Source organism: Drosophila subpulchrella, unplaced genomic scaffold, assembly GCF_014743375.2.
Source record: "Drosophila subpulchrella strain 33 F10 #4 breed RU33 unplaced genomic scaffold, RU_Dsub_v1.1 Primary Assembly Seq238, whole genome shotgun sequence".
Classification (NCBI taxonomy): Eukaryota; Metazoa; Arthropoda; class Insecta; order Diptera; family Drosophilidae; genus Drosophila; species Drosophila subpulchrella.
In genome coordinates, this window is record NW_023665549.1 from 1 (window position 1) to 50671 (window position 50671).

Genomic DNA, 50671 nt, shown 5'->3' on the forward strand with positions numbered 1-50671 from the left:
ATTTTTTTTTACTTTTGTATGGATTTCTATGCATATCCATAGTTTATATGGATATGCTTGGCGTTCTATATAGTATTGACAAATTCATATGCATAACATAAGTTTTGACCAATACGAGGAGGGGCCCGCCAACGACCACCTCCCTATAGTAGTTTTTTACCCCACGCACTATTGCGTGCCTGTTTACAGTACTAGTGCCAGCTATCACTAGGTTTATATATCGTGTTTCAGTGATATATGGGTAAATTCTACCATTTATTCTTATGTATATGGCATTTCTATGCCATATTTATACAATCCATTCATATCTTAATGTATATTTATTATATTATACATTATTATGCCTTATAGGTATTATACCTATAAGCCATATCCATACGATTCATTCACTAGTGCCGCCCCTCACTAGGTTTATAATTGTTATATCATTGATATACAATTTATTTCTATATATATGGCATTTATATGCCATATCCATACAATGCATTCACATTTCAATGTATATTTACTTGTTATACATTATTATGCCTTATAGGTATTATACCTATAAGCCATATCCATACGATTCACTTATATAAATATATGTATATTTTTCTATACATAATTTTTTTTTACTTTTGTATGGATTTTCTATGCATATCCATAGTTTATATGGATATGCTTGGCGTTCTATATAGTATTGACAAATTCATATGCATAACATAAGTTTTGACCAATACGAGGAGGGGCCCGCCAACGACCACCTCCCTATAGTAGTTTTTTACCCCACGCACTATTGCGTGCCTGTTTACAGTACTAGTGCCAGCTATCACTAGGTTTATATATCGTGTTTCAGTGATATATGGGTAAATTCTACCATTTATTCTTATGTATATGGCATTTCTATGCCATATTTATACAATCCATTCATATCTTAATGTATATTTATTATATTATACATTATTATGCCTTATAGGTATTATACCTATAAGCCATATCCATACGATTCATTCACTAGTGCCGCCCCTCACTAGGTTTATAATTGTTATATCATTGATATACAATTTATTTCTATATATATGGCATTTATATGCCATATCCATACAATGCATTCACATTTCAATGTATATTTACTTGTTATACATTATTATGCCTTATAGGTATTATACCTATAAGCCATATCCATACGATTCACTTATATAAATATATGTATATTTTTCTATACATAATTTTTTTTTACTTTTGTATGGTTTTCTATGCATATCCATAGTTTATATGGATATGCTTGGCGTTCTATATAGTATTGACAAATTCATATGCATAACATAAGTTTTGACCAATACGAGGAGGGGCCCGCCAACGACCACCTCCCTATAGTAGTTTTTTACCCCACGCACTATTGCGTGCCTGTTTACAGTACTAGTGCCAGCTATCACTAGGTTTATATATCGTGTTTCAGTGATATATGGGTAAATTCTACCATTTATTCTTATGTATATGGCATTTCTATGCCATATTTATACAATCCATTCATATCTTAATGTATATTTATTATATTATACATTATTATGCCTTATAGGTATTATACCTATAAGCCATATCCATACGATTCATTCACTAGTGCCGCCCCTCACTAGGTTTATAATTGTTATATCATTGATATACAATTTATTTCTATATATATGGCATTTATATGCCATATCCATACAATGCATTCACATTTCAATGTATATTTACTTGTTATACATTATTAATGCCTTATAGGTATTATACCTATAAGCCATATCCATACGATTCACTTATATAAATATATGTATATTTTTTCTATACATAATTTTTTTTTACTTTTGTATGGTTTTCTATGCATATCCATAGTTTATATGGATATGCTTGGCGTTCTATATAGTATTGACAAATTCATATGCATAACATAAGTTTTGACCAATACGAGGAGGGGCCCGCCAACGACCACCTCCCTATAGTAGTTTTTTACCCCACGCACTATTGCGTGCCTGTTTACAGTACTAGTGCCAGCTATCACTAGGTTTATATATCGTGTTTCAGTGATATATGGGTAAATTCTACCATTTATTCTTATGTATATGGCATTTCTATGCCATATTTATACAATCCATTCATATCTTAATGTATATTTATTATATTATACATTATTATGCCTTATAGGTATTATACCTATAAGCCATATCCATACGATTCATTCACTAGTGCCGCCCCTCACTAGGTTTATAATTGTTATATCATTGATATACAATTTATTTCTATATATATGGCATTTATATGCCATATCCATACAATGCATTCACATTTCAATGTATATTTACTTGTTATACATTATTATGCCTTATAGGTATTATACCTATAAGCCATATCCATACGATTCACTTATATAATATATGTATATTTTTCTATACATAATTTTTTTTACTTTTGTATGGTTTTCTATGCATATCCATAGTTTATATGGATATGCTTGGCGTTCTATATAGTATTGACAAATTCATATGCATAACATAAGTTTTGACCAATACGAGGAGGGGCCCGCCAACGACCACCTCCCTATAGTAGTTTTTTACCCCACGCACTATTGCGTGCCTGTTTACAGTACTAGTGCCAGCTATCACTAGGTTTATATATCGTGTTTCAGTGATATATGGGTAAATTCTACCATTTATTCTTATGTATATGGCATTTCTATGCCATATTTATACAATCCATTCATATCTTAATGTATATTTATTATATTATACATTATTATGCCTTATAGGTATTATACCTATAAGCCATATCCATACGATTCATTCACTAGTGCCGCCCCTCACTAGGTTTATAATTGTTATATCATTGATATACAATTTATTTCTATATATATGGCATTTATATGCCATATCCATACAATGCATTCACATTTCAATGTATATTTACTTGTTATACATTATTATGCCTTATAGGTATTATACCTATAAGCCATATCCATACGATTCACTTATATAAATATATGTATATTTTTCTATACATAATTTTTTTTTACTTTTGTATGGTTTTCTATGCATATCCATAGTTTATATGGATATGCTTGGCGTTCTATATAGTATTGACAAATTCATATGCATAACATAAGTTTTGACCAATACGAGGAGGGGCCCGCCAACGACCACCTCCCTATAGTAGTTTTTTACCCCACGCACTATTGCGTGCCTGTTTACAGTACTAGTGCCAGCTATCACTAGGTTTATATATCGTGTTTCAGTGATATATGGGTAAATTCTACCATTTATTCTTATGTATATGGCATTTCTATGCCATATTTATACAATCCATTCATATCTTAATGTATATTTATTATATTATACATTATTATGCCTTATAGGTATTATACCTATAAGCCATATCCATACGATTCATTCACTAGTGCCGCCCCTCACTAGGTTTATAATTGTTATATCATTGATATACAATTTATTTCTATATATATGGCATTTATATGCCATATCCATACAATGCATTCACATTTCAATGTATATTTACTTGTTATACATTATTATGCCTTATAGGTATTATACCTATAAGCCATATCCATACGATTCACTTATATAAATATATGTATATTTTTCTATACATAATTTTTTTTTACTTTTGTATGGATTTCTATGCATATCCATAGTTTATATGGATATGCTTGGCGTTCTATATAGTATTGACAAATTCATATGCATAACATAAGTTTTGACCAATACGAGGAGGGGCCCGCCAACGACCACCTCCCTATAGTAGTTTTTTACCCCACGCACTATTGCGTGCCTGTTTACAGTACTAGTGCCAGCTATCACTAGGTTTATATATCGTGTTTCAGTGATATATGGGTAAATTCTACCATTTATTCTTATGTATATGGCATTTCTATGCCATATTTATACAATCCATTCATATCTTAATGTATATTTATTATATTATACATTATTATGCCTTATAGGTATTATACCTATAAGCCATATCCATACGATTCATTCACTAGTGCCGCCCCTCACTAGGTTTATAATTGTTATATCATTGATATACAATTTATTTCTATATATATGGCATTTATATGCCATATCCATACAATGCATTCACATTTCAATGTATATTTACTTGTTATACATTATTATGCCTTATAGGTATTATACCTATAAGCCATATCCATACGATTCACTTATATAAATATATGTATATTTTTCTATACATAATTTTTTTTTACTTTTGTATGGATTTCTATGCATATCCATAGTTTATATGGATATGCTTGGCGTTCTATATAGTATTGACAAATTCATATGCATAACATAAGTTTTGACCAATACGAGGAGGGGCCCGCCAACGACCACCTCCCTATAGTAGTTTTTTACCCCACGCACTATTGCGTGCATGTTTACAGTACTAGTGCCAGCTATCATTAGGTTTATATATCGTGTTTCAGTGATATATGGGTAAATTCTACCATTTATTCTTATGTATGTATATGGCATTTCTATGCCATATTTATATAATTCATTCATATCTTAATTTATATTTATTATATTATACATTATTATGCCTTATAGGTATTATACCTATAAGCCATATCCATACGATTCATATACTAGTGCAGCCCCTCACTAGGTTTATATATCTCATTTTAATTATATATTGGTAAATTCTATTATTTATTCTTGTGTATATGGCACTTATATGCCGCCATATCTATAAAAATGCATTTATATTTCAATGTATATTTTCTATATTATACATTATTATGCCTTAAAAAGTTATTATACCTACCATAAGGCGATATCCATACGATTCATTTATATAAAAGATATATGTATAATTTTCTATACATAATTTTTTTTTATGAATATATGGGTTTCCTAAGCATATCCATATAATACATTTAGTTTTATATGGATTAGATTGGTCTTCTTTATTGTATTGCCAAACTCATATTGATAAAATAAGTTTTGAACAATAAGAGGATCAGCCGCCAACCAACCAACCACTGCTACCATTGGAGGAACATATACTTACTTTTTATATGTCCTCTTACTTGAATGGTCCTCTCTTTACTTGAAAATTTCATTACCATAGGAATCTATTTATACATGGAATATGATTTCCACTACTTTTTCGCGTCACTAATAATTAATATGACGATACAGACTTGCTACCATAACATAAGTCTTGAACAATAATAGGAGCAGCCGCCAACCAACCACCAACCAACCAACCACTGCTACCATTGATAGTAATTTTATATGTCCTCTTTAGTTGAATTTCAATACCATAGGAATATTTATACATGGAATATGTTTTGCCACTACTTTTTCGCGTCACTAATAATATGACGATACAGTCTTGCTACCATAACATAAGTTTTGAACAATAAGAGGAGCAGACACACCAACCAACCAACCGCGCTGCTACCATTATATATACTTATATTTATATAAGTCCTCTTTACTTGAATGGCCTCTTTACTTGAATTTCAATACCATAGGAATATTTATTTATACATGGAATATGTTTTGCCACTACTTTTTCGCGTCACTAATAATATGACGATATAGACTTGCTACCATAACATAAGTTTTGAACAATAAGAGGAGCAGACACCAACCAACCAACCGCTGCTACCATTGAATGAACCATATATACAAACTTTTATATATGTCCTCTTTACTTGAATTTTAATACCATAGGAATATTTATACATGGAATATGTTTGCCACTTTATCATCGCGTCACTAATAAGATGACGATACATTTTGTTTGTTCAATATTTACTTATATATTGATGTTTCCAATTTAGGTCTTTTATATTTCTTCTTCCCTACCTTACACACCACAAACAAAGTGGCGTGCGATGCTGCAAGCAAGCATAATGATTATGCCCGCTTGCAACATCTTTATTATCGAATCATCAAGCAAAGGATAAGCTTCAGTGGATCGCAGTATGGCAGCTGCTCAACCACTTACAACACCTTGCCTGTTACAAAAGTCGTTTACAATTGATTCTAGGCTTTGTCATTGTATTAAATAATGCTTTTATATGTAACTAGCGCGGCATCAGGTGATCAAAGATCCTCCCAATTTACTATGTTACAAATTACATTGGCATCACATCCATTGTCGTTTATAAAGTAAATTATAAACTTTAAATGGTTTAGAAGCCATACAATGCAAATTGCCCCTTATTTATCATTGCAGTCCAGCACGGATACGACCTTAGAGGCGTTCAGGCATAATCCAACGGACGTAGCGTCATACCACTGTTCGCTCGAACAAGTATTGTGCCATTGGTCCGTACCTGCGGTTCCTCTCGTACTACGCAGGAATGCTGTCGCAACAACGTTTTGTCATTAGTAGGGTAAAACTAACCTGTCTCACGACGGTCTAAACCCAGCTCACGTTCCCTTGCATGGGTGAACAATCCAACGCTTGGTGAATTTTGCTTCACAATGATAGGAAGAGCCGACATCGAAGGATCAAAAAGCGACGTCGCTATGAACGCTTGGCCGCCACAAGCCAGTTATCCCTATGGTAACTTTTCTGACACCTCTTGTTAAAAACTCTTTAAACCAAAAGGATCGATAGGCCGAGCTTTTGCTGTCCCTGTGTGTACTGAACACCGAGATCAAGTCAGCATTTGCCCTTTTGCTCTATGTGTGGTTTCTGTCCGCACTGAGCTGGCCTTGGGACACCTCCGTTATTATTTGAGAGATGTACCGCCCCAGTCAAACTCCCTACCTGGCAATGTCCTTGAATTGGATCATACCTGAGTAATTGGAGTTATACCAAATTTTCAAATCAAAAATACATAAATGCACCGTTTTATTAAAGAATTTGTTTGCGATTATATAACAAACTCGTGATACTTTGATCAAGAAGCTTGCATCAAAACCCAATACCATAAGATATAATAAATATATCCGTATAATGGCTAGGAAATGATACACGTTCCATTTAATCAAGTAAGTAAGGAAACAATAAGAGTAGTGGTATTTCATTGGCGATACCAAACCGAAGTCTAATATCTCCCACTTATTCTACACCTCTTATGTCTCCTTACACTGCCAGATTAGAGTCAAGCTCAAAAGGGTCTTCTTTCCCCGCTAATTATTCCAAGCCCGTTCCCTTGGCTGTGGTTTCGCTAGATAGTAGATAGGGACAGTAGGAATCTCGTTAATCCATTCATGCGCGTCACTAATTAGATGACGAGGCATTTGGCTACCTTAAGAGAGTCATAGTTACTCCCGCCGTTGACCCGCGCTTACTTGAATTTCTTCACTTTGACATTCAGAGCACTGGGCAGAAATCACATTGTGTCAACACCCGCTAGGGCCATCACAATGCTTTGTTTTAATTAGACAGTCGGATTCCCCAAGTCCGTGCCAGTTCTGAATTGATTGTTAATTGATAATCGTTATAATTAATAAGAACTAATTGGTTTAACCCAATTAGTATTCTTAAAAATTTTAGCAAGAAAGTTCCACAATTGGCTACGTAACTAAACTATCCGGGGAACAAGTGACCAACATAAATGCCAGACACTCTATTTACCCAGAACGAGCACATAAACCATGTTATTGTTTCCCAATCAAGCCCGACTATCTCAATCTTCAGAGCCAATCCTTATCCCGAAGTTACGGATCTAATTTGCCGACTTCCCTTACCTACATTATTCTATCGACTAGAGACTCTTCACCTTGGAGACCAGCTGCGGATATTGGTACGGCCTGTTGAGAAGTTTGCGTGTCCCCACCATAAATTTTCAAGGTCCGAGGAGAAAATATCGACACAACAGTATATGTCATGCTCTTCTAGCCCATCTACCATATCTCTCTGCGAAAGACTTCCATGGTAGTACGGCTATAAAACAGAAAAGAAAACTCTTCCGATATCTCTCGACGGCTTCTTTATGGTCGTTCCTGTTGCCAGGATGAGCACGAGGCCCATATTTAATAACAAACGGATACTCAACAGGTTACGGAATTGGAACCGTATTCCCTTTCGTTCAAAATTATTCAAGTATATTAATTAGCTTGATTTATATAATATAATTATATTTGTATGGCATTTGTGTTTTACTTGAAAATTTTCGGCTTTCGCCTTGAACTTAGGACCGACTAACTCGTGATCAACCACTGTTCACACGAAACCCTTCTCCACTTCAGTCCTCCAAGGTCTCATTCGATTATTTGCTACTACCACCAAGATCTGTACCAATGGCAGCTCCATGCAGGCTTACGCCAAACACTTCTACGCATACCATTGTACCTTCCTACTCACTAAAGTTTCAAAATTTATATCACAAGTAATATAAATCATCTACTTTAGCGGTAATGTATAGGTATACAACTTAAGCGCCATCCATTTTAAGGGCTAGTTGCTTCGGCAGGTGAGTTGTTACACACTCCTTAGCGGATTTCGACTTCCATGATCACCGTCCTGCTGTTTTAAGCAACCAACGCCTTTCATGGTATCTGCATGAGTTGTTAATTTGGGCACCGTAACATTACGTTTGGTTCATCCCACAGCGCCAGTTCTGCTTACCAAAAGTGGCCCACTGGGCACATTATATCATAACCTTGAACTTCATATCAAGAAAGTTAAGGTTCTTACCCATTTAAAGTTTGAGAATAGGTTAAGATCGTTTCGACCCTAAGGCCTCTAATCATTCGCTTTACCAGATAAGATTATTTTATATAACATTAAAATGCACCAGCTATCCTGAGGGAAACTTCGGAAGGAACCAGCTACTAGATGGTTCGATTGGTCTTTCGCCCCTATACTCAATTCTGACAATCGATTTGCACGTCAGAACTGTTTCGGTCTTCCATCAGGGTTTCCCCTGACTTCAACCTGATCAAGTATAGTTCACCATCTTTCGGGTCACAGCATATATGCTCAAGGTACGTTCCAGTTAGAGGCATAAATAATATAAATATCATTATACATAACTATATAGAACGCCCCGGGATTGTGTTAATTAGCTATAAATAGTTAAAAAACTAATCCCATTATTAGTCAAGTTAATTACGCTATTAGGTTTATATCCCAATAACTTGCACATATGTTAGACTCCTTGGTCCGTGTTTCAAGACGGGTCCCGAAGGTATCCTGAATCTTTCGCATTGTTAATCATACAAGTGCATATAATAAACACAAAAATCAATGATAATTATGCCATTATATAATTCCGAAAAATTAACGCACTGTATTCATATAAATCTATCAGCACTTTATCAAATTAATAACATTTATTCTGTGTTAAAATGCAAGCAAATTAATTTGAATAAACTATAAGTTATATTTTATGATAAATTTTGTATGCTAATAGATTACAATGTCCTTATATGGAAAAAATGCACACTATTATCATAATATTGTTTAAATATTACAATTTTAATGATGAATTTTCCATAACGGATATTCAGGTTCATCGGGCTTAACCTCTAAGCAGTTTCACGTACTGTTTAACTCTCTATTCAGAGTTCTTTTCAACTTTCCCTCACGGTACTTGTTTACTATCGGTCTCATGGTTATATTTAGTTTAGATGGAGTTTACCACCCACTTAGTGCTGCACTATCAAGCAACACGACTCTTTGGAAACATCATCTAGTAATCATTAACGTTATACGGGCCTGGCACCCTCTATGGGTAAATGGCCTCATTTAAGAAGGACTTAAATCGTTAATTTCTCATACTAGAATATTGACGCTCCATACACTGCATCTCACATTTGCCATATAGACAAAGTGACTTAGTGCTGAACTGATTTCTTTTCGCTCGCCGCTACTAAGAAAATCCTGGTTAGTTTCTTTTCCTCCCCTAATTAATATGCTTAAATTCAGGGGGTAGTCCCATATGAGTTGAGGTTGTGTATAACTTTTTTTGCAATTAATTCTTTATATATAATGATAAAACATTTTATTAAATTCGTTATATATTTTATATATTTGTATGGCATTTGTTTGGTCTAACGAATCAACGAAGAATAATAATATTGTCAACGGCTTTCTATTTACTAATCTTTAATAAGAGACAATTCTAGATAAATTTTTTATGCTAGACATTTCTCAGTATTATTTGATTGAAAAAGAAAATATTTCTCTTCGTTTTTCACATTCAAATTATTTACTAATGTGAGATAATGTTTTTCATATATTTGTTAATATTATGAATAATATAATAATTAAATTATTATTATCCAATAATATACCATATGCTTATAAAATTTCATTATAAAATTTATATAAACAACTTAATTAGCATAGTCCTTACAACCCTCAACCATATGTAGTCCAAGCAGCACTATAAAATTAATTAAAGTACATAACAGCATGGACTGCGATATGCGTTCAAAATGTCGATGTTCATGTGTCCTGCAGTTCACACGATGACGCACAGTTTGCTGCGTTCTTCATCGACCCATGAGCCGAGTGATCCACCGCTTAGAGTTTTATATATTGGTTTGGTAATTTTGTCATATATGTTTTTATTGAAAGAAATTAAAAATACACCATTTTACTGGCATATATCAATTCCTTCAATAAATTGATTTTTATACCTAAAACGAATGCTGCGAAATGTCTTAGTTTCATATAACCAATAATATATCAAGTATTTTTTAAATGGCATTTACGGTATTAATACTTTTTTTAGCGATATATATTGAAATTTATATAAAACATTAACCTGTAATAATCAGGTACAACATTGTACATTTTAGGTTGTTGCATTATCCAATGTATGCGCATAACTGAGATGAACAATACATATCGCAACGCGTGTATATTATGGTCCATATACACACAGTGTTTTATTAATTAATTGCATTTAATATACAATATAATAATAATATTAAATAAATTTAATAATTTCGATTTGCTTGTTCGAATTTGTTATTTGTTTGCTTTTGCTTATTTATTTATCTCTTATTTAATGCAATAATATATTTATTATTACAATTATTATTTCGATTTGCTTGTTCGAAATTTTATATTTGATCTATAAAAGATCATATTTTTGGCAATTTATATTTTATTTGTATTACTATAATATATTATATTATTATAATAAAAACAAATTTTTTTATTAACGGTAAGGATATTAAACAATAATGATCCTTCCGCAGGTTCACCTACGGAAACCTTGTTACGACTTTTACTTCCTCTAAATAATCAAGTTCGGTCAACTTTTGCGAAACAACCGTAACACACAAGGCGTCACAGTGATCACGTCCGGAGACCTCACTAAATAATTCAATCGGTAGTAGCGACGGGCGGTGTGTACAAAGGGCAGGGACGTAATCAATGCGAGTTAATGACTCACACTTACTGGGAATTCCAAGTTCATGTGAACAGTTTCAGTTCACAATCCCAAGCATGAAAGTGGTTCAGCGGTTTACCCGGACCTCTCGGTCTAGGAAATACACGTTGATACTTTCATTGTAGCGCGCGTGCAGCCCAGGACATCTAAGGGCATCACAGACCTGTTATTGCTCAATCTCATTATTGCTAGACGCAATTTGTCCATTTAAGAAGCTAGTGTCCTTATAATGGGACAAACCAACAGGTACGGCTCCACTTATATAAACACATTCAAACACAATAAACATTTTACTGCCACCATGAATGAAGGCTATATAAGCTTCAACACCATAATCCTGAAGATATCTATTTAATATATTTGAGTCTCGTTCGTTATCGGAATTAACCAGACAAATCACTCCACGAACTAAGAACGGCCATGCACCACCACCCATAGATTCGAGAAAGAGCTATCAATCTGTCTTACACACTTATGTTCGGACCTGGTAAGTTTTCCCGTGTTGAGTCAAATTAAGCCGCAGGCTCCACTCCTGGTGGTGCCCTTCCGTCAATTCCTTTAAGTTTCAGCTTTGCAACCATACTTCCCCCGGAGCCCAAAAGCTTTGGTTTCCCGGGAAGCGACTGAGAGAGCCATAAAAGTAGCTACACCCAATTGCTAGCTGGCATCGTTTATGGTTAGAACTAGGGCGGTATCTGATCGCCTTCGAACCTCTAACTTTCGTTCTTGATTAATGAAAACATCTTTGGCAAATGCTTTCGCTTAAGTTAGTCTTACGACGGTCCAAGAATTTCACCTCTCGCGTCGTAATACTAATGCCCCCAAACTGCTTCTATTAATCATTACCTCTTGATCTGAAAACCAATGAAAGCAGAACAGAGGTCTTATTTCATTATCCCATGCACAGAATATTCAGGCATTTGAAGCCTGCTTTAAGCACTCTAATTTGTTCAAAGTAATTGTACCGGCCCACAATAACACTCGTTTAAGAGCACTAATGCAGGTTTTTAAATAGGAGGAACATATGAAAAAATACAAGTATCTAAGCACATGTAAGAACTCCACCGGTAATACGCTTACATACATAAAGGTATAGTACTAACCACAATTGTAAGTTGTACTACCCGTATGAAGCACAAGTTCAACTACGAACGTTTTAACCGCAACAACTTTAATATACGCTATTGGAGCTGGAATTACCGCGGCTGCTGGCACCAGACTTGCCCTCCAATTGGTCCTTGTTAAAGGATTTAAAGTGTACTCATTCCAATTACAGGGCCTCGGATATGAGTCCTGTATTGTTATTTTTCGTCACTACCTCCCCGAGCTGGGAGTGGGTAATTTACGCGCCTGCTGCCTTCCTTAGATGTGGTAGCCGTTTCTCAGGCTCCCTCTCCGGAATCGAACCCTGATTCCCCGTTACCCGTTGCAACCATGGTAGTCCTAGATACTACCATCAAAAGTTGATAGGGCAGACATTTGAAAGATCTGTCGTCGGTACAAGACCATACGATCTGCATGTTATCTAGAGTTCAACCAATATAACGATCTTGCGATCGCTTGGTTTTAGCCTAATAAAAGCACATGTCCCATAAGGTTCATGTTTTAATTGCATGTATTAGCTCTAGAATTACCACAGTTATCCAAGTAACTGTTAACGATCTAAGGAACCATAACTGATATAATGAGCCTTTTGCGGTTTCACTTTTAATTCGTGTGTACTTAGACATGCATGGCTTAATCTTTGAGACAAGCATATAACTACTGGCAGGATCAACCAGAATAATGTTTTTATTCATATTTCATTCATATTTTTGAATAGAAATTAGCAATATAAATTTTATAGATTGTTTTCTATCGAATACGGCCATTTTTATATAGCATTCGTATACGTTTGTTGTTTTCACAATATATACTTGTTCCGCCACTAATAATAACAAGTTTTTTAATTATTGATGTTAAAAACACAATATTTTTTTTCGTAATACGTAATAATTTTCTTTATATTTGCATATTTCATTCTAAAATATCTTTTTTGTTCGACATACGTCATTATTGTATCCACACATGTACAATTTTTGTTTAACCAATATAAAATATTGAATTAAATCATTTGTATTTTGATGATAAATTTAAAATTTATCTGTATATATTCATATAAGACTCTTTGGTAATATATAATATAAAACCGAGCGCATATATGATATGTACGTTAGAAAAAATAATATATATATATATTATTTTCTTTTAATATAGGGACACCTCTTTTAATTTATCCCCGCAGGGAATTATCACATAACTCAGTATGTGATAATGGCAGACCAATATACATATATATCAAGATTATCAATACAAAATATATATCATTATTAGCCTGCCTCAATTGTAATTATTTATTTGGATTAACGATAAAGTTCGGAAACAATTTGTTATTCTATGTATAATAGAAACCTTGGCCTTTGTTTCAACATTATTATCTTTGGGCTTAAAATATTAACCGTGGAGCCAAGTCTCATATTCATAAATGAATAAAGAAACAAATTTGACGGATTAATATCTTCTCTACCGACAGACAGTATTTTGTCACGTCAATAGTAGATGGCCGGCCCATTGACCATCCTATAGTAGTTTTTGGACCCAATATCTTTAATTCGGGTATTTTCAATTGTCTTTGCCAATCAACCGTTTGGTACTCTCTCATATAATAAGAGAATACACATATAATTCCATTATATGGATATATCTTCATTATTTTATTTGCTACATCACCCTATAATAGTTTTTGAACCCGTCAACTTCAATTCGGGTATTTTCAATTGTCTTTGCCAACCATTTATATGGTATTCTCTATTATAATAAGAGAATACTAGTGTATATCCATTATATGGATATATCATCTTCATATTATTTGCTACACCACCCTATAGTAGTTTTTGAACCCATCATCTGCAATTCGGGTATTTTCAATTGTCTTTGCCAACCAACTATACGGTATTCTCTCTTATAATAAGAGAATACAAGTATATTTTCATTATATGGATATAATGCCATTTATTTTTCAATATCCATATAATTCATTTAGTTTTGTATGTACAAAACAAGTTTTCTTTATAGTATTGACAAAATCATATGTTTACGCATAACATAAGTTTTGACCAATACGAGGAGGGGCCCGCCAACGACCACCTCCCTATAGTAGTTTTTTACCCCACGCACTACTGCGTGCCTGTTTACAGTACTAGTGCCAGCTATCACTAGGTTTATATATCAGTGTTTCAGTGATATATGGGTAAATTCTACCATTTATTCTTATGTATATGGCATTTCTATGCCATATTTATACAATCCATTCATATCTTAATGTATATTTATTATATTATACATTATTATGCCTTATAGGTATTATACCTATAAGCCATATCCATACGATTCATTCACTAGTGCCGCCCCTCACTAGGTTTATAATTGTTATATCATTGATATACAATTTATTTCTATATATATGGCATTTATATGCCATATCCATACAATGCATTCACATTTCAATGTATATTTACTTGTTATACATTATTATGCCTTATAGGTATTATACCTATAAGCCATATCCATACGATTCACTTATATAAATATATGTATATTTTTCTATACATAATTTTTTTTTATTTTTGTATGGTTTCTATGCATATCCATAGTTTATATGGATATGCTTGGCGTTCTATATAGTATTGACAAATTCATATGCATAACATAAGTTTTGACCAATACGAGGAGGGGCCCGCCAACGACCACCTCCCTATAGTAGTTTTTTACCCCACGCACTATTGCGTGCCTGTTTACAGTACTAGTGCCAGCTATCACTAGGTTTATATATCGTGTTTCAGTGATATATGGGTAAATTCTACCATTTATTCTTATGTATATGGCATTTCTATGCCATATTTATACAATCCATTCATATCTTAATGTATATTTATTATATTATACATTATTATGCCTTATAGGTATTATACCTATAAGCCATATCCATACGATTCATTCACTAGTGCCGCCCCTCACTAGGTTTATAATTGTTATATCATTGATATACAATTTATTTCTATATATATGGCATTTATATGCCATATCCATACAATGCATTCACATTTCAATGTATATTTACTTGTTATACATTATTATGCCTTATAGGTATTATACCTATAAGCCATATCCATACGATTCACTTATATAAATATATGTATATTTTTTCTATACATAATTTTTTTTTACTTTTGTATGGTTTTCTATGCATATCCATAGTTTATATGGATATGCTTGGCGTTCTATATAGTATTGACAAATTCATATGCATAACATAAGTTTTGACCAATACGAGGAGGGGCCCGCCAACGACCACCTCCCTATAGTAGTTTTTTACCCCACGCACTATTGCGTGCCTGTTTACAGTACTAGTGCCAGCTATCACTAGGTTTATATATCGTGTTTCAGTGATATATGGGTAAATTCTACCATTTATTCTTATGTATATGGCATTTCTATGCCATATTTATACAATCCATTCATATCTTAATGTATATTTATTATATTATACATTATTATGCCTTATAGGTATTATACCTATAAGCCATATCCATACGATTCATTCACTAGTGCCGCCCCTCACTAGGTTTATAATTGTTATATCATTGATATACAATTTATTTCTATATATATGGCATTTATATGCCATATCCATACAATGCATTCACATTTCAATGTATATTTACTTGTTATACATTATTATGCCTTATAGGTATTATACCTATAAGCCATATCCATACGATTCACTTATATAAATATATGTATATTTTTTCTATACATAATTTTTTTTTACTTTTGTATGGTTTTCTATGCATATCCATAGTTTATATGGATATGCTTGGCGTTCTATATAGTATTGACAAATTCATATGCATAACATAAGTTTTGACCAATACGAGGAGGGGCCCGCCAACGACCACCTCCCTATAGTAGTTTTTTACCCCACGCACTATTGCGTGCCTGTTTACAGTACTAGTGCCAGCTATCACTAGGTTTATATATCGTGTTTCAGTGATATATGGGTAAATTCTACCATTTATTCTTATGTATATGGCATTTCTATGCCATATTTATACAATCCATTCATATCTTAATGTATATTTATTATATTATACATTATTATGCCTTATAGGTATTATACCTATAAGCCATATCCATACGATTCATTCACTAGTGCCGCCCCTCACTAGGTTTATAATTGTTATATCATTGATATACAATTTATTTCTATATATATGGCATTTATATGCCATATCCATACAATGCATTCACATTTCAATGTATATTTACTTGTTATACATTATTATGCCTTATAGGTATTATACCTATAAGCCATATCCATACGATTCACTTATATAAATATATGTATATTTTTCTATACATAATTTTTTTTTACTTTTGTATGGTTTTCTATGCATATCCATAGTTTATATGGATATGCTTGGCGTTCTATATAGTATTGACAAATTCATATGCATAACATAAGTTTTGACCAATACGAGGAGGGGCCCGCCAACGACCACCTCCCTATAGTAGTTTTTTACCCCACGCACTATTGCGTGCCTGTTTACAGTACTAGTGCCAGCTATCACTAGGTTTATATATCGTGTTTCAGTGATATATGGGTAAATTCTACCATTTATTCTTATGTATATGGCATTTCTATGCCATATTTATACAATCCATTCATATCTTAATGTATATTTATTATATTATACATTATTATGCCTTATAGGTATTATACCTATAAGCCATATCCATACGATTCATTCACTAGTGCCGCCCCTCACTAGGTTTATAATTGTTATATCATTGATATACAATTTATTTCTATATATATGGCATTTATATGCCATATCCATACAATGCATTCACATTTCAATGTATATTTACTTGTTATACATTATTATGCCTTATAGGTATTATACCTATAAGCCATATCCATACGATTCACTTATATAAATATATGTATATTTTTCTATACATAATTTTTTTTTACTTTTGTATGGATTTCTATGCATATCCATAGTTTATATGGATATGCTTGGCGTTCTATATAGTATTGACAAATTCATATGCATAACATAAGTTTTGACCAATACGAGGAGGGGCCCGCCAACGACCACCTCCCTATAGTAGTTTTTTACCCCACGCACTATTGCGTGCCTGTTTACAGTACTAGTGCCAGCTATCACTAGGTTTATATATCGTGTTTCAGTGATATATGGGTAAATTCTACCATTTATTCTTATGTATATGGCATTTCTATGCCATATTTATACAATCCATTCATATCTTAATGTATATTTATTATATTATACATTATTATGCCTTATAGGTATTATACCTATAAGCCATATCCATACGATTCATTCACTAGTGCCGCCCCTCACTAGGTTTATAATTGTTATATCATTGATATACAATTTATTTCTATATATATGGCATTTATATGCCATATCCATACAATGCATTCACATTTCAATGTATATTTACTTGTTATACATTATTATGCCTTATAGGTATTATACCTATAAGCCATATCCATACGATTCACTTATATAAATATATGTATATTTTTCTATACATAATTTTTTTTTACTTTTGTATGGATTTTCTATGCATATCCATAGTTTATATGGATATGCTTGGCGTTCTATATAGTATTGACAAATTCATATGCATAACATAAGTTTTGACCAATACGAGGAGGGGCCCGCCAACGACCACCTCCCTATAGTAGTTTTTACCCCACGCACTATTGCGTGCCTGTTTACAGTACTAGTGCCAGCTATCACTAGGTTTATATATCGTGTTTCAGTGATATATGGGTAAATTCTACCATTTATTCTTATGTATATGGCATTTCTATGCCATATTTATACAATCCATTCATATCTTAATGTATATTTATTATATTATACATTATTATGCCTTATAGGTATTATACCTATAAGCCATATCCATACGATTCATTCACTAGTGCCGCCCCTCACTAGGTTTATAATTGTTATATCATTGATATACAATTTATTTCTATATATATGGCATTTATATGCCATATCCATACAATGCATTCACATTTCAATGTATATTTACTTGTTATACATTATTATGCCTTATAGGTATTATACCTATAAGCCATATCCATACGATTCACTTATATAAATATATGTATATTTTTCTATACATAATTTTTTTTTTACTTTTGTATGGATTTCTATGCATATCCATAGTTTATATGGATATGCTTGGCGTTCTATATAGTATTGACAAATTCATATGCATAACATAAGTTTTGACCAATACGAGGAGGGGCCCGCCAACGACCACCTCCCTATAGTAGTTTTTTACCCCACGCACTATTGCGTGCCTGTTTACAGTACTAGTGCCAGCTATCACTAGGTTTATATATCGTGTTTCAGTGATATATGGGTAAATTCTACCATTTATTCTTATGTATATGGCATTTCTATGCCATATTTATACAATCCATTCATATCTTAATGTATATTTATTATATTATACATTATTATGCCTTATAGGTATTATACCTATAAGCCATATCCATACGATTCATTCACTAGTGCCGCCCCTCACTAGGTTTATAATTGTTATATCATTGATATACAATTTATTTCTATATATATGGCATTTATATGCCATATCCATACAATGCATTCACATTTCAATGTATATTTACTTGTTATACATTATTATGCCTTATAGGTATTATACCTATAAGCCATATCCATACGATTCACTTATATAAATATATGTATATTTTTCTATACATAATTTTTTTTACTTTTGTATGGATTTCTATGCATATCCATAGTTTATATGGATATGCTTGGCGTTCTATATAGTATTGACAAATTCATATGCATAACATAAGTTTTGACCAATACGAGGAGGGGCCCGCCAACGACCACCTCCCTATAGTAGTTTTTTACCCCACGCACTATTGCGTGCCTGTTTACAGTACTAGTGCCAGCTATCACTAGGTTTATATATCGTGTTTCAGTGATATATGGGTAAATTCTACCATTTATTCTTATGTATATGGCATTTCTATGCCATATTTATACAATCCATTCATATCTTAATGTATATTTATTATATTATACATTATTATGCCTTATAGGTATTATACCTATAAGCCATATCCATACGATTCATTCACTAGTGCCGCCCCTCACTAGGTTTATAATTGTTATATCATTGATATACAATTTATTTCTATATATATGGCATTTATATGCCATATCCATACAATGCATTCACATTTCAATGTATATTTACTTGTTATACATTATTATGCCTTATAGGTATTATACCTATAAGCCATATCCATACGATTCACTTATATAAATATATGTATATTTTTCTATACATAATTTTTTTTTACTTTTGTATGGATTTCTATGCATATCCATAGTTTATATGGATATGCTTGGCGTTCTATATAGTATTGACAAATTCATATGCATAACATAAGTTTTGACCAATACGAGGAGGGGCCCGCCAACGACCACCTCCCTATAGTAGTTTTTTACCCCACGCACTATTGCGTGCCTGTTTACAGTACTAGTGCCAGCTATCACTAGGTTTATATAATCGTGTTTCAGTGATATATGGGTAAATTCTACCATTTATTCTTATGTATATGGCATTTCTATGCCATATTTATACAATCCATTCATATCTTAATGTATATTTATTATATTATACATTATTATGCCTTATAGGTATTATACCTATAAGCCATATCCATACGATTCATTCACTAGTGCCGCCCCTCACTAGGTTTATAATTGTTATATCATTGATATACAATTTATTTCTATATATATGGCATTTATATGCCATATCCATACAATGCATTCACATTTCAATGTATATTTACTTGTTATACATTATTATGCCTTATAGGTATTATACCTATAAGCCATATCCATACGATTCACTATATAAATATATGTATATTTTTCTATACATAATTTTTTTTTTACTTTTGTATGGATTTCTATGCATATCCATAGTTTATATGGATATGCTTGGCGTTCTATATAGTATTGACAAATTCATATGCATAACATAAGTTTTGACCAATACGAGGAGGGGCCCGCCAACGACCACCTCCCTATAGTAGTTTTTTACCCCACGCACTATTGCGTGCATGTTTACAGTACTAGTGCCAGCTATCATTAGGTTTATATATCGTGTTTCAGTGATATATGGGTAAATTCTACCATTTATTCTTATGTATGTATATGGCATTTCTATGCCATATTTATATAATTCATTCATATCTTAATTTATATTTATTATATTATACATTATTATGCCTTATAGGTATTATACCTATAAGCCATATCCATACGATTCATATACTAGTGCAGCCCCTCACTAGGTTTATATATCTCATTTTAATTATATATTGGTAAATTCTATTATTTATTCTTGTGTATATGGCACTTATATGCCGCCATATCTATAAAAATGCATTTATATTTCAATGTATATTTTCTATATTATACATTATTATGCCTTAAAAAGTTATTATACCTACCATAAGGCGATATCCATACGATTCATTTATATAAAAGATATATGTATAATTTTCTATACATAATTTTTTTTTATGAATATATGGGTTTCCTAAGCATATCCATATAATACATTTAGTTTTATATGGATTAGATTGGTCTTCTTTATTGTATTGCCAAACTCATATTGATAAAATAAGTTTTGAACAATAAGAGGATCAGCCGCCAACCAACCAACCACTGCTACCATTGGAGGAACATATACTTACTTTTTATATGTCCTCTTACTTGAATGGTCCTCTCTTTACTTGAAAATTTCATTACCATAGGAATCTATTTATACATGGAATATGATTTCCACTACTTTTTCGCGTCACTAATAATTAATATGACGATACAGACTTGCTACCATAACATAAGTCTTGAACAATAATAGGAGCAGCCGCCAACCAACCACCAACCAACCAACCACTGCTACCATTGATAGTAATTTTATATGTCCTCTTTAGTTGAATTTCAATACCATAGGAATATTTATACATGGAATATGTTTTGCCACTACTTTTTCGCGTCACTAATAATATGACGATACAGTCTTGCTACCATAACATAAGTTTTGAACAATAAGAGGAGCAGACACACCAACCAACCAACCGCGCTGCTACCATTATATATACTTATATTTATATAAGTCCTCTTTACTTGAATGGCCTCTTTACTTGAATTTCAATACCATAGGAATATTTATTTATACATGGAATATGTTTTGCCACTACTTTTTCGCGTCACTAATAATATGACGATATAGACTTGCTACCATAACATAAGTTTTGAACAATAAGAGGAGCAGACACCAACCAACCAACCGCTGCTACCATTGAATGAACCATATATACAAACTTTTATATATGTCCTCTTTACTTGAATTTTAATACCATAGGAATATTTATACATGGAATATGTTTGCCACTTTATCATCGCGTCACTAATAAGATGACGATACATTTTGTTTGTTCAATATTTACTTATATATTGATGTTTCCAATTTAGGTCTTTTATATTTCTTCTTCCCTACCTTACACACCACAAACAAAGTGGCGTGCGATGCTGCAAGCAAGCATAATGATTATGCCCGCTTGCAACATCTTTATTATCGAATCATCAAGCAAAGGATAAGCTTCAGTGGATCGCAGTATGGCAGCTGCTCAACCACTTACAACACCTTGCCTGTTACAAAAGTCGTTTACAATTGATTCTAGGCTTTGTCATTGTATTAAATAATGCTTTTATATGTAACTAGCGCGGCATCAGGTGATCAAAGATCCTCCCAATTTACTATGTTACAAATTACATTGGCATCACATCCATTGTCGTTTATAAAGTAAATTATAAACTTTAAATGGTTTAGAAGCCATACAATGCAAATTGCCCCTTATTTATCATTGCAGTCCAGCACGGATACGACCTTAGAGGCGTTCAGGCATAATCCAACGGACGTAGCGTCATACCACTGTTCGCTCGAACAAGTATTGTGCCATTGGTCCGTACCTGCGGTTCCTCTCGTACTACGCAGGAATGCTGTCGCAACAACGTTTTGTCATTAGTAGGGTAAAACTAACCTGTCTCACGACGGTCTAAACCCAGCTCACGTTCCCTTGCATGGGTGAACAATCCAACGCTTGGTGAATTTTGCTTCACAATGATAGGAAGAGCCGACATCGAAGGATCAAAAAGCGACGTCGCTATGAACGCTTGGCCGCCACAAGCCAGTTATCCCTATGGTAACTTTTCTGACACCTCTTGTTAAAAACTCTTTAAACCAAAAGGATCGATAGGCCGAGCTTTTGCTGTCCCTGTGTGTACTGAACACCGAGATCAAGTCAGCATTTGCCCTTTTGCTCTATGTGTGGTTTCTGTCCGCACTGAGCTGGCCTTGGGACACCTCCGTTATTATTTGAGAGATGTACCGCCCCAGTCAAACTCCCTACCTGGCAATGTCCTTGAATTGGATCATACCTGAGTAATTGGAGTTATACCAAATTTTCAAATCAAAAATACATAAATGCACCGTTTTATTAAAGAATTTGTTTGCGATTATATAACAAACTCGTGATACTTTGATCAAGAAGCTTGCATCAAAACCCAATACCATAAGATATAATAAATATATCCGTATAATGGCTAGGAAATGATACACGTTCCATTTAATCAAGTAAGTAAGGAAACAATAAGAGTAGTGGTATTTCATTGGCGATACCAAACCGAAGTCTAATATCTCCCACTTATTCTACACCTCTTATGTCTCCTTACACTGCCAGATTAGAGTCAAGCTCAAAAGGGTCTTCTTTCCCCGCTAATTATTCCAAGCCCGTTCCCTTGGCTGTGGTTTCGCTAGATAGTAGATAGGGACAGTAGGAATCTCGTTAATCCATTCATGCGCGTCACTAATTAGATGACGAGGCATTTGGCTACCTTAAGAGAGTCATAGTTACTCCCGCCGTTGACCCGCGCTTACTTGAATTTCTTCACTTTGACATTCAGAGCACTGGGCAGAAATCACATTGTGTCAACACCCGCTAGGGCCATCACAATGCTTTGTTTTAATTAGACAGTCGGATTCCCCAAGTCCGTGCCAGTTCTGAATTGATTGTTAATTGATAATCGTTATAATTAATAAGAACTAATTGGTTTAACCCAATTAGTATTCTTAAAAATTTTAGCAAGAAAGTTCCACAATTGGCTACGTAACTAAACTATCCGGGGAACAAGTGACCAACATAAATGCCAGACACTCTATTTACCCAGAACGAGCACATAAACCATGTTATTGTTTCCCAATCAAGCCCGACTATCTCAATCTTCAGAGCCAATCCTTATCCCGAAGTTACGGATCTAATTTGCCGACTTCCCTTACCTACATTATTCTATCGACTAGAGACTCTTCACCTTGGAGACCAGCTGCGGATATTGGTACGGCCTGTTGAGAAGTTTGCGTGTCCCCACCATAAATTTTCAAGGTCCGAGGAGAAAATATCGACACAACAGTATATGTCATGCTCTTCTAGCCCATCTACCATATCTCTCTGCGAAAGACTTCCATGGTAGTACGGCTATAAAACAGAAAAGAAAACTCTTCCGATATCTCTCGACGGCTTCTTTATGGTCGTTCCTGTTGCCAGGATGAGCACGAGGCCCATATTTAATAACAAACGGATACTCAACAGGTTACGGAATTGGAACCGTATTCCCTTTCGTTCAAAATTATTCAAGTATATTAATTAGCTTGATTTATATAATATAATTATATTTGTATGGCATTTGTGTTTTACTTGAAAATTTTCGGCTTTCGCCTTGAACTTAGGACCGACTAACTCGTGATCAACCACTGTTCACACGAAACCCTTCTCCACTTCAGTCCTCCAAGGTCTCATTCGATTATTTGCTACTACCACCAAGATCTGTACCAATGGCAGCTCCATGCAGGCTTACGCCAAACACTTCTACGCATACCATTGTACCTTCCTACTCACTAAAGTTTCAAAATTTATATCACAAGTAATATAAATCATCTACTTTAGCGGTAATGTATAGGTATACAACTTAAGCGCCATCCATTTTAAGGGCTAGTTGCTTCGGCAGGTGAGTTGTTACACACTCCTTAGCGGATTTCGACTTCCATGATCACCGTCCTGCTGTTTTAAGCAACCAACGCCTTTCATGGTATCTGCATGAGTTGTTAATTTGGGCACCGTAACATTACGTTTGGTTCATCCCACAGCGCCAGTTCTGCTTACCAAAAGTGGCCCACTGGGCACATTATATCATAACCTTGAACTTCATATCAAGAAAGTTAAGGTTCTTACCCATTTAAAGTTTGAGAATAGGTTAAGATCGTTTCGACCCTAAGGCCTCTAATCATTCGCTTTACCAGATAAGATTATTTTATATAACATTAAAATGCACCAGCTATCCTGAGGGAAACTTCGGAAGGAACCAGCTACTAGATGGTTCGATTGGTCTTTCGCCCCTATACTCAATTCTGACAATCGATTTGCACGTCAGAACTGTTTCGGTCTTCCATCAGGGTTTCCCCTGACTTCAACCTGATCAAGTATAGTTCACCATCTTTCGGGTCACAGCATATATGCTCAAGGTACGTTCCAGTTAGAGGCATAAATAATATAAATATCATTATACATAACTATATAGAACGCCCCGGGATTGTGTTAATTAGCTATAAATAGTTAAAAAACTAATCCCATTATTAGTCAAGTTAATTACGCTATTAGGTTTATATCCCAATAACTTGCACATATGTTAGACTCCTTGGTCCGTGTTTCAAGACGGGTCCCGAAGGTATCCTGAATCTTTCGCATTGTTAATCATACAAGTGCATATAATAAACACAAAAATCAATGATAATTATGCCATTATATAATTCCGAAAAATTAACGCACTGTATTCATATAAATCTATCAGCACTTTATCAAATTAATAACATTTATTCTGTGTTAAAATGCAAGCAAATTAATTTGAATAAACTATAAGTTATATTTTATGATAAATTTTGTATGCTAATAGATTACAATGTCCTTATATGGAAAAAATGCACACTATTATCATAATATTGTTTAAATATTACAATTTTAATGATGAATTTTCCATAACGGATATTCAGGTTCATCGGGCTTAACCTCTAAGCAGTTTCACGTACTGTTTTAACTCTCTATTCAGAGTTCTTTTCAACTTTCCCTCACGGTACTTGTTTACTATCGGTCTCATGGTTATATTTAGTTTTAGATGGAGTTTACCACCCACTTAGTGCTGCACTATCAAGCAACACGACTCTTTGGAAACATCATCTAGTAATCATTAACGTTATACGGGCCTGGCACCCTCTATGGGTAAATGGCCTCATTTAAGAAGGACTTAAATCGTTAATTTCTCATACTAGAATATTGACGCTCCATACACTGCATCTCACATTTGCCATATAGACAAAGTGACTTAGTGCTGAACTGATTTCTTTTCGCTCGCCGCTACTAAGAAAATCCTGGTTAGTTTCTTTTCCTCCCCTAATTAATATGCTAAATTCAGGGGGTAGTCCCATATGAGTTGAGGTTGTGTATAACTTTTTTTGCAATTAATTCTTTATATATAATGATAAAACATTTTATTAAATTCGTTATATATTTTATATATTTGTATGGCATTTGTTTGGTCTAACGAATCAACGAAGAATAATAATATTGTCAACGGCTTTCTATTTACTAATCTTTAATAAGAGACAATTCTAGATAAATTTTTTATGCTAGACATTTCTCAGTATTATTTGATTGAAAAAGAAAATATTTCTCTTCGTTTTTCACATTCAAATTATTTACTAATGTGAGATAATGTTTTTCATATATTTGTTAATATTATGAATAATATAATAATTAAATTATTATTATCCAATAATATACCATATGCTTATAAAATTTCATTATAAAATTTATATAAACAACTTAATTAGCATAGTCTTACAACCCTCAACCATATGTAGTCCAAGCAGCACTATAAAATTAATTTAAAGTACATAACAGCATGGACTGCGATATGCGTTTCAAAATGTCGATGTTCATGTGTCCTGCAGTTCACACGATGACGCACAGTTTGCTGCGTTCTTCATCGACCCATGAGCCGAGTGATCCACCGCTTAGAGTTTTATATATTGGTTTGGTAATTTTGTCATATTGTTTTTATTGAAAGAAATTAAAAATACACCATTTTACTGGCATATATCAATTCCTTCAATAAATTGATTTTTATACCTAAAACGAATGCTGCGAAATGTCTTAGTTTCATATAACCAATAATATATCAAGTATTTTTTTAAATGGCATTTACGGTATTAATACTTTTTTTTAGCGATATATATTGAAATTTATATAAAACATTAACCTGTAATAATCAGGTACAACATTGTACATTTTAGGTTGTTGCATTATCCAATGTATGCGCATAACTGAGATGAACAATACATATCGCAACGCGTGTATATTATGGTCCATATACACACAGTGTTTTATTAATTAATTGCATTAATATACAATATAATAATAATATTAAATAAATTTAATAATTTCGATTTGCTTGTTCGAATTTGTTATTGTTTGCTTTTGCTTATTTATTTATCTCTTATTTAATGCAATAATATATTTATTATTACAATTATTATTTCGATTTGCTTGTTCGAAATTTTATATTTTGATCTATAAAAGATCATATTTTTGGCAATTTATATTTTATTTGTATTACTATAATATATTATATTATTATAATAAAAACAAATTTTTTTATTAACGGTAAGGATATTAAACAATAATGATCCCTTCGCAGGTTCACCTACGGAAACCTGTTACGACTTTTACTTCCTCTAAATAATCAAGTTCGGTCAACTTTTGCGAAACAACCGTAACACACCAAGGCGTCACAGTGATCACGTCCGGAGACCTCACTAAATAATTCAATCGGTAGTAGCGACGGGCGGTGTGTACAAAGGGCAGGGACGTAATCAATGCGAGTTAATGACTCACACTTACTGGGAATTCCAAGTTCATGTGAACAGTTTCAGTTCACAATCCCAAGCATGAAAGTGGTTCAGCGGTTTACCCGGACCTCTCGGTCTAGGAAATACACGTTGATACTTTCATTGTAGCGCGCGTGCAGCCCAGGACATCTAAGGGCATCACAGACCTGTTATTGCTCAATCTCATTATTGCTAGACGCAATTTGTCCATTTAAGAAGCTAGTGTCCTTATAATGGGACAAACCAACAGGTACGGCTCCACTTATATAAACACATTCAAACACAATAAACATTTTACTGCCACCATGAATGAAGGCTATATAAGCTTCAACACCATAATCCTGAAGATATCTATTTAATATATTTGAGTCTCGTTCGTTATCGGAATTAACCAGACAAATCACTCCACGAACTAAGAACGGCCATTGCACCACCACCCATAGATTCGAGAAAGAGCTATCAATCTGTCTTACACACTTATGTTCGGACCTGGTAAGTTTTCCCGTGTTGAGTCAAATTAAGCCGCAGGCTCCACTCCTGGTGGTGCCCTTCCGTCAATTCCTTTAAGTTTCAGCTTTGCAACCATACTTCCCCCGGAGCCCAAAAGCTTTGGTTTCCCGGGAAGCGACTGAGAGAGCCATAAAAGTAGCTACACCCAATTGCTAGCTGGCATCGTTTATGGTTAGAACTAGGGCGGTATCTGATCGCCTTCGAACCTCTAACTTTCGTTCTTGATTAATGAAAACATCTTTGGCAAATGCTTTCGCTTAAGTTAGTCTTACGACGGTCCAAGAATTTCACCTCTCGCGTCGTAATACTAATGCCCCCAAACTGCTTCTATTAATCATTACCTCTTGATCTGAAAACCAATGAAAGCAGAACAGAGGTCTTATTTCATTATCCCATGCACAGAATATTCAGGCATTTGAAGCCTGCTTTAAGCACTCTAATTTGTTCAAAGTAATTGTACCGGCCCACAATAACACTCGTTTAAGAGCACTAATGCAGGTTTTTAAATAGGAGGAACATATGAAAAAATACAAGTATCTAAGCACATGTAAGAACTCCACCGGTAATACGCTTACATACATAAAGGTATAGTACTAACCACAATTGTAAGTTGTACTACCCGTATGAAGCACAAGTTCAACTACGAACGTTTTAACCGCAACAACTTTAATATACGCTATTGGAGCTGGAATTACCGCGGCTGCTGGCACCAGACTTGCCCTCCAATTGGTCCTTGTTAAAGGATTTAAAGTGTACTCATTCCAATTACAGGGCCTCGGATATGAGTCCTGTATTGTTATTTTTCGTCACTACCTCCCCGAGCTGGGAGTGGGTAATTTACGCGCCTGCTGCCTTCCTTAGATGTGGTAGCCGTTTCTCAGGCTCCCTCTCCGGAATCGAACCCTGATTCCCCGTTACCCGTTGCAACCATGGTAGTCCTAGATACTACCATCAAAAGTTGATAGGGCAGACATTTGAAAGATCTGTCGTCGGTACAAGACCATACGATCTGCATGTTATCTAGAGTTCAACCAATATAACGATCTTGCGATCGCTTGGTTTTAGCCTAATAAAAGCACATGTCCCATAAGGTTCATGTTTTAATTGCATGTATTAGCTCTAGAATTACCACAGTTATCCAAGTAACTGTTAACGATCTAAGGAACCATAACTGATATAATGAGCCTTTTGCGGTTTCACTTTTAATTCGTGTGTACTTAGACATGCATGGCTTAATCTTTGAGACAAGCATATAACTACTGGCAGGATCAACCAGAATAATGTTTTTATTCATATTTCATTCATATTTTTGAATAGAAATTAGCAATATAAATTTTATAGATTGTTTTCTATCGAATACGGCCATTTTTATATAGCATTCGTATACGTTTGTTGTTTTCACAATATATACTTGTTCCGCCACTAATAATAACAAGTTTTTTAATTATTGATGTTAAAAACACAATATTTTTTTTCGTAATACGTAATAATTTTCTTTATATTTGCATATTTCATTCTAAAATATCTTTTTTGTTCGACATACGTCATTATTGTATCCACACATGTACAATTTTTGTTTAACCAATATAAAATATTGAATTAAATCATTTGTATTTTGATGATAAATTTAAAATTTATCTGTATATATTCATATAAGACTCTTTGGTAATATATAATATAAAACCGAGCGCATATATGATATGTACGTTAGAAAAAATAATATATATATATATTATTTTCTTTTAATATAGGGACACCTCTTTTAATTTATCCCCGCAGGGAATTATCACATAACTCAGTATGTGATAATGGCAGACCAATATACATATATATCAAGATTATCAATACAAAATATATATCATTATTAGCCTGCCTCAATTGTAATTATTTATTTGGATTAACGATAAAGTTCGGAAACAATTTGTTATTCTATGTATAATAGAAACCTTGGCCTTTGTTTCAACATTATTATCTTTGGGCTTAAAATATTAACCGTGGAGCCAAGTCTCATATTCATAAATGAATAAAGAAACAAATTTGACGGATTAATATCTTCTCTACCGACAGACAGTATTTTGTCACGTCAATAGTAGATGGCCGGCCCATTGACCATCCTATAGTAGTTTTTGGACCCAATATCTTTAATTCGGGTATTTTCAATTGTCTTTGCCAATCAACCGTTTGGTACTCTCTCATATAATAAGAGAATACACATATAATTCCATTATATGGATATATCTTCATTATTTTATTTGCTACATCACCCTATAATAGTTTTTGAACCCGTCAACTTCAATTCGGGTATTTTCAATTGTCTTTGCCAACCATTTATATGGTATTCTCTATTATAATAAGAGAATACTAGTGTATATCCATTATATGGATATATCATCTTCATATTATTTGCTACACCACCCTATAGTAGTTTTTGAACCCATCATCTGCAATTCGGGTATTTTCAATTGTCTTTGCCAACCAACTATACGGTATTCTCTCTTATAATAAGAGAATACAAGTATATTTTCATTATATGGATATAATGCCATTTATTTTTCAATATCCATATAATTCATTTAGTTTTGTATGTACAAAACAAGTTTTCTTTATAGTATTGACAAAATCATATGTTTACGCATAACATAAGTTTTGACCAATACGAGGAGGGGCCCGCCAACGACCACCTCCCTATAGTAGTTTTTTACCCCACGCACTACTGCGTGCCTGTTTACAGTACTAGTGCCAGCTATCACTAGGTTTATATATCATGTTTCAGTGATATATGGGTAAATTCTACCATTTATTCTTATGTATATGGCATTTCTATGCCATATTTATACAATCCATTCATATCTTAATGTATATTTATTATATTATACATTATTATGCCTTATAGGTATTATACCTATAAGCCATATCCATACGATTCATTCACTAGTGCCGCCCCTCACTAGGTTTATAATTGTTATATCATTGATATACAATTTATTTCTATATATATGGCATTTATATGCCATATCCATACAATGCATTCACATTTCAATGTATATTTACTTGTTATACATTATTATGCCTTATAGGTATTATACCTATAAGCCATATCCATACGATTCACTTATATAAATATATGTATATTTTTCTATACATAATTTTTTTTTACTTTTGTATGGTTTCTATGCATATCCATAGTTTATATGGATATGCTTGGCGTTCTATATAGTATTGACAAATTCATATGCATAACATAAGTTTTGACCAATACGAGGAGGGGCCCGCCAACGACCACCTCCCTATAGTAGTTTTTTACCCCACGCACTATTGCGTGCCTGTTTACAGTACTAGTGCCAGCTATCACTAGGTTTATATATCGTGTTTCAGTGATATATGGGTAAATTCTACCATTTATTCTTATGTATGTATATGGCATTTCTATGCCATATTTATACAATCCATTCATATCTTAATGTATATTTATTATATTATACATTATTATGCCTTATAGGTATTATACCTATAAGCCATATCCATACGATTCATTCACTAGTGCCGCCCCTCACTAGGTTTATAATTGTTATATCATTGATATACAATTTATTTCTATATATATGGCATTTATATGCCATATCCATACAATGCATTCACATTTCAATGTATATTTTACTTGTTATACATTATTATGCCTTATAGGTATTATACCTATAAGCCATATCCATACGATTCACTTATATAAATATATGTATATTTTTCTATACATAATTTTTTTTTACTTTTGTATGGTTTTCTATGCATATCCATAGTTTATATGGATATGCTTGGCGTTCTATATAGTATTGACAAATTCATATGCATAACATAAGTTTTGACCAATACGAGGAGGGGCCCGCCAACGACCACCTCCCTATAGTAGTTTTTTACCCCACGCACTATTGCGTGCCTGTTTACAGTACTAGTGCCAGCTATCACTAGGTTTATATATCGTGTTTCAGTGATATATGGGTAAATTCTACCATTTATTCTTATGTATATGGCATTTCTATGCCATATTTATACAATCCATTCATATCTTAATGTATATTTATTATATTATACATTATTATGCCTTATAGGTATTATACCTATAAGCCATATCCATACGATTCATTCACTAGTGCCGCCCCTCACTAGGTTTATAATTGTTATATCATTGATATACAATTTATTTCTATATATATGGCATTTATATGCCATATCCATACAATGCATTCACATTTCAATGTATATTTACTTGTTATACATTATTATGCCTTATAGGTATTATACCTATAAGCCATATCCATACGATTCACTTATATAAATATATGTATATTTTTTCTATACATAATTTTTTTTTACTTTTGTATGGATTTCTATGCATATCCATAGTTTATATGGATATGCTTGGCGTTCTATATAGTATTGACAAATTCATATGCATAACATAAGTTTTGACCAATACGAGGAGGGGCCCGCCAACGACCACCTCCCTATAGTAGTTTTTTACCCCACGCACTATTGCGTGCCTGTTTACAGTACTAGTGCCAGCTATCACTAGGTTTATATATCGTGTTTCAGTGATATATGGGTAAATTCTACCATTTATTCTTATGTATATGGCATTTCTATGCCATATTTATACAATCCATTCATATCTTAATGTATATTTATTATATTATACATTATTATGCCTTATAGGTATTATACCTATAAGCCATATCCATACGATTCATTCACTAGTGCCGCCCCTCACTAGGTTTATAATTGTTATATCATTGATATACAATTTATTTCTATATATATGGCATTTATATGCCATATCCATACAATGCATTCACATTTCAATGTATATTTACTTGTTATACATTATTATGCCTTATAGGTATTATACCTATAAGCCATATCCATACGATTCACTTATATAAATATATGTATATTTTTCTATACATAATTTTTTTTTACTTTTGTATGGATTTCTATGCATATCCATAGTTTATATGGATATGCTTGGCGTTCTATATAGTATTGACAAATTCATATGCATAACATAAGTTTTGACCAATACGAGGAGGGGCCCGCCAACGACCACCTCCCTATAGTAGTTTTTTACCCCACGCACTATTGCGTGCATGTTTACAGTACTAGTGCCAGCTATCATTAGGTTTATATATCGTGTTTCAGTGATATATGGGTAAATTCTACCATTTATTCTTATGTATGTATATGGCATTTCTATGCCATATTTATATAATTCATTCATATCTTAATTTATATTTATTATATTATACATTATTATGCCTTATAGGTATTATACCTATAAGCCATATCCATACGATTCATATACTAGTGCAGCCCCTCACTAGGTTTATATATCTCATTTTAATTATATATTGGTAAATTCTATTATTTATTCTTGTGTATATGGCACTTATATGCCGCCATATCTATAAAAATGCATTTATATTTCAATGTATATTTTCTATATTATACATTATTATGCCTTAAAAAGTTATTATACCTACCATAAGGCGATATCCATACGATTCATTTATATAAAAGATATATGTATAATTTTCTATACATAATTTTTTTTTATGAATATATGGGTTTCCTAAGCATATCCATATAATACATTTAGTTTTATATGGATTAGATTGGTCTTCTTTATTGTATTGCCAAACTCATATTGATAAAATAAGTTTTGAACAATAAGAGGATCAGCCGCCAACCAACCAACCACTGCTACCATTGGAGGAACATATACTTACTTTTTATATGTCCTCTTACTTGAATGGTCCTCTCTTTACTTGAAAATTTCATTACCATAGGAATCTATTTATACATGGAATATGATTTCCACTACTTTTTCGCGTCACTAATAATTAATATGACGATACAGACTTGCTACCATAACATAAGTCTTGAACAATAATAGGAGCAGCCGCCAACCAACCACCAACCAACCAACCACTGCTACCATTGATAGTAATTTTATATGTCCTCTTTAGTTGAATTTCAATACCATAGGAATATTTATACATGGAATATGTTTTGCCACTACTTTTTCGCGTCACTAATAATATGACGATACAGTCTTGCTACCATAACATAAGTTTTGAACAATAAGAGGAGCAGACACACCAACCAACCAACCGCGCTGCTACCATTATATATACTTATATTTATATAAGTCCTCTTTACTTGAATGGCCTCTTTACTTGAATTTCAATACCATAGGAATATTTATTTATACATGGAATATGTTTTGCCACTACTTTTTCGCGTCACTAATAATATGACGATATAGACTTGCTACCATAACATAAGTTTTGAACAATAAGAGGAGCAGACACCAACCAACCAACCGCTGCTACCATTGAATGAACCATATATACAAACTTTTATATATGTCCTCTTTACTTGAATTTTAATACCATAGGAATATTTATACATGGAATATGTTTGCCACTTTATCATCGCGTCACTAATAAGATGACGATACATTTTGTTTGTTCAATATTTACTTATATATTGATGTTTCCAATTTAGGTCTTTTATATTTCTTCTTCCCTACCTTACACACCACAAACAAAGTGGCGTGCGATGCTGCAAGCAAGCATAATGATTATGCCCGCTTGCAACATCTTTATTATCGAATCATCAAGCAAAGGATAAGCTTCAGTGGATCGCAGTATGGCAGCTGCTCAACCACTTACAACACCTTGCCTGTTACAAAAGTCGTTTACAATTGATTCTAGGCTTTGTCATTGTATTAAATAATGCTTTTATATGTAACTAGCGCGGCATCAGGTGATCAAAGATCCTCCCAATTTACTATGTTACAAATTACATTGGCATCACATCCATTGTCGTTTATAAAGTAAATTATAAACTTTAAATGGTTTAGAAGCCATACAATGCAAATTGCCCCTTATTTATCATTGCAGTCCAGCACGGATACGACCTTAGAGGCGTTCAGGCATAATCCAACGGACGTAGCGTCATACCACTGTTCGCTCGAACAAGTATTGTGCCATTGGTCCGTACCTGCGGTTCCTCTCGTACTACGCAGGAATGCTGTCGCAACAACGTTTTGTCATTAGTAGGGTAAAACTAACCTGTCTCACGACGGTCTAAACCCAGCTCACGTTCCCTTGCATGGGTGAACAATCCAACGCTTGGTGAATTTTGCTTCACAATGATAGGAAGAGCCGACATCGAAGGATCAAAAAGCGACGTCGCTATGAACGCTTGGCCGCCACAAGCCAGTTATCCCTATGGTAACTTTTCTGACACCTCTTGTTAAAAACTCTTTAAACCAAAAGGATCGATAGGCCGAGCTTTTGCTGTCCCTGTGTGTACTGAACACCGAGATCAAGTCAGCATTTGCCCTTTTGCTCTATGTGTGGTTTCTGTCCGCACTGAGCTGGCCTTGGGACACCTCCGTTATTATTTGAGAGATGTACCGCCCCAGTCAAACTCCCTACCTGGCAATGTCCTTGAATTGGATCATACCTGAGTAATTGGAGTTATACCAAATTTTCAAATCAAAAATACATAAATGCACCGTTTTATTAAAGAATTTGTTTGCGATTATATAACAAACTCGTGATACTTTGATCAAGAAGCTTGCATCAAAACCCAATACCATAAGATATAATAAATATATCCGTATAATGGCTAGGAAATGATACACGTTCCATTTAATCAAGTAAGTAAGGAAACAATAAGAGTAGTGGTATTTCATTGGCGATACCAAACCGAAGTCTAATATCTCCCACTTATTCTACACCTCTTATGTCTCCTTACACTGCCAGATTAGAGTCAAGCTCAAAAGGGTCTTCTTTCCCCGCTAATTATTCCAAGCCCGTTCCCTTGGCTGTGGTTTCGCTAGATAGTAGATAGGGACAGTAGGAATCTCGTTAATCCATTCATGCGCGTCACTAATTAGATGACGAGGCATTTGGCTATTTTTTTTTTTTTTTTTTTTTTTTTTTTTTGATCGCTAAGGTATGGAAATCTTCAAAAGATACTAGGTCTGCCAACACCTTGTGTGGTCTCAGTTTGTCTAGTTATGTACGATTCATTGCTCTATCTGAACCTTCTTCACATTGAGGGTTCCACAACGCCTACGTACTAAAACCATCCTTACATGCTGTTGTTGTGCGATGTTTGTGCCTAATTGATGGTGTGCCTAGGCAGCAGGCATATATATCTATATATATATATATATATTTGAACCAAGGGCATAAGCTACGTCCAGCCTCTTGAGTATCCACTATAATACATGAACTGTCTAAAACAGCCAAGACTACCTCTTATTACTTGTATAGATATGATATGGCTATCATATTTATTTAGAAGGCCCTTCGCAATCAACCGTTTTTACGGATTGACCACTCCAGATCCCTCTCCAATTAATTGTGGCAGAGTGAAACTCTATGTCACCTGTCGCTACGAACTTGCGCCGCAATTCGCGTCTTATGTCCGGGGTATCGTATCTTTGGATTTTGCGCTGATGCGCATCGTCCAAAGAGTGTCCGTCATTTGTCACCTGAACGTCAATCACATCAATGTGATTTGGTCGGAGTACCACCAGGTCGGGTTTATTGAGGCCGGACTCGCCCTGCAGACTTGGCTCAACAATGACCACGCAGCCTCTCTCCTCAAGTCCCCGCTTGATTCGATTTACTACGCAGTTGTGTCTAGCTACCCGCCTCCCATGCGAGCGATAGCATTTTTGCATGATGTGGTTTGATGTTTCGGGAGCATCACATCCTGCACGACACTGTCGATCCAATTCGTGCCTTCCCCTCGTAGTACGAGACTTCGTGGGTAGGGCATTTATCCGCAGTTTAATTCCGTCTCTATATTCCTTTCCTGTTAGCAAACGCGTGGGTTGACTGACCCATCCGTGTTGTGGACCATAATGGCCCGCTTCACGGAGACCGTTGCCATCAACAGACACGAACAATCTATTTGCCCAATACTCTTCTATTGCCGAACGTGTATGCATTTCTCCTTGTTCCGCTAGCAACCTAACTCGGGCCCTTTGCATTTCTTCCTCGATGAAAGAGCTGGCCACTTCGGATTGCTCGAAGTGAGGCCATTTTATATTGCTCAATCGTCTTAGTCGAAGCATAGGAGCCATCCATCTTAGTGATGGAATCCCGAGTCCCCCACACTTTGGGGGGGCGTGAACAAATGCTATTGGCACATCCGGTGGTAAACCTAGCCATTTACGCACATAGAATCGTATCAATTTGTCGGATTTTCGTAACACACCTATCGTCACACTCCCAAGGGTAAGCTTGTGGTAGAGTTGTGGGATAAGGACGGTTCGAAGGGCAAATATCTTCTGTTGTGGCTTAAGAGGAGCTTGTGACAACCTTTGTAGCTTTGGACCAATGTCCTCGGCTGGGTTGCACTTCACTCTCCCGTTTGCATTGAAAATGATACCTAAATACTTCCACTCGTTAGTTCGCTTCAATGCCGGACACCCGTTCAAGCCTACTTGGAAGGTATGTGGATCTAACACAGTACACTTCTGTTTCGGCTGACCCTTAATACCGATAGTGAAACACTTGTCAGCATTAAGGGTGAGTCCAACAGTAGCCAGATAGCTAACTGTCTTGTCAAGCAGTTGTTGAAGCCCCATACGAGTTTCCGCAAAAAGGACCAAATCGTCTGCAAACGCGGCCGCGTTTGTCATGGCAGTTCCAACCTTGGTACCAATTTCTTTGGGGAAAGCTCTAAGTAACCGGTCAATGACCAGATTAAATAGAATAGGAGACAAAGGGTCACCCTGCTTCACTCCTCTAGCAGGGACGAATTCCTCTGAACTCCAACCTTCTCCGCAGAGACTAGTACCACCAACCTCGTACGAACTTTGTACGTAGTCGACGAAGTCCTTCGGTGCGCCATAAGCTTTTAGGGTGTTATATATAGATGCATGTGACAAAGAGTCAAATGCCTTGCTCACATCCAAATTGGCTATGTAGCAAGATCTATAGCTTTTATGACTACTCCTTAGGACTAAGTCGACTATCGTCGCATTATCGGCGCATCCGTCTGTTGGTAAGAAGCCCCGCTGACGCGGGTCCCAATCAACTGATGAGGTCAATCGGGTTGCCAATATTGCATTTAGCTGTCTTACCAAGACTGATGGCACCGATATTGGACGAAAGTCTTGCGGTCGCATTGCCGTCCCCGTCTTCGGAATGAAGATGGTTCTGGCTAGTCGGATAAAGCGAGGTAATTTACCGCACCATAGAATTAGGTTCATTATGCGAAGCATAACGCCTAACGGCACCTCCTTAGCAGATTTTGGAGTTATTCCGTCAGGCCCCGGAGAGCTAGATAATGCGACTCTTGATGTCCTAAGTTCGCGCTTTGTAATAGCGGACCATACCCTCTCAAGCGAGTGAACTGGAGTTGTCACTATGTTTTCGCAAGAGCTTGGGCTAGACTGAGTCATTACCTCTCTCCAATAGGGTTCCATATATTCTTGGTTTGGCATTACCGACTCATCAGTTTCCTCGAGTATTGACTTAATGCACCTTCCTTTATGCTTATCCCAGTTTCGCTGGATGACAGCGTACTGCTGCCTTCTGCTTTCTCTTCTATTCCGAGGCCGCCGTGCCGGCCTCGTCAGCGTGCGTCTTGCACCCTGTGTCGGAAAAATTCCCTGAAGATAAGCGGATAAGCACTGGAGAGTGGTTTCCTTCCCCTCGATCTGCGCCCTATCAATGATAGTTTGCAGTTCTTGGGCTCTCCATTTGGAAGGACAAACTACGGGGCTATACCCGCGTAGCGCCAACAAGATTCCACTGTTCGACTGTTCTAATGGTGTGATTGGAGACGTTTCAGACGTTGGTACTTGGGGGTTTTGCTCACTATTACTAGGGCGGCGCCGTATGGTTAGATTTGCAACTTCTGGGACGAGAGCAGATTGCCCCCTTATCTGCTCGATTTTCTCCTTATAATCGTCCCTCTGTCTCAGCTTTTTAATTGCTTCGACGCTACGGTTCGTGAAAAATACCGCTAGTTGCTTATTTATGTGTCTTACACCATTTGCCGTGAGCTCAACCTCCTTTCTCGCCATCATCATCTTCTCTTCCTCACACCATCTTGCCTTGATATCAACACGTCGACGAATATCATCAAGTTCGTCTGGGTGTTGAGATCTCATGTGAACACCAAGTCCTCTTTTGCTTGTAAAGGACCGGTCACATATTGTACATGGCACTCCGACTGGAGTAGCTTCTGCACTTGGTTCATATTGGGCATCCCCTGGGAAAAGATCCACAGGGGGTCGAGTCGTCAACGAATTTTCCACTAGTATCCGAGGCCTGTTTCTATTACTTTCTGTAGTTCCAATATGTAAGATTTCCCATAGGGTAACCAGCCCTATGGGAAATATATTCGCCGCTCAAATTGGCTGTTAAACAGTAAAGCAAGCTGTTTAACATTACCGGGGAACACCACGAGGAGGTTTTGAGTCGACTTGAATCTAGATATGACTTATGAATTACAGAATAATATTCCCCTTCTGCACATCCGAGGATATGACTTATGAATTACAGAATAATATTCCCCTTCTGCATACCTAAATTCCAGTTCCCCCTTAAGAGAGTCATAGTTACTCCCGCCGTTGACCCGCGCTTACTTGAATTTCTTCACTTTGACATTCAGAGCACTGGGCAGAAATCACATTGTGTCAACACCCGCTAGGGCCATCACAATGCTTTGTTTTAATTAGACAGTCGGATTCCCCAAGTCCGTGCCAGTTCTGAATTGATTGTTAATTGATAATCGTTATAATTAATAAGAACTAATTGGTTTAACCCAATTAGTATTCTTAAAAATTTTAGCAAGAAAGTTCCACAATTGGCTACGTAACTAAACTATCCGGGGAACAAGTGACCAACATAAATGCCAGACACTCTATTTACCCAGAACGAGCACATAAACCATGTTATTGTTTCCCAATCAAGCCCGACTATCTCAATCTTCAGAGCCAATCCTTATCCCGAAGTTACGGATCTAATTTGCCGACTTCCCTTACCTACATTATTCTATCGACTAGAGACTCTTCACCTTGGAGACCAGCTGCGGATATTGGTACGGCCTGTTGAGAAGTTTGCGTGTCCCCACCATAAATTTTCAAGGTCCGAGGAGAAAATATCGACACAACAGTATATGTCATGCTCTTCTAGCCCATCTACCATATCTCTCTGCGAAAGACTTCCATGGTAGTACGGCTATAAAACAGAAAAGAAAACTCTTCCGATATCTCTCGACGGCTTCTTTATGGTCGTTCCTGTTGCCAGGATGAGCACGAGGCCCATATTTAATAACAAACGGATACTCAACAGGTTACGGAATTGGAACCGTATTCCCTTTCGTTCAAAATTATTCAAGTATATTAATTAGCTTGATTTATATAATATAATTATATTTGTATGGCATTTGTGTTTTACTTGAAAATTTTCGGCTTTCGCCTTGAACTTAGGACCGACTAACTCGTGATCAACCACTGTTCACACGAAACCCTTCTCCACTTCAGTCCTCCAAGGTCTCATTCGATTATTTGCTACTACCACCAAGATCTGTACCAATGGCAGCTCCATGCAGGCTTACGCCAAACACTTCTACGCATACCATTGTACCTTCCTACTCACTAAAGTTTCAAAATTTATATCACAAGTAATATAAATCATCTACTTTAGCGGTAATGTATAGGTATACAACTTAAGCGCCATCCATTTTAAGGGCTAGTTGCTTCGGCAGGTGAGTTGTTACACACTCCTTAGCGGATTTCGACTTCCATGATCACCGTCCTGCTGTTTTAAGCAACCAACGCCTTTCATGGTATCTGCATGAGTTGTTAATTTGGGCACCGTAACATTACGTTTGGTTCATCCCACAGCGCCAGTTCTGCTTACCAAAAGTGGCCCACTGGGCACATTATATCATAACCTTGAACTTCATATCAAGAAAGTTAAGGTTCTTACCCATTTAAAGTTTGAGAATAGGTTAAGATCGTTTCGACCCTAAGGCCTCTAATCATTCGCTTTACCAGATAAGATTATTTTATATAACATTAAAATGCACCAGCTATCCTGAGGGAAACTTCGGAAGGAACCAGCTACTAGATGGTTCGATTGGTCTTTCGCCCCTATACTCAATTCTGACAATCGATTTGCACGTCAGAACTGTTTCGGTCTTCCATCAGGGTTTCCCCTGACTTCAACCTGATCAAGTATAGTTCACCATCTTTCGGGTCACAGCATATATGCTCAAGGTACGTTCCAGTTAGAGGCATAAATAATATAAATATCATTATACATAACTATATAGAACGCCCCGGGATTGTGTTAATTAGCTATAAATAGTTAAAAAACTAATCCCATTATTAGTCAAGTTAATTACGCTATTAGGTTTATATCCCAATAACTTGCACATATGTTAGACTCCTTGGTCCGTGTTTCAAGACGGGTCCCGAAGGTATCCTGAATCTTTCGCATTGTTAATCATACAAGTGCATATAATAAACACAAAAATCAATGATAATTATGCCATTATATAATTCCGAAAAATTAACGCACTGTATTCATATAAATCTATCAGCACTTTATCAAATTAATAACATTTATTCTGTGTTAAAATGCAAGCAAATTAATTTGAATAAACTATAAGTTATATTTTATGATAAATTTTGTATGCTAATAGATTACAATGTCCTTATATGGAAAAAATGCACACTATTATCATAATATTGTTTAAATATTACAATTTTAATGATGAATTTTCCATAACGGATATTCAGGTTCATCGGGCTTAACCTCTAAGCAGTTTCACGTACTGTTTAACTCTCTATTCAGAGTTCTTTTCAACTTTCCCTCACGGTACTTGTTTACTATCGGTCTCATGGTTATATTTAGTTTTAGATGGAGTTTACCACCCACTTAGTGCTGCACTATCAAGCAACACGACTCTTTGGAAACATCATCTAGTAATCATTAACGTTATACGGGCCTGGCACCCTCTATGGGTAAATGGCCTCATTTAAGAAGGACTTAAATCGTTAATTTCTCATACTAGAATATTGACGCTCCATACACTGCATCTCACATTTGCCATATAGACAAAGTGACTTAGTGCTGAACTGATTTCTTTTCGCTCGCCGCTACTAAGAAAATCCTGGTTAGTTTCTTTTCCTCCCCTAATTAATATGCTTAAATTCAGGGGGTAGTCCCATATGAGTTGAGGTTGTGTATAACTTTTTTTGCAATTAATTCTTTATATATAATGATAAAACATTTTATTAAATTCGTTATATATTTTATATATTTGTATGGCATTTGTTTGGTCTAACGAATCAACGAAGAATAATAATATTGTCAACGGCTTTCTATTTACTAATCTTTAATAAGAGACAATTCTAGATAAATTTTTTATGCTAGACATTTCTCAGTATTATTTGATTGAAAAAGAAAATATTTCTCTTCGTTTTTCACATTCAAATTATTTACTAATGTGAGATAATGTTTTTCATATATTTGTTAATATTATGAATAATATAATAATTAAATTATTATTATCCAATAATATACCATATGCTTATAAAATTTCATTATAAAATTTATATAAACAACTTAATTAGCATAGTCTTACAACCCTCAACCATATGTAGTCCAAGCAGCACTATAAAATTAATTAAAGTACATAACAGCATGGACTGCGATATGCGTTCAAAATGTCGATGTTCATGTGTCCTGCAGTTCACACGATGACGCACAGTTTGCTGCGTTCTTCATCGACCCATGAGCCGAGTGATCCACCGCTTAGAGTTTTATATATTGGTTTGGTAATTTTGTCATATATGTTTTTATTGAAAGAAATTAAAAATACACCATTTACTGGCATATATCAATTCCTTCAATAAATTGATTTTTATACCTAAAACGAATGCTGCGAAATGTCTTAGTTTCATATAACCAATAATATATCAAGTATTTTTTAAATGGCATTTACGGTATTAATACTTTTTTTTAGCGATATATATTGAAATTTATATAAAACATTAACCTGTAATAATCAGGTACAACATTGTACATTTTAGGTTGTTGCATTATCCAATGTATGCGCATAACTGAGATGAACAATACATATCGCAACGCGTGTATATTATGGTCCATATACACACAGTGTTTTATTAATTAATTGCATTTAATATACAATATAATAATAATATTAAATAAATTTAATAATTTCGATTTGCTTGTTCGAATTTGTTATTTGTTGCTTTTGCTTATTTATTTATCTCTTATTTAATGCAATAATATATTTATTATTACAATTATTATTTCGATTTGCTTGTTCGAAATTTTATATTTGATCTATAAAAGATCATATTTTTGGCAATTTATATTTTATTTGTATTACTATAATATATTATATTATTATAATAAAAACAAATTTTTTTATTAACGGTAAGGATATTAAACAATAATGATCCTTCCGCAGGTTCACCTACGGAAACCTTGTTACGACTTTTACTTCCTCTAAATAATCAAGTTCGGTCAACTTTTGCGAAACAACCGTAACACACAAGGCGTCACAGTGATCACGTCCGGAGACCTCACTAAATAATTCAATCGGTAGTAGCGACGGGCGGTGTGTACAAAGGGCAGGGACGTAATCAATGCGAGTTAATGACTCACACTTACTGGGAATTCCAAGTTCATGTGAACAGTTTCAGTTCACAATCCCAAGCATGAAAGTGGTTCAGCGGTTTACCCGGACCTCTCGGTCTAGGAAATACACGTTGATACTTTCATTGTAGCGCGCGTGCAGCCCAGGACATCTAAGGGCATCACAGACCTGTTATTGCTCAATCTCATTATTGCTAGACGCAATTTGTCCATTTAAGAAGCTAGTGTCCTTATAATGGGACAAACCAACAGGTACGGCTCCACTTATATAAACACATTCAAACACAATAAACATTTTACTGCCACCATGAATGAAGGCTATATAAGCTTCAACACCATAATCCTGAAGATATCTATTTAATATATTTGAGTCTCGTTCGTTATCGGAATTAACCAGACAAATCACTCCACGAACTAAGAACGGCCATGCACCACCACCCATAGATTCGAGAAAGAGCTATCAATCTGTCTTACACACTTATGTTCGGACCTGGTAAGTTTTCCCGTGTTGAGTCAAATTAAGCCGCAGGCTCCACTCCTGGTGGTGCCCTTCCGTCAATTCCTTTAAGTTTCAGCTTTGCAACCATACTTCCCCCGGAGCCCAAAAGCTTTGGTTTCCCGGGAAGCGACTGAGAGAGCCATAAAAGTAGCTACACCCAATTGCTAGCTGGCATCGTTTATGGTTAGAACTAGGGCGGTATCTGATCGCCTTCGAACCTCTAACTTTCGTTCTTGATTAATGAAAACATCTTTGGCAAATGCTTTCGCTTAAGTTAGTCTTACGACGGTCCAAGAATTTCACCTCTCGCGTCGTAATACTAATGCCCCCAAACTGCTTCTATTAATCATTACCTCTTGATCTGAAAACCAATGAAAGCAGAACAGAGGTCTTATTTCATTATCCCATGCACAGAATATTCAGGCATTTGAAGCCTGCTTTAAGCACTCTAATTTGTTCAAAGTAATTGTACCGGCCCACAATAACACTCGTTTAAGAGCACTAATGCAGGTTTTTAAATAGGAGGAACATATGAAAAAATACAAGTATCTAAGCACATGTAAGAACTCCACCGGTAATACGCTTACATACATAAAGGTATAGTACTAACCACAATTGTAAGTTGTACTACCCGTATGAAGCACAAGTTCAACTACGAACGTTTTAACCGCAACAACTTTAATATACGCTATTGGAGCTGGAATTACCGCGGCTGCTGGCACCAGACTTGCCCTCCAATTGGTCCTTGTTAAAGGATTTAAAGTGTACTCATTCCAATTACAGGGCCTCGGATATGAGTCCTGTATTGTTATTTTTCGTCACTACCTCCCCGAGCTGGGAGTGGGTAATTTACGCGCCTGCTGCCTTCCTTAGATGTGGTAGCCGTTTCTCAGGCTCCCTCTCCGGAATCGAACCCTGATTCCCCGTTACCCGTTGCAACCATGGTAGTCCTAGATACTACCATCAAAAGTTGATAGGGCAGACATTTGAAAGATCTGTCGTCGGTACAAGACCATACGATCTGCATGTTATCTAGAGTTCAACCAATATAACGATCTTGCGATCGCTTGGTTTTAGCCTAATAAAAGCACATGTCCCATAAGGTTCATGTTTTAATTGCATGTATTAGCTCTAGAATTACCACAGTTATCCAAGTAACTGTTAACGATCTAAGGAACCATAACTGATATAATGAGCCTTTTGCGGTTTCACTTTTAATTCGTGTGTACTTAGACATGCATGGCTTAATCTTTGAGACAAGCATATAACTACTGGCAGGATCAACCAGAATAATGTTTTTATTCATATTTCATTCATATTTTTGAATAGAAATTAGCAATATAAATTTTATAGATTGTTTTCTATCGAATACGGCCATTTTTATATAGCATTCGTATACGTTTGTTGTTTTCACAATATATACTTGTTCCGCCACTAATAATAACAAGTTTTTTAATTATTGATGTTAAAAACACAATATTTTTTTTCGTAATACGTAATAATTTTCTTTATATTTGCATATTTCATTCTAAAATATCTTTTTTGTTCGACATACGTCATTATTGTATCCACACATGTACAATTTTTGTTTAACCAATATAAAATATTGAATTAAATCATTTGTATTTTGATGATAAATTTAAAATTTATCTGTATATATTCATATAAGACTCTTTGGTAATATATAATATAAAACCGAGCGCATATATGATATGTACGTTAGAAGAAATAATATATATATATATTATTTTCTTTTAATATAGGGACACCTCTTTTAATTTATCCCCGCAGGGAATTATCACATAACTCAGTATGTGATAATGGCAGACCAATATACATATATATCAAGATTATCAATACAAAATATATATCATTATTAGCCTGCCTCAATTGTAATTATTTATTTGGATTAACGATAAAGTTCGGAAACAATTTGTTATTCTATGTATAATAGAAACCTTGGCCTTTGTTTCAACATTATTATCTTTGGGCTTAAAATATTAACCGTGGAGCCAAGTCTCATATTCATAAATGAATAAAGAAACAAATTTGACGGATTAATATCTTCTCTACCGACAGACAGTATTTTGTCACGTCAATAGTAGATGGCCGGCCCATTGACCATCCTATAGTAGTTTTTGGACCCAATATCTTTAATTCGGGTATTTTCAATTGTCTTTGCCAATCAACCGTTTGGTACTCTCTCATATAATAAGAGAATACACATATAATTCCATTATATGGATATATCTTCATTATTTTATTTGCTACATCACCCTATAATAGTTTTTGAACCCGTCAACTTCAATTCGGGTATTTTCAATTGTCTTTGCCAACCATTTATATGGTATTCTCTATTATAATAAGAGAATACTAGTGTATATCCATTATATGGATATATCATCTTCATATTATTTGCTACACCACCCTATAGTAGTTTTTGAACCCATCATCTGCAATTCGGGTATTTTCAATTGTCTTTGCCAACCAACTATACGGTATTCTCTCTTATAATAAGAGAATACAAGTATATTTTCATTATATGGATATAATGCCATTTATTTTTCAATATCCATATAATTCATTTAGTTTTGTATGTACAAAACAAGTTTTCTTTATAGTATTGACAAAATCATATGTTTACGCATAACATAAGTTTTGACCAATACGAGGAGGGGCCCGCCAACGACCACCTCCCTATAGTAGTTTTTTACCCCACGCACTACTGCGTGCCTGTTTACAGTACTAGTGCCAGCTATCACTAGGTTTATATATCAGTGTTTCAGTGATATATGGGTAAATTCTACCATTTATTCTTATGTATATGGCATTTCTATGCCATATTTATACAATCCATTCATATCTTAATGTATATTTATTATATTATACATTATTATGCCTTATAGGTATTATACCTATAAGCCATATCCATACGATTCATTCACTAGTGCCGCCCCTCACTAGGTTTATAATTGTTATATCATTGATATACAATTTATTTCTATATATATGGCATTTATATGCCATATCCATACAATGCATTCACATTTCAATGTATATTTACTTGTTATACATTATTATGCCTTATAGGTATTATACCTATAAGCCATATCCATACGATTCACTTATATAAATATATGTATATTTTTCTATACATAATTTTTTTTTACTTTTGTATGGATTTCTATGCATATCCATAGTTTATATGGATATGCTTGGCGTTCTATATAGTATTGACAAATTCATATGCATAACATAAGTTTTGACCAATACGAGGAGGGGCCCGCCAACGACCACCTCCCTATAGTAGTTTTTTACCCCACGCACTACTGCGTGCCTGTTTACAGTACTAGTGCCAGCTATCACTAGGTTTATATATCGTGTTTCAGTGATATATGGGTAAATTCTACCATTTATTCTTATGTATATGGCATTTCTATGCCATATTTATACAATCCATTCATATCTTAATGTATATTTATTATATTATACATTATTATGCCTTATAGGTATTATACCTATAAGCCATATCCATACGATTCATTCACTAGTGCCGCCCCTCACTAGGTTTATAATTGTTATATCATTGATATACAATTTATTTCTATATATATGGCATTTATATGCCATATCCATACAATGCATTCACATTTCAATGTATATTTACTTGTTATACATTATTATGCCTTATAGGTATTATACCTATAAGCCATATCCATACGATTCACTTATATAAATATATGTATATTTTTCTATACATAATTTTTTTTTACTTTTGTATGGATTTCTATGCATATCCATAGTTTATATGGATATGCTTGGCGTTCTATATAGTATTGACAAATTCATATGCATAACATAAGTTTTGACCAATACGAGGAGGGGCCCGCCAACGACCACCTCCCTATAGTAGTTTTTTACCCCACGCACTACTGCGTGCCTGTTTACAGTACTAGTGCCAGCTATCACTAGGTTTATATATCGTGTTTCAGTGATATATGGGTAAATTCTACCATTTATTCTTATGTATATGGCATTTCTATGCCATATTTATACAATCCATTCATATCTTAATGTATATTTATTATATTATACATTATTATGCCTTATAGGTATTATACCTATAAGCCATATCCATACGATTCATTCACTAGTGCCGCCCCTCACTAGGTTTATAATTGTTATATCATTGATATACAATTTATTTCTATATATATGGCATTTATATGCCATATCCATACAATGCATTCACATTTCAATGTATATTTACTTGTTATACATTATTATGCCTTATAGGTATTATACCTATAAGCCATATCCATACGATTCACTTATATAAATATATGTATATTTTTCTATACATAATTTTTTTTTACTTTTGTATGGATTTCTATGCATATCCATAGTTTATATGGATATGCTTGGCGTTCTATATAGTATTGACAAATTCATATGCATAACATAAGTTTTGACCAATACGAGGAGGGGCCCGCCAACGACCACCTCCCTATAGTAGGTTTTTTACCCCACGCACTACTAGCGTGCCTGTTTACAGTACTAGTGCCAGCTATCACTAGGTTTATATATCGTGTTTCAGTGATATATGGGTAAATTCTACCATTTATTCTTATGTATATGGCATTTCTATGCCATATTTATACAATCCATTCATATCTTAATGTATATTTATTATATTATAGCATTATTATGCCTTATAGGTATTATACCTATAAGCCATATCCATACGATTCATTCACTAGTGCCGCCCTCACTAGGGTTATAATTGTTATATCATTGATATACAATTTATTTCTATATATATGGCATTTATATGCCATATCCATACAATGCATTCACATTTCAATGTATATTTACTTGTTATATACATTATTATGCCTTATAGGTATTATACCTATAAGCCATATCCATACGATTCACTTATATAAATATATGTATATTTTTCTATACATAATTTTTTTTTATTTTTGTATGGATTTCTATGCATATCCATAGTTTATATGGATATGCTTGGCGTTCTATATAGTATTGACAAATTCATATGCATAACATAAGTTATTGACCAATACGAGGAGGGGCCCGCCAACGACCACCTCCCTATAGTAGTTTTTTACCCCACGCACTATTGCGTGCATGTTTACAGTACTAGTGCCAGCTATCATTAGGTTTATATATCGTGTTTCAGTGATATATGGGTAAATTCTACCATTTATTCTTATGTATATGGCATTTCTATGCCATATTTATATAATTCATTCATATCTTAATTTATATTTATTATATTATACATTATTATGCCTTATAGGTATTATACCTATAAGCCATATCCATACGATTCATATACTAGTGCAGCCCCTCACTAGGTTTATATATCTCATTTTAATTATATATTGGTAAATTCTATTATTTATTCTTGTGTATATGGCACTTATATGCCGCCATATCTATAAAAATGCATTTATATTTCAATGTATATTTTCTATATTATACATTATTATGCCTTAAAAAGTTATTATACCTACCATAAGGCGATATCCATACGATTCATTTATATAAAAGATATATGTATAATTTTCTATACATAATTTTTTTTTATGAATATATGGGTTTCCTAAGCATATCCATATAATACATTTAGTTTTATATGGATTAGATTGGTCTTCTTTATTGTATTGCCAAACTCATATTGATAAAATAAGTTTTGAACAATAAGAGGATCAGCCGCCAACCAACCAACCACTGCTACCATTGGAGGAACATATACTTACTTTTTATATGTCCTCTTACTTGAATGGTCCTCTCTTTACTTGAAAATTTCATTACCATAGGAATCTATTTATACATGGAATATGATTTCCACTACTTTTTCGCGTCACTAATAATTAATATGACGATACAGACTTGCTACCATAACATAAGTCTTGAACAATAATAGGAGCAGCCGCCAACCAACCACCAACCAACCAACCACTGCTACCATTGATAGTAATTTTATATGTCCTCTTTACTTGAATTTCAATACCATAGGAATATTTATACATGGAATATGTTTTGCCACTACTTTTTCGCGTCACTAATAATATGACGATACAGTCTTGCTACCATAACATAAGTTTTGAACAATAAGAGGAGCAGACACACCAACCAACCAACCGCGCTGCTACCATTGAAGGAACATATACTTATATTTATATAAGTCCTCTTTACTTGAATGGCCTCTTTACTTGAATTTCAATACCATAGGAATATTTATTTATACATGGAATATGTTTTGCCACTACTTTTTCGCGTCACTAATAATATGACGATATAGACTTGCTACCATAACATAAGTTTTGAACAATAAGAGGAGCAGACACCAACCAACCACCG

The 50671-nt window shown here is 34.4% G+C and overlaps 7 non-coding genes and 2 pseudogenes across 7 annotated transcripts; all 9 read right to left on the reverse strand.

Annotated features, from left to right (window-relative positions):
• Window positions 1–5924: 5924 nt before the first annotated feature.
• On the reverse strand, window positions 5925–9894 carry LOC119559363. Its single transcript, XR_005220754.1, has one exon. It is a non-coding gene; the product is annotated as a large subunit ribosomal RNA (ribosomal RNA).
• Window positions 9895–10296: 402 nt separating this feature from the next.
• On the reverse strand, window positions 10297–10475 carry LOC119559361. Its single transcript, XR_005220752.1, has one exon. It is a non-coding gene; the product is annotated as a 5.8S ribosomal RNA (ribosomal RNA).
• Window positions 10476–11133: 658 nt separating this feature from the next.
• Window positions 11134–13128, reverse strand: LOC119559368. The gene has a single exon (XR_005220757.1). It is a non-coding gene; the product is annotated as a small subunit ribosomal RNA (ribosomal RNA).
• Window positions 13129–22126: 8998 nt separating this feature from the next.
• LOC119559364 lies at window positions 22127–26097 on the reverse strand. Its single transcript, XR_005220755.1, has one exon. It is a non-coding gene; the product is annotated as a large subunit ribosomal RNA (ribosomal RNA).
• A 401-nt stretch (window positions 26098–26498) lies between these two features.
• On the reverse strand, window positions 26499–26679 carry LOC119559367 (annotated as a pseudogene).
• A 658-nt stretch (window positions 26680–27337) lies between these two features.
• Window positions 27338–29333, reverse strand: LOC119559362. The gene has a single exon (XR_005220753.1). It is a non-coding gene; the product is annotated as a small subunit ribosomal RNA (ribosomal RNA).
• Window positions 29334–34715: 5382 nt separating this feature from the next.
• LOC119559365 lies at window positions 34716–42340 on the reverse strand (annotated as a pseudogene).
• A 401-nt stretch (window positions 42341–42741) lies between these two features.
• Window positions 42742–42920, reverse strand: LOC119559366. Its single transcript, XR_005220756.1, has one exon. It is a non-coding gene; the product is annotated as a 5.8S ribosomal RNA (ribosomal RNA).
• A 657-nt stretch (window positions 42921–43577) lies between these two features.
• Window positions 43578–45572, reverse strand: LOC119559369. Its single transcript, XR_005220758.1, has one exon. It is a non-coding gene; the product is annotated as a small subunit ribosomal RNA (ribosomal RNA).
• Window positions 45573–50671: the final 5099 nt, after the last annotated feature.